Source organism: Lepus europaeus, chromosome 13 (assembly GCF_033115175.1).
Source record: "Lepus europaeus isolate LE1 chromosome 13, mLepTim1.pri, whole genome shotgun sequence".
NCBI lineage: Eukaryota > Metazoa > Chordata > Mammalia > Lagomorpha > Leporidae > Lepus > Lepus europaeus.
The window spans coordinates 93112392-93184480 of NC_084839.1; positions in this window are offsets into that span (position 1 = coordinate 93112392).

Here is a 72089-nt window from a genome sequence, read left to right on the forward strand (position 1 = left end):
AGTGAGATCCCAGTGGAAAGAACGGGCCATCAAAGAAGGAGGTACCTTTCTCTGAAGGGAGGAGAGAATTTTCACTTTGACTATGGCCTTGTCTAAATATGATCGGAGTTGGCGAACTCAAGAGGCTTCCACAGCCTTGGCAACTCATGACAAGAGCCTAGGGTGATTACTGACACCATAAACAAGAGTGTCAATTGTTAAATCAACAACAGGAGTCACTGTGCACTTACTCCCCATGTAGGATCTCTGTCCTTAATGTGTTGTACTATGTGAATTAATGGTATAACCAGTACTCAAACATTACTTTATACTTTGTGTGTCTGTGTGGGTGCAAACTGTTGAAATCTTTACTTAGTATATACTAAATTGATCTTCTGTATATAAAGATAATTGAAAATGAATCTTGATGTGAATGGGATGGGAGAGGGATCGGGAGGTGGGAAGGTTGCGGGTGGGAGGGAGCTTATTGAGGGGGGAAGCCAGTGTAATCCAAAAGCTGTACTTTGGAAATTTATATTTATTAAATAAAAGTTAAAAAAATAGACAAAGTTCTTGAGCAGATATTTCCAAAAGGGAAATATATAACTGGACAAGAGGTACATGGAAAATGTGCAAAATCACTATCTATCAGGAAAGTTTAAGTTAAAATGACAATGAGATATTACCTCACTCCAGTTTGAATATTTATCATCAAAAACACAAATGATAACAAGTATTATCAAGGATGTGCACAAAAGGAATCCAGTAAACTGTTGGAGGAAATGTAAATTAGTGTAGCCATTATGGAAAACAGCAAAGAAGTGCCTCAAAAAATTAAAAAATAGAATTACCAAATAATCTAACAACTCCATTTTTGCATATTTATCCAAAGAAATTGGAATCAATATGTCAAACAGATAGATTTACTTCCATGTTCATTGCAGCTTTATTCACAGCAGCCAAGCTATTAACCCAGGTGTCCCTTGACAGATGAATGGATAGATAAATTGTGGTAGGTATATACACAAGAATACCATTCAGCCGTATAAAAGAGGAGATTCCATCACTTGCAACAACAGAGGTGAAACTGAAGAATATTAAATAAATAGATAGATAAATAACTAAATAAGCCCAGCACAGAAGACAAATATTGAATGTTTTCATTTATATGTGGAATCTAAAACGTCTAACTCACAAAAGCAGAGTAGACTGATGGTTACCAAAGGCATGAGAGGATATGACCAATAGGGAGTTGTTGGTCAGAATACAAAGTTTCAGTTAAGATGAGTAAGTTTTAGAGATTTATTGCACAGCATGATACAGTTCATAATATTTATATGTATATTTGACAATTATTAAGAGAATGGATTATAAATGGGTTCACAACAATGATGAGGTAATGAATATGTTAATTAGTTTACTTTAACCATTTCACAGTGTATGCATATAGCAACACATCATATTTGCACCATAAATACAGCATATATAATGTATATGTGTCAACTGTGCCTTAACAATAACATAAGAGAGACAGAGGAGGAAGCAGGGAGTGAAAGGAATGTCAAGAAATGGGAGGTGTGCGCTGTGTTTGAGGTTGGGGAATTGCCAAGTGTGACTGCCGAGGAGGAGATAAATCCTTCAAAAAGCATGCACTCTGTGAATAGTAGCATCATGGGGAATCAGTACAGGGTTCCGCTCAGAACAACAGAGTCAGATATGTGAATGTCTAATCTGACAGCTGTGTAAAGAATGAATCAAAACAGGCAGCTATGGGTCTCTAATAGACCCAGAAAGCAACCTGTGATAATGGTATAGATGTTACTGAACTGAAACCTGGATTAATAATGACAATATGGGTCAGAGTCAAGAGATACCATCCAGGTAGGTGAGAAGAGAAGGAGGAATGAGACAGGAGTTTTGAGTTTGGAATCTTAGGGAAGGGTGAGTCACTTTCTTGAGTCTGTTGAGGGGGGAAGGGTCATTGAGGGAAGATGTTTAGATTTGACTTTAAACATGGTGGTAGAAGTTGGCCTTCTACCAGGTAGAGGGGAGGGAGCAGATAGAAAATAGTAAAATATCAAGAAAGGAATTGAGAAAAATAACACAACAGAGAGAGAGGAAGAAAGAAGATGAAAATCCATGTGGAGGGCACAGATTTGGATGAAGGGAAGATCTTCCTACTTCAACACAGAAGGGAGGCAGGGAAGAATGCACCAAGACAGATCATAGGCATTTCAGTGATTGAAATTTAATGAAATAATTGAGGTTTTCTGGATAGCAATAGATTTTTAGGATCAAAAAGCAAGGATGAAAGGGAATAGAATTTCTAATTTAAAAAAGGAAAACTAACCCCTCATCTTATGCAGTTTCCTTTGTATATTGTGCAAACTTTAAACACACACTGAAGGACATTCTGCAAAAACAAAACATCAGTGCCAGTGTGGGACAGAGGGAGGCAAAAGAGGAAAGTTTTCTTAAAACAGACTCCAGGATCCACAGCAGACAGATATGAAAACGTAAAATGACAAAATTTCCCGGTGTTGAACTAATTGCAATTTTGAGAGCGAGAACAAAGCCAAGTCGTAAGAAAAGATACGTGTCTATTTCTTTCCATCTTTAAATTTATCTTCATATTTCAAACAGGCTGAATATGTTAACCAATAGGACAACAGTGAAAAATAGAGCATAGGATCTTAGATTCAATATACTCAGCGGTAATTTACTTTCTCGGTGAAGAATCTCTCCACTATTACTGGCACAGTTGCCGAGCCGCTGAGGGATTTCCAACATGATCATCTTGCTGTGTTTCCAGACACATCACTCAACATGGAGGTAGATGTTTCCTTTTTTCCACGTATCTGAAATCTGCTCACCACCTCTGGAGTTACAGAGAATGAACAGCACTCAGCCAATTAATGAGGAAGATAATTATATCCCATCCCCCAGATTTCTAATCCTCAAACTAAATATTTTTCCATTTCATCTTTGTATCAGGTGAACACTCACTGATCCAGCTATTTGCCCTGGGGAGCGCAAGTCGGTTCCCCTACAGCTGCAGGGTACAGCTTGTTTCACCTCTTTCATCGGTCTCAATTTCTACTACTTCAGCCTTCCATTTTAATTTGCCACATTTTTGATTAATCCAATATGATCCACTCTCCAAATAATATACATGTTCCCTTGCATATTACTCACTCTTTGTAGGTAGGTTGGGATCTGCATCTAGTTTTGGTTTAAGGGATTCTGAAAAACAAGTGACAAGTGATGATGTCACTTCCTGGCTGGATCAGCTAAGCCACTGTGCATGCTTCCTCCCTCTCTTCCACTTCTGTGGCTACCTTGACGATCTACAAAATGGAAAGAAAAAAATGGACCACTAACTTACCTAAGAAGCTAATGATGTTTGGAGGAATGATTTATTTATATATATTCAGATTATTTATGTTTTTTTCTGCAGTGCACCTCCTATCCTGAAAGCTACCAAGCAATAACCCTATCATTTTTCACGTGAACTTTTAAGCTCGATCCTCCTCCTTTTTATGTTTGAATTTGATTAACATGTTATCCCACGCTTGAGAAAGTAACTAAGGATATATTTCAAGTTTTCTCTGTGATGGAAAAATAATCTTAAAAAAATATTTATTTTGTTTGCTTGGAAGGCAGAGTTATGAGAGAGAGAGAGAGAGAGAGAGAGAGAGAAGAGATCTCCCATCTATTTGTTCACTCCCCAAATAGCCACAACAGCTAGGCCTGGGCCAGACCAAAGCTAGAAGTCAGGAGCTTCTTCTGGCTCTCCTGTGTGAGTGCAGGGGCCTAAGCACTTGGGCCATCCTCTGCAGCTTTCCCAGGAGCCATTAGCAGGGAGTTGGATTGGAAGGACTTGAACCTAAGTCCATATGGTATGGTGGTACTGCAGGCAGAGACTTAACCCATTACCCCACAATTCTGGCTCCAAAAATAAATTTTTAATAACTGTTAGCTAAGATTTATTAAGGTAACACTACTATGCTAAATAGTGGTGAATCCAAAATTAAGTCTAAGATGTTTAAAATATTTCAAAAATACTGTTTTTGGTATTTATCTTATTTTATTTATATAATTTATTTTTATTTTTATTTTTATTTACAAGACAGAAAGAGCTCCCATTTGCTGTTTCGTTCCCTAAGTGCATACGTGGTTAGGCTGGGCCAGGAGTGAAGCCAGGAGCCAGGAATGTGTGAGCAGCGGACACCCAAATACGTAAGCCTTCACTGCTGCCTCCCAGGGCCTGATTTAATAGGAAGCCGGAGTCAGGAGCCAGAGCTGGCATTTAAGTCAGCTACTCTGGTGTAGAACACAAGTGTTGTAACCACTAGGCTAAGCACCTGCTCCACAGTGCCTGATTTTCAGTGTTGAGAAATTACTTTGTAAAGAAGCAAGCATTCTAAGTTCTTTATATGGGCCATTTCACATTTAGGCTGTAAACTAAACAATCTCCAGAGATAATCCAGGAAATGCTGATAAAATAATTCAATATTTGTCCTTTAGCTTTATTTTACTTTCTGTAGTCCTAGTACACATTCCCCTACCCCAGCCATGGTTTCATTTTCCACAGTTTCAGTTGTCTATGGTCAACTATAATCCTGAAACACTAAATAGAAAGTCACAGAAATAAACAACTCATAAATTCTAAATTGCATACAATTCTCGGTATCATGATGGAATTGTGGGGCTTATTGCTCCATCCCATCTTGGGTCTGGAGTCCTTCCGTTGTCCAGTACATGTAAGCTCTATATGCTACTTACAGTCTGTCTCTTGGTAATCGTCAGGATTATCAGCTTAATTGTTGGGATATGTCAGTCTTGTGGTAAAATAACCTTCACATTGTAAGCTCAGTAGTAGCCCAAAACTGCATCACAATGCCTATGTATTCACCTCATTTCATCGCATCATCCAAGTATTGTATCATCTCACTTGATCACAACAAGCATGAGAACAGTACAACAGGATTTTTTGACAGAGACCATAATCATATAACTTTTATTATACTATATTGTTATAACTAATATTTTGTTATTGCTAATCTCTGTGTTCAGCTTATAATTAAGTTGTATCATGCATACATACATACTGCATATGTTTGTATGTACACACACACACACACACACATATATATATATATGATTTTATAGAGTTGGGTTCTATCTGTGGTTTCACTGAGGGTCTTGGACCATCTTTCCCTATGAGGGAGACAATTGTATTAGGAGTGGTGAGCTGTAAATAATTCATTAGGGAAAGAGCTACGTCATATTTTTCATGCTGGTTAAGTCACAGACACTCAATGATCAAATAATCCCATGAAAGAGCTGCAGCTTCACATTGAAATGGATGTTATCCCAGTTCTAATACTCAGTGGCTGTGTGGTCTAAGTCATGTAGCATTTCTGGGCTCCAATCTTGTCATTTGCATGCTTCAATAGACTAATCCTTGCTTCACAAAGTTTCTAGTCCACGCCTCTCCCCTTAGTCAGAATCCCTAAGTGGAGCTTCCTTTTGACACCTCCAATGGAATGTCTAAACACCGTTTCCAGTGGAGCTCTTGGTTAGCCACTTCTGGAAACCTGCTCTCTTGTAGTGGTTATTATCTCAGTAACTGACACAACTACAGATCTTCAAGTTTCCTTCCTTTCCTCTCTTCTGTTAGGCCTATCTCTAATCCATCAAGTAGCCATGTTTTTTCACCTCCCAGTTATTTCTCCGCTCCATTGATGTCCCTTTTCCAAAACTGCATCCTCACATTGTTTCCTAGCTGAGTCCTCTTATTCCCAGGCTCACCCTTTCCTAAGCAGTCTCCTCAAAGGTACCAGCGTAACCATCTAGCAAACATAAATCAACAGATCCTGCTAGAACTCATCAATGGCCTATACAGACGTTTTGAAGAGGAGGTGAAGAGGAGAGAGGGAAGAGTCCTAAAATAAAATGAGAAGTATCTCATCTGTCTTTCCAACACAGAAGACAGGAGAAGTGCTGTGGTCATTTTCAGTAAGAATGTGTGTGCTGAGAGGTACATGATAGACCAGAAAGTGACAACAGTAATCCAAGTAAGAAAAATTAATGGTGCTGAAACAGAAGAATTGATGATGAAACTGGAGAAATACAGTGAATCTAAGAAAGGCAGTTAGAAAAAGAGCAGTAGTGAAATTTGATGAGAGGCTAGTGGGTAGTATCTCTCCTTAAAGGAGCCCAGGATGGACGATGACAATCTACGTGAGGGTTCTGATTTACTCATTACTGCCTGCAGACCCTGATAATGCTTAATAACCAGTTTAGCTATCCAAGATACTAACACATGCCTAGCAAGAATTTTTTTTGAAAAGTTAGATTTTTCTATTCATCTTTTGTGTTCTTAAGGAATTTGACTATAACATATTTATAAACAGTCTTATTTCAAAAATATTTAAGAAACAAAGTAACTCCACTGATCCTGCCTCCAATTTTCTATGGGAGTTCATGAGTTATTAATATCTCTTTGTAAAAAAGTACATAAAATACATTTTTTGAAAAATGGTATGATGGGTAATCTTAACCTTTTGATCCTTTAATAGCTAAGTAGTCAGAAATCTTGTAAAAATTGCTTCATAAAAACTTGATACATTGTCAAATTGGATATGGTTAATTGGTGTTAAACTTGAGCCTTGTGTTAAATCTTATTTCACTCTGTTATTGGTACCTCCCAGCTTTCCAGTGGGTTCATGTCTGACTTGGATTGTGAATTAATTCAGGACTGCTTTCCTTATATCGTCAATGTTGCATCTCCATTTTTCGGCATTGAAGACAGGACTACATCCAACCAAAAATTTGTTTTCCTGTAATTTTAATTCCACTAATTAGAAATAGTTTTGTACAGGCCCATCCATACATCTTCCTTTCTTCTTTATTCTACCTATTTCTTGTTATTCTTGGCTATAAAGCACAGAACTTGGTAGTTACCAAATATCCAATATAGTAAGATAATTTTAAAATTTTGTGGAAAAATTGATAGTTTATTTTCATGCAAAAAAAGGTTTGAAATCCATACACTTTTTTTATATTACGTAATTTCCCTTTTTGAAGACCCCTCTTATACATGAAGTTCAACAAAAATAAACTTATCTTCTAATTCTTTTCCCATGAACTTTTTTGAAATCTCTCAAATAGTAGTAGTAGTGGTAATTAATATTTCTTGAGGACTCTCATGTACATAGAACTTTTTATTAGCCTATGAAAGCAAGCTTCTGAATGAGGCAGGTCCAAGGTTAATAACTCATTTATGCAATAGTCTCAGGATTTTTTAGCTGTTTCTTTGGTTTTCCCTGCATGCTTTCAAGATGGCAAGAAGTCACCCAAGTGTTCCATCTTCAGAAAACAGGTGCAGAAACAAGGAGGAAAAGAGAGTGATTTTTTTTAGACACACTCATTTCTTTCTCAAGAATATGCCCTTGGCCAGCGCCGCGGATCACTAGGCTAATCCTCCGCCTGTGGCGCCGGCACCCCGGGTTCTAGTCCCAGTTAGGGTGCCGGATTCTGTCCCGGTTGCTCCTCTTCCAGTCCAGCTCTCTGCTGTGGCCCGGGAGTGCAGTGGAGGATGGCCCAAGTGCTTGGGCCCTGCACCCTCATGAGAGACCAGGAGAAGCACCTGGCTCCTGGCTTCAGATCCGCATGGTGCGCCGGCCACAGTGCACCTGCTGTAGAGGCCATTGGAGGGTGAACCCACGGAAAAAGGAAGACCTTTCTGTCTGTCTCTCTCTCTCACGGTCCACTCTGCCTGTCTATATATATATATATATATATATATATATATATATATATATACCCTTTTTCCCAGAAGACTCCAACAAATTTCTTCCAGGTCCCACCAGGCAAAATGAAATTGTGTCCTCATCTTTTAAAAAGCACCTGACAACGGGCAATGGGGCTGTGCTCATTGACTTGGTCATATCAAATAGTTAATTGATGTGGTCATTTCATATCACATCTGTTTCATCCCCTGATGTTGGGGGAGGAACTGGCCCACCCTGAGAAACTTAGTACTCAGTACTTGGAATGAATCTGATTGCCTTGACTAGGGATAAATAGATAGAAAAATCTCAGCAGAGTACTATCTGCCACAAGGAGGTTCTATTAGTATTCTTATGGGATAAGTGAGGAAACTGAGGATCAGTGGAGTTGAGCAACCAGCTCAAGATCATACAGCTAGCATATGGCAGAGACAGGACTTGAACACTGTCTTGTTCAAGTAACTTTAGAGCTCAGATCTCATCACCAAAAGTATGTGGTTCTCAATAAGCATGTGAGCTACCATGCAATATCCAGGGTATCTCAGCATTCTTTATGTCTTTTTTTTACCTTTTTTTTTTTTTGACAGGCAGAGTGGACAGTGAGAGAGAGACAGAGAGAAAGGTCTTCCTTTGCCGTCAGTTCACCCTCCAATGGCCGCCGCGGTAGGCGCGCTGCGGCAGGCGCACCATGCTGATCCTATGGCAGGAGCCAGGGGCTTCTCCTGGTCTCCCATGGGGTGCAGGGCCCAAGCACTTGGGCCATCCTCCACTGCACTCCCTGGCCACAGCAGAGAGCTGGCCTGGAAGAGGGGCAACCGGGACAGGATCGGTGCCCCGACCGGGACTAGAACCCGGTGTGCCGGCGCCGCAAGGCGGAGGATTAGCCTAGTGAGCCGCGGCGCTGGCTAGCATTCTTTATTTCTAATCCCCCATGAAAATATTCCAGGTTCGGGGACACTTGGTCTCAAAATTAAGATGCCACATGAGATGCCTGTATTCCATATCAAAGTGCTTGGGTGCGGTTCCCAGTTTTGACTCAATATTATAGTCTCCTACCAACACAGGCTGCAGAGGTTGCAGGCGATGGCTCGAGTACTCGGATTTCTCTCACCCGCATGGAGACTTCTGTTGAGTTCCTAGCTCCTGTTCTGGCTCCAGATCCAAATCTTCCAGATGCTTTGTCACTGATGGTGGAAAAGGGATGATACCCTGGGGAACTGCAGAAAGCAAGAAGCTGTGGCTCTAGGTCCTCCCATCATCGCTGGATAATGAGGGAAATGGCAGTGGGCAGAGCATGGAAATGAAGAGAGGAAGTTCTCTGTCATTTCCCAAGGAAGAAAGAACACCCAACCCAGGATCTGTGAAAGAAGGGCAGAGCCAAGGCCCGAGGAGCTCCTGCCCATGACTGCAGAAGCTACGAGATGAGGAGGGGAGTGAACCTAGCTTCATTTGGTCACTGTGCCTCCTGGCAGGCTTACACTCCAAGAAGGAGACACAGATATCTAAACTTAGCGTCAGTGGAGTCTCAGCACATCCTCACAGCCAAGCCTGGCAAGGTATCACATCTTTGGTGCCATTCATAACAGACATCAATTCCTGGAGAAGAAAACCCTTCAGATTACACCTGTAGAATTTATCTTATGGTTCTTTCCCAGTCATTCAAAGCCTTTTAGCAGGGGCCAGCATTGGGACGTAGCAGGTAAATTTTCCTGCATTGCTGGCATCCAATATAGGAACCATTCTATGTCCTGGGTGCTCCACTTCCCATCCAGCTCCCTGCTAATGGCCCATGAAAGTCAGTGAAAAATGGCCCAAGTGTCTGGGCCCCTGCCATCCACATGGGAGACCTGGATGAAGCTTCTGGCTTCAACCTGGCTCAGCCTTGGACATCTGGGGAGTAAATCATCAGATGGAAGATCTCTCTCTCTCTCTCTCTTTCTGTAACTCTTTCAAAATAAATAAATAATTTTTTTAAATGGAAAAAAAACCTTTTTACAAAATCATGCCTTTTGCAATACTTGTGTTGCACATCTGCTTATAAGAATTATTCATCCATAAGAAGATTGAAATCCTGACATTTGCATCAAAATAGGTGGAACTGGAGGACATCATGTTAAGAAGAATATGTCAGATGAAGAAAGAAAAGAGGGAGAGAGACAAAGAGAGGTTGGGTGACAGGTACCAAGAAGCAGAAGTAGCAAGTTCTGCTCCACAGCACAGTGAGACAACTCTAGTTAATAATAATGTTCCACATACTATAGAACCAGAACAGAGGATCTTCTGGCTCCAAACACATATAAAAGACAAGGAAATGAAAATGTGAATTATGGTAATAACCTGACTCGATCAATTTATGTTGTATTTAAGCAGAAGTACACCCAATAAACATATGCACATAATACAAACTCATCACAAACAAAAATAATTTAATGGGTCATTAGATGAGTTGGTCTGAATTTAGTTTACAAGCTACCTACTTACATGTGTGTTCTCCTTGGCTTTTTTTGGCTACATGCTGTCTCTGGCTGCATTAACTCCATATTTGAAAGTGTTAAAGAAATATTGCTGGTTCCATTGAGAACATGCAAATCCATATGCCCAAATACACATAGAAGTTAGACCTGTAGGATGCATCACACACCAAAATAAATCCCAAATGAATAAAATATTAAACATGAAAAGGTAACAGAGGCAAAACTTCTAGCATGAAATGAATACGAATTTTATATAATACTTTTTGGGAAAAACTTTAGTATTTACCAGCCAAAACAGAAACTATAAAAGGAAAAAATATAAAGAAAGATCAAATTAATTATGTGAAGAAAATCACTGTAGAAAGATGAAAAGTATCAGAAATTTAAAAATATTGTGATATCAAATGACTTTGTTTTAGTATATAAAATATTCTTGCAAATCTTTGAAAAGATTACCAGCAGTAAGGAAAATGAACAGAAAGTAATTGAATTTACAGTAAATAAATGGGAACAATATCAGATTTTTTTTTTTTGTATTTACAGAAGTTCAAGTTAAAGTTAGTTACTGGTTTTAAACCTCAAGCTGAAAAGTACACTCTCCAATCATACCCACGTTGGTGAGAGTTCAGGATAATGTGACTCAGAGAGTAATAAAATCATACACTGGTTCAGCTTTAGTAAGTGTGCAATTTGGTATTCTTTCCATTATATTAAAAGGTTTAAAATATAAATTTCTACATTCTTTTGATTTAATTATTTCATCTATACAAATTTGTCTTTATGTAATCATTAGTAAAAATTTGCCTGCAGTAATTTTTATGGCAACACTACTTGAGACAGGTAAATAAATAATCTAAATATTCATCAATAAATATTTAAATTATTTATGATATATAACACTAGTTGGAATGCAATACAACCACTTAAGTGGAAAATACTAAGTTTATTTAATTTTATAGGAAATGTTTATAAAATATAGTTATTAGCAAAATGGTGTTCAAAAATATATTTTAAAAATCTGAATGTTTGTATATAAACTGATGAAACCGAAGGGTCTTTTGCAAGTTTTTCCCCTTTCTCTAAATTTTCTATAATGAAAATGTATTACTTTTGTAATAAAACAAATTTATCTTTATTCCATCCGTTCCCATTTCCTCCTCACCTGTGCTCTTCATAAAATATTTTCTGATTTTCCCAAAGAGGGCATTCCTTCTATGAAGCTGGTAGTATTCGTTGTTATAAAATCTTTATGAAATCCCACTCAAGGTTGTAGTTTTTGTTGTTATGACTCTCTGTACACAGTTCATCCTCCCCATTAAATTGTCAGCTCCTAAAAGTCCAGAACTTGACATTTGTGCCTTCATATTCTCTATAAAATACTTAGTCAGCAATGTGTGTATCCAGGAAACAGAGCCATTATCACTGTAATGAGGTTTTATCTTTACATAAATATTTTTTAACGATTGCATGAAAAATAAGCCTACAAATCCAAGATGAACAACAGTGATGGTATCTTTTTACCTGGGTGGAAAATTGAAACTCTAGTCTCGGAAATACATCTGGTTTGCATCAGAGCTGGACGGAACCCAGATGCGTAAACCTATAGACATCATCTTTCCCTGCTGTGTCACAAATAGCAACTGCATTGCACGCCCTGGGGATTTTTATAATAATGGAAGCATGATTCAAATCTCAGTACCCTCCTCTGTGTAATTCCTCCCACACTGATTCAGGAACAGGCCATGTGACTTGTCTTAGCCAATGGAACTTTGCTAATGGAAGACTAGCAAAGATTGGCAAGTGCTTTTATTTTAAGAATTTCTTTTGTGGGTCACTGCCACCATGATTCTTCAGGCACTTCAGGTTATCCAGCTGAAGAGGCCATGAGAAGAAAGGAGCTCCTGTTGATAGCTTCAGCTAACTGTCAGGCAAGGGAGCCAGGCCACGTTAGATTACCCAGCTCTGGAAAAGCCACCAACTGAAAGTAGTAGATTAAGTAATCCCAGGCCAAGATCAGAACTGCCAATCAAGCCCAAACCAAAATACAGAATCACAAGTGAACAAGCAGGGATTATTTTAAGCCATTATGTCTTTGGAGAAGAACATGATAATTTACACACATAGCTATCATGGTCTCACACTCAACCCTGCTGTCCCAATCCTGAGACTGTTTACAGTATCACAGCATACTTTCACACTGACTTCAGGGTCCTCCACGAGGTCACTGGTCTGCCCTCCCTCTCAGAAGATCTGCCATTTACCTCGAAACTCTTTGCAAACCATGAATGAGGTGGTAATTTCTCTTGTCTGATGGTGTACATGAGATAGACAATGTTTGAAAAGAAGAGTTACACCTATGCGTTAGATCAAAAATTTAATCTGAAGTAGATTTTTTTGTTACAATCAAGAAAGACCTGCTGTTAATTCATTCGTTTTCAGTCCCAATATAAAATTGGTAGCAGGGGCCGGCGCTGCAGCTCAATAGGCTAATCCTCTGCCTTGTGGCGCCGGCACACCGGGTTCTAGTCCCGGTCGGAGCTCTGGATTCTGTCCTGATTGCCCCTCTTCCAGGCCAGCTCTCTGCTGTGGCCCAGGAGTGCAGTGGAGGATGGCCCAAGTGCTTGGGCCCTGCACCCACATAGGAGACCAGGAGAAGTACCTGGCTCCTGCCTTCGGATCAGCGCGATGCACCAGCCACGGCGGCCATTGGAGGGTGAACCAACGGCAAAAAGGAAGACCTTTCTCTCTGTCTCTCTCTCTCACTGTCCACTCTGCCTGTCAAAAAAAAAAAAATTGGTAGCAGAATGTTTCACATTACCTCTGTAGGGCTGAGTGGGCAAATGATAGTCCACTGTCTAGTTCTGCAGAGTGAGCAAGCAAGATGGTAAGTGAGTGATAATTACCATTTGCTCTACTAGTATATTTTCCACCTCCATCCTCCTGCATAAAAATATACCATTAAAATCATAAATGTTTTAATAAAAGTATTCTGGCTCAACTTTACCAAAGACAAACCTGACCTGCTGAGCCTCACTTTCCTCTCCTGTAAATTGAAGTCTTTGACATCTGTCTCTTGCAGGCATATTCTAGTAAAAAGAGAGCACACATGAAAACATGTTCTTCAGAGGAATGTAACTGTGATCACCATAATCTAAGAGAACACAGAAATCAACTTGTGTTAACCAAACGGTGGTTCATATTATAATTTGTTGTCAATTGAATTCCTCCTAGGTATGTGAATTTTTGTTTTGTCATCAATGATTTCAATGAAATCCTAATTTAGCCATCTTCATAACAGTGCAGATGATCTATCTTGAGTAATTTTAGTTTAGATACAATCCTATTCTGATAAATTGCATGTGTAGGGAAACTCCTTTTGGAGTCTTTCTTAGAGAAATCATTTTGTTTTATATCCAAAAAGGAAAAAAAAAATCATTGAAATCTACAAAATTTTCAAACACCATATCTTTAGTGATAAATTTTGAAAGGAATCTTATCGAAAACTAACACATTTGTTTTGTTCTTAGTCATTTAATAAATCTTTTAATTTCTGAATTACTAGAAATTTGAGTATAGAGTTATCTATTTTGAACACTAGAAATTTTGGTATATAGATATCTAACCAATCATTTGAGAAGAATTAACTGTGTCCCCCCATGTTTATTGCAGCTTAATTCACAATAGCTAAGATATGGAATCAACCCAGATGTCCATCTACTGATGACTGGATAAAATAATTGTGGCATATACACATCATAGAGTACTATACAGCCATAAAAAAGAATGAAATCTGAGGCCTATGCTATGGTGTGGCAGATAAAGCTGCCCCTTGAAGTGCTAGCATCCCATATTGGCGCCAGTTCTAGTTCCAGCTGCTTCATTTCTGATCCAGCTCTCTGCTATGGCCTGGGAAAGCAATGGAAGATGGCTCAAGTCCTTGGGCCCCTGCCCCCACGTGGGAAACTCAGAAGCTCCTGGCTCCTGGCTTCGGATTGGCACAGCTTCAGCCATTATGACCATCTAGGGAGTGAACAAGCGGATGGAAGACTTTCTCTCTCTACCTCTGCCTCTCGGTAACTCTGCCTTTCAAATAAATGAATAAATCTTTAAAAATAAAAAAAAAAATGAAATCCTGTCTTTTGCAACTGGATACCATTAATCTGAGTAAGGGAAGCCAGTCTCAAAATCACAAATATATGTTTTCTCTGATATGTGACAGTTAATAGAGAATACATAAAATGTATAGGAATTAAATGGTCATTTTGTGTTATGATTGTTATCTTTAGCCCTTGTTTATACTCTTGTGGAACTGTGGTCTTCCTCCTTTTTACTTGTTGAATGTTATAGTTAGTGGCGGATTAAACCTGTGTGTATAAAGCAGACTAAAATATGTCTTTGCAAAAAGTTATGAAGAGAGGGAAGGGAAGGAGGGAGATTGGAGGGAAGAAGAATGAGGAAAGTGTGGTTGTCTTCTCGGAACTGTACCTATGGAATGCATGAAATCTGTTCCCTTTATATTAATACAAAATATTAATGAGATGAAAAAAGAGAAATCTCTAATGTGTTCCTCAAGAGAGAAATAAGAAAAAACTCGCGTGTCACTTATCATCCTAAATGTTCAGTTTAATTCATAAACTCAATACAATAAAATAAAGAGTTGAAGTGGGAGCCTGGTACTCCATCCAGGTTTCCCACATAGTGGAAGGGACCCAAGGGCCTCAGCCATCATCTGCTGCCTTCTCAGGTGCATTAGCAAGGAGCTGGATTGGAAGTCCAGCAACCAGGAGTGGAATCAGCACTCTGATTTGAGTCACAGATGTCACAAGTAGAGACTTAACCTGCTGCACCACAACAGTAGCTGTCTTCATTATTCTTCAAACTTTTGTGTTAAACTTCAATAAACTTTAAGTTTTCATTTCTGTTTAAATCATCTAAGTATAGACTCCAAAGCACAACTTCTAAAATCCAACCTGGATACCAGTAGTTTCACAGCATTCTTTCTTTTTAATTTGTTTTGCCTCTTTCGTCTCACTCAGTTATCCTCTAATGCCATGAGCAAAATTGAGTCAATATTAATATTACTCACCCATTAGTGATGGCGCACTGTAAGCCTAGAGAGATGACTCTGATTGAATGCAAGTCAACAGAACTAAACACAGCTTTCTGGATTTGTAGCCTTGGCATGCCTGGGCATAGTCAGCCATATTTAGAAACAAACACCAAGTAACAGAAACAGAGAGGGAGGTTCTCCAAGATGATGTGGTCAGCATCACTGGGCCTTGTGGGCACTGTAATGTGCAGCACCAGCCCAGCCACAGAACAACATCCTCTGGGGTCAGGACCAGTAGCTGTGCTCTGGGAGCCACTACACCTGGGAAATATCTTTCTTGTGGTTTATTGTGTCAAAGTTCATGGATCAAACTTTGTTTCCCATAAGTTATTCTCTGAAAGGTGTACAAGGCTCGCATTATCTCCACAATCTGAATGACTGAATTGCAAAGCCACCTTTGTGGGAGAGCTTCTGAAAGTGGCTGCTCATGTTCCCCACCTGACGGCTGAAGCCAGAGCACAGACCGTCTTGAACTTCGTCCCATTTGTACTGGTGTGCCGTTATAACATCTCTAAGGCACAAGGGTCTTTCTGTGAGAACTAAGCAAGTAGAATAATTTGAAATGAATAAGCTCCCTTAAAGGGAGGAAGAAGGTATTTTGTAACAGTGGCTGTTCTTCTTGGTCCTGGATTTAACTAGAGTAGACCTAGTTTTGTCCTGGATTTGACCAAATTTGACCCCTAGGAAGTGAGGGGTGTGGAATGTAGGAGGGGAGTTACAAAGGAAATCTAGCAGAAAGTATTCTTAGAAGATACCAAGGGCTGGGTGGGACAAATATCAAGCAGCCCATCTCCTGGTATCCAGGAAATGAACTCTTGTGCGGAAGAAGGGACAGTCCTAATACCCACATTACAGCTGGCCTGAGACCCTCCTGATGACTCCAAATTCATCATTACCCTCTGAGACACAGAACCTTAGCCTGGAGCTTCCCAAGCCTAAACCTATAGCATTCAACCCCATTTAAATTAGTTATCCATATCCGTAGTGTTCATCTAAACTAAGATCCAGCTACAAGTGTCCCAGTTTTAAGTATTCTTGCTAAATTTCTAACACGAACAGAGCTCGGTGTCTGGTTGGGAAGAGGAAGTGATATTATCAGATGAAGGTATTGGTTCTTAGAAAGCTGTTGGTCGGGGCCAGTGCTGTGGCGTAGCGGGTAAAGCTGCCGCCTGCAGCGTCAGCATCCCATATGGGCACCGGTTCAAGACCCAGCTGCTCCACTTGCCATCCAGCTCTATGCTATGGCCTGGGAAAGCTGTAGAAGATGGCCCAAGTCCTTGGGCCCCTGCACCCATGAAGGAGATCCAGAAGAAGCTCCTGGCTCCTGGCTTCGGATTGGCTCAGCTCCAGCCATTGCAGCCAAATGGGGAGTAAACCACTGGATGGAAAACCTCTCTATCTGTCTGTCTTCCTCTCCTTCTCTCTCTGTGTAACTCTTTCAAATAAATAAATAAATCTTTAAAAATAATAAAAGAGAAGCCAGCACTGTGGTGCAGTGGATTAAAGCCCTGGCCTGAAGTGCTGGCATCCCATATGGGCACCAGTTCCTGTCTCGGCTGCTCCTCTTCTGATCTGGCTCTCTGCTATGGCCTGGGAAAGCAGTTGAAGATGCCTGAAGACCTTGGGCCCCTGCACCTGTGTTGGAGACCCGGAAGAGGCTCCTGGCTCCTGGCTTCAGATCGGCACAGCCCTAGCCGTTGTGGCCAACTGGGGAGTGAACCAGTGGATGGTTCACTCTCTCTCTCTGCCTCTCCTTCTCTCTCTGTGTAACTCTTATTTTTAAATAAATAAATATTTTTTTAAAAAAAGAAAGAATAGCTGTTAGTCAACAGACAATGTTGAATGCTTGTTTCTGCACCCATTATTTAGTTTATGAATGTCATGTTGTGAGCACATAGAGAGCCAGAAGAAAGAAATCATATAATTACCAATGATCATACCAAAAATACGATGTTCAATTTCTCATATGAAAATTACCCCATGGGTGAAGTGGGAGGAGATAGGTATATATGAGAGTTAGTCAACCAAAATGGGTAAAGGAGAAAACTTTTTTCAATGAAAAATAATTACAGTAAATGCAAGTGTTCACCAAAAATAGGTAATTCTCTCAGGCTCTGCTTGTAAAAATCATCATAGCACAATGTAGGATTAGAAAGTGACCTTGGGGCCGGCGCTGTGGTGCAGCAGATTAACGCCCTGGCCTGAAGCACCAGCATTCCATATGGGCACAGGTTCGAGTCCCGGCTTCTCCACTTCCAATCCAGTTCTCTGCTATGGCCTGGGAGAGCAGTGGATTGGGCCTCTGCACCCACGTGGGAGACCTGGAGGAAGCTCCTGATTCATGGCTTCAGATCAGCGCAGCTCCAGCCTTTGCAGCAAATTGGGGAGTGAACCAGTGGATGGAAGACATCTCTCTCTCTCTCTCTCTCTCTCTCTCTCTCTCTGCCTCTCTTCTCTCTGCGGAACTCTTTCAAATAAATAAATCTTTAAAAAAAAGTGACCTTTATCATGCTGTATACTGAACATAGGCTTGCACCTGGGTGTGATACCTTGCAGCAGGATAATTTATTAAGGTTGAGAAGCCAAAGATTAGCACAGGGGTTGGACCATCTGATGTATTTGAAGGAATTTAATCTCATGTCATCAAGCTTTGAGGCCTCCCCAATAAAATGAAAACATAGTCGAATGAATAAGTTCAAACTAAAGTCATATTTGCTATTCTAAAAATTTGTGATAGAGAAAGGAATCCAGCATTATAAATAAAGAAATTATTTCTGGATAGCCCAAGTTAAGCAAGGACTTAACTTGGATCTTCAGACAGAATCTGTAAAATCACCTTTCATCTCAGACAAACTAGATCAACTAGCAAAGTCTCATTATATAGGAACTCCAAAGGGATGTTACAGAGATCTTCAAAACAGTTTCCATTCCTTTCTACCAAAAAATACCAACAAACTACATCTGAGAATTATCCAGGCCCTTAGCCTGGTTCTACATTTTCCGAGGATTTTATAACAGAACCTGCTACAAATTTTCTTGCCCTATTTGCTTTCTCTCCCAATCCCATCAACAGCAAGATATCTTGCAAATAGATTTGGCTCTCATAAACTCTGCCTACAGCCTCTGACACTGAGTGTGCAAATGCTTCAAGGGTTAAAGATCTCAGGTTGCAGCACAATGTCAACCCATTCATCCTAATCTTACAACAGAGAACTTGCCCTGAGATTTCCTCAAATGCATTTCACAGGCAGCTTCAAGCATGATTTGCTTAAACTATAGGATAAACACCAGGCTCCTTGAGGGTTAGGGACTCCCTGGGTTAGAAATGGGACATGATTGTATGATTTTTTAATCTCTTCCTCAGATAGGTGTTTTGAGTCCTCCTTTCCTGACTCTCTGACTTTCTTATAATTTTTATATATTAAACTCTAGCCCAAACAAGTAGAGTTCAAAATTTTGAATGTGCCTTCCTGTTCAAAGCATTTCCATTCCCTACATATGTTTCATAAAAATCTAGACGTAACAGTTTCATGAACAGAGAGCTGGGAAGAAAATATTTCCCCCACCCCTTCTGAGTGTGTCTTTCTCCAGGATTTGATGATGAGGCATAAAAGAAAGATGTGGTGATGCCTAACAATTAGGCTATAAAAGGAGAAGGCTAAGATTCAGCTGCAGAACACGACACTTTGAGGGGACTGAACATTACTTCACATGGCAGGATCATAGGGTTGGTGTGCCAAATAGTTAAGTGAGAGAAACAATGAAATTTTGCATTAAAATGCTGAAATCTGGTTATATTTTTCTTCAAATGCCATCAAAATGAACATTTTTCATAAAACTAAAAATTGAAAGAAAAGGGAAATTGTGAGCACTAGGTGAAACTGAGCTCATGATTATACTACAGTCTTGTCATCGCTCCTTGACTGGTTCTAAATCTAACCACTTGTACATACTTTTCTGTTCATGTTGGTATTTGCAAAGCTTTTCATTGTTTGATGCACTTGAGTTTCTACTCATCTTCAGCTGATCAACATGTCAGCCTTGACTGAGGCTTATTTTTTCCTACTTCTATCATATGAATTTTTTTTTTAAAGTTCATGTTGCCGTATTTTTCCACTGATTTCTTTTTTTAAGACTTATTTTTATTTATCTGAAAGACAGACTTACAGGGAGAAGTAGAGAGAGAGAAAGAGAGAGGTATTCCATCCACTGGTTCACTCTCCAGATGACCACAATAGCCGGAGCTGTGCCAATCAGAAGCCAGGAGCCAGGAGCTTCTTCCAGGTCTCCCACATGGGTTCAGGGGCCCAGGGACTTGGGCTATCTTCTACTGCTTTCCCATGCCACAGCAGAGAGCTGGATTGGAAGTGGAGCAGCCGGGACTAAAACTGGCGCCCATATGGGATGCTGGCACTTCAAGCCAGGGCTTTAACCCACTGTGCCACAGCGCCAGCCCCTCCACAAGATTTCTAATGATTTACCAGGAGAGTTAAAATAAGGTTCTAATTTAAGCAGTGTAAGAAGCACCAGAATTTCTTATCATAATAATAATTCATGTGATATGAAAATACAATTAGAGAATGAAACATCTACAAACCCATGTCCTATCCATGAAAGTTCAGTAATACAAAACAATATTTTTAAAAGTGGGCCTTTATCCTAGCAGTTAAGATACTGGTAGGACTCCCATGTCCCTTATCCAGGTACCTGAGCTCCATACGCAGCTCTAGAACTGGATTCCAGCTTCCCACTAATGCAGACTCCGGGAAACAGCAGTGATGTGCAGGTGCTTAGTTCCTGCCACCCATGGAGGAAACCCAGATGGAATTCCTGGCTTCTGTCTTCAGTTCACCAGTACCAGCTGTGGAGGGCATTTACAGAATAAATGAGCAGATAGAAATGCTCTCTCTCTCTCTCTCTCAAGTAAATTAACTAATTAATTATTAATTTTGTAAAAAAAAATTTCAAGGAAAATTTTTAATTCTGAAGCAAAAAATTCATGGTGAACCCCAAAGTTTTAAAGAGACATATTTTTGCATTTTAATGATTACTTCTTAGGGTTATAAAAGTTATATACATAATTACCAGAAAAATTCTTCCCACAACAAAATAATCAATTAAGAAGAAGGACCATTTAAAACATAAGGAGCTTCCAAATAGAAAATAACTCTAATACTTTTCAGAAAATATGGAAAACAAAATGAAGCATTATAATTCTGGAGCCAGTGGTACTTTTTTGATATGATTATTGCTGACAAACTATTGTTTGCTCAACTAAGTTAGGATCAAACAAATAGACTTTGCTTGAAATTAATATCTGGATATTTTATTTCTTGTGAAAAAATATGATTAAGTTATCATAAGTGAATTTTATCTGTGTATATAGAAAGATTTTGTTTTATACATTTCCATGAAAGTTAAGGGACGAAAAAAAAATGTGAGTTCCTCAATAATTTCCAACAACAGTGTGTAAATTCAAAATCAAACTATTTGAGCAATAAAGATTTTTTTAATCTAAGCACCTTATAAATGAGATCAATATTTATACAATTCATACAATACACTAAGATTAGGCTGTCTAAGATGCAGAATCATCAAAGACTTTAATTAAAGAGAAACTCAAGTTTTGCCAATGCTGAAGAAATGATTGACAGCATAGAAGACAGCATCTTAAAGAGTACAAAACATATCCACCATAAATCAAAGCTAGTAATGTTAACATTGCAGGCAGGCCTGCATTAACGCTGGGTATTTGTGAAAATTTTAGTGGACTGTGACAAGCTATGAAGAGGAAGAGCCAAAAGTGTCTGTAGCAATGTGGTTTTCCTTACTATAGCAAAATACCTGACACATGCTAACTTTATAAATAAAAGAGGTAAGTTCATAGTTCTGGATATTTAAGGGAATGGTGTCAACATCAGCTCATCTCTGGTAAAGACCCCATGAAGATGGTGTCACAACAGTGGCAGTACATGTGGGAGGAAGAGACCATCTTGCCAAGCAGCAAGCTAGAGGAATTCAGGGATCATGCTTCTGTAACAACTCTCTTCCAAGGCTCAGGGGTTCCTTAATGCCTTTCAGGAGCAATGCTCTCAATGACCTAACCACCTCCCATGAGGCTCTGCCTCTTAAAGGTCTCACCCCATCTCAACACTGTCACATTGAGGAGCCCTTGGAGACACACTCAACCATACTCAAGCCAGTGTGATATCTATGCATGCATTCATTACACACTTCAAGTTGTCTAGTCATGTTGCATTACAAGAAAGTGCTTAGTGTTCTTTACACTAAAACATTCTCTCATTGCATTATTAATGAATACATGTGTACTGGGGGGTTGACAAATATTTTAAAGGAGAAAAGTTTACGCTGTAACATCTTCAAGCATAACACACTAAGCAGTATGTTATTCAGAATCATTAGCCTTGGAGCCAGCAATGTGGCACAGTGGGTTAATCCTCTGCCTGCAGCATCAGCATTCCATATGGCTGGTGGTTGTATTCTCAGCTGCTCCTCTTCCAATCCAGCTCTCTGCTGTGGCCTGGGAAAGCAGTGGAAGATGGCCCAAGTGCTTGGGCCCCTGACCCTGCTTGGGAGACCCGGAGGAAGCTCCTGGCTCCTGGCTTCCAATCAGCACAGTACCAGCCATTGTGGTCATTTGTGGAGCAAACTAGCAGATGAAAGATATTTCTGTCTCTCCTTCTCACTGTCTGTAACTCTACCTCTCAAATAAATAAATAAAATCTTAAAAAAAGAATCATTAGCCTTACTAATTTAATTGAGTTAACAGATTCTAGACAGTTAACGTATTCTAGACAGTTTATTTTTTTATTTCTTCTTTTATGTGCAAAAGGAGAAGCAATACACTGTGCAACATCTCATAAGAATAAAAAATAAGGGGGCTGGTGCTGTGGTGCAGCGGGTTAAGGCCCTGGCCTGCAAAGCCAGCATCCCATATGGGCACCGGTTCTAGTCCCGGCTGCTCTACTTCCGATCCAGCTCTCTGCTGTGGCCTGGGAAAGCAGTGGAGGATGGCCCAAGTCCGTAGGTCCCTGCATCCATGTGGGAGACCTGGAAGAAGCTCCTGGCTTCTAGTTTCGGATTGGCACAACTTCGGCCATTGCAGCCATCTGGGGAGTGAACCCGCGGATAGAAGACCTTTCTCTCGGTGTCTACCTCTCTCTGTAACTCTCTCTTTCAAATAAATAAAATAAATCTTAAAAAGAAAGAATAATAAATAAGGCAAAACCATTTGGGGTTAGGGCAACTATTTTATAACAAAAAAATAGCTCTGAATGTTTTAAAATTGAGACATTTCCCTTCTGAGGAAAATGAAGAGTTTAAAATAAAAATACAAAATGGTGATTTTTTTTAAGATTTTATTTATTTATTTGAGAGGTAGAGTTGTAGACAATGAGAGGGAAAGACAGAAAGCTCTTCCATCCGCTGGTTCACTCCCCATATGGCTTCAATAACTGGAGCTGAGCCAATCCGAAGCCAGGAGCCAAGAGCTTCTTCCAGGTCTCCCATGTGGGTGCAGGGGCCCAATCACTTGGGCCATCTTCCACTGCTTTCCCAGGACATATCAGAGAGCTGAATCAGAGGCAGATCAGCCGGGACTAGAGCTGGTGCCCATATGAGATGCCAGCACTGTAGGCGGAGGATTAACTTACTGTGGCACAGCGACGGCTCCCAAAATGGTGATTCCAATAGTGTGCATTTTACCTCCTACATCATCAGAAAAAGAGCAAAAAGCACAAAGACCTTTGCCAAAGACTGAAAGCCACGTGACCAAGCTGAACTACATGACTTTTAGAGAATGAACTCAACAAAAGGAAACAAATTTCAGGACTACTTTGCAAAACAAATAATAGAATAAACCATTAAATTACGCAGTGGCCCAAATAGCCAAGAAACATACAAGTCTGATACAAATCCCAGAATTCTAATTTCCTTGCGACCATGAAAAGCTCCACTTTGTCTGTGACAGTTGATCAGTTGTGCACTGAGTATGCCCTTCAGTTATTCTCCTTTTACCTCCAGGCTTCTAGATGTTGCACTGGCTCGGCCAACTAGGGTAATACGTTGTTTTGTTCTGTATATGTCATAAATATACAGGTAGGAGAAGAGAGACTCAATGACTGAACAAGGACAGGGATGGTAAATCAGCTTGGATGTGGGTGCATGGACACACACACACACACACATGCACACAACTCACTGAGGAAGTTTGAGGTTTGTGCAGCTTTCTGAATTGCCAGCTGCAACACCTTGCCACACTACCAATGGTCAGATAATGCTTCATTATTTTAATCTAATTTCAAAAAACGTTGCACCTCACTCAGTAGGCTTAAACATTTAAATTTCGTATGTTAATACAAGGCATCAAAGTGTTTTGAGTTGACCATAAAATTTCAGTTTTACAGGCATGGCTTGATGCATAATAACATGACATTTATTATGTATTATTGTGTTATTCCAAAATAATTACTATACAAAACACGGTACCTGATATTAGTTATGAAGCTTCTCACTTAATTTGTCCTACTAGAGAAATTGGCCACTGTGAGTGGACACAATATTCTCCCCTCCCAAACCTGAGTCCTGTACTGTTTAAGAACATAGTAAAATAAAAAAAAAAAAAAACACAGAACCAGACTTGTGAACAAGAATGTACTCTAGGAGTTTGTGCTGTTATTCAAATAGGAAATATATGCATGTCACATTATACTTATATGCATACACACACACACTCACAAACACACAGGATACTTCCAAAATTTCATGGAGGACAGAATTAAAATAAGTTTTTTTTGGAACAAACAAATGTTTAAATTCATGCATATAAGGTTTTCAAAAAGTTTGTGGAGGGGCTGGCACTGTGGCAGAGCAGGTGAAGCCGCCACCTGCAGTGCCAGCATCCCATATGGGTGCTGGTTCGTGTCCCAGCTGCTCCACTTTGATCCAGCTCTCTGCTGTGGCCTAGGAAAGCAGTGGAGGATGGCCCAAGTCCTTGGGCCCCTGCACCCGTGTGGGAGACCTGGAAGAGGTTCCTGACTCCTGACCAGATTGAGCCCAGATCTGGCCATTGAAGTCATTTGGGGAGTGAACCAGCAGATGGAAAACCTTTCTCTCTCTCTCTCTCTCTCTCTCTCTATATATATATATATATATATATAGACAGACACACACACACACACACACACACATATATATATATATATGCCTCTCTGTAACTCTACCTTTGAAATAAATTAATCTTAAAAAAAAGCTTGTAGAAAGTGTGTATTTTTATAAATTATGTTTAGATTTCAAATTTTGCACCAAACCAAACGTTTCTTTTAATTCCATTTTTCCACAGGATTTCTGAAGTACTTTTGTTTATCTTATCATTTGTTAAATTCTTTTGAAAGACAAAGAAAGTGCAAGGTAATTGTTACAGAAGCTTAGATCTCAAATTATACCTAAGACCAATTTTCTCATTTAATCATCATAGTAGGTACATGACGTACAATATATGAGAATGTGTTCCCTAAGTACTCTGAGAAAGCAGTAATAAAGAACTAGAACTGCATCAAACTCCCAATTTGTCAGTGACTTTGGTTTTCTTTTTGCCACATTATATTCCCAATACCCACACTATTGCCTGGTACCTAATGGGCTCTCAATGCATGTGTGTTACATGGCTGACGGGTATAGATAATTAACTTCTGGAATGGCTGAAGGAAGTACAGTCATTTCAGTTTCAACTGGAAATTTTAAGTAGAAAATGGACCATGGAATTTGGGATAATGAGGCTGACATTGTGGTGTAGCGGGTTAAGCTAATACATGTCACATTGCTATCCCATATGGGTAGTGGTTCCAGTCCCACCTGGTTCACTGCTCCACTTCCAATCCAGCTCCTTGTTAATGTGCCTTGGAAAGCAGCAGAAGATGATCCAGGTTCTTGGGCCCCTGTACCCACATGGGAGGCCTGAAAGAAGCTCCTAGTTCCTGGCTTCAGCCTGATCCACCCTGATGGTAGTTGAGGCCATCTGAAGAGTGAACCAATGGATGGAAAATCTGTCTCTCTTTCTCTCTCTCCCTGCCTCTCCTCGTCTCTCTGTAATTCTGGCTGTCAAATAAATAAATAAATCTTTAACACAAATGTTGGGAATCAATTTAGGCAGGAATAAAGTATTAGAAATCATAGAGGCAGTGACATTTAGCCTAGAGGTTAAGATGCCCACACCCATGTCAAAACATCTGGATTCCGTTGTGGGCCACAGCTACAGATTCCAGCTTACTACCTATGCAGACCCTGGAAGTCAGCAGAAATGGTTTGAATTACTGAGTTCCTGCCATGTGTATGGGCAGTCTGAATTGTGCTCTCGACTCCCACTTTCATGTAGCCCGGATTTAGTTATTGTGGGCATTTGGAGAGCGAATAAGCCAAAGACAGGTCTCTCTATCTCCCTGTGTCTCCTACATAAATAAGCAAATAAATAGCAGTAGAAATGGTATATGTGAGAAGGAAAAGTGTGGGGAAAGGGAAGATAAAGTGTGTGGGTAGATCCTCTGCCTGGAATGTTGAGAAATGGTCAATAATGTAAGAGAGGAATGAGGGAAAGGAGGACCAGAGAGCACAAAGAAAGCAATTTTAATTTTATTTCAAAGAAGGTTGAGTGTTACTGCAAGATTGAGGAAGGAAACAAGCGTGGTCTTATGAGCATTGAAAACGATGGTTCTTGGCCGGCGCCACGCCTCAATAGGCTAATCCTCTGCCTGCAGCACCGGCACACCGGGTTCTAGTCCCGGTCAGGTGCCGGATGCTGTCCCGGTTGCCCCTCTTCCAGTCCAGCTCTCTGCTGTGGCCTGGGGGTGCAGTGGAGGATGGCCCAGGACCTGCACCTGGACAGGAGACCAGAAGCACCTGGCTACTGGCTTCGGATCAGCGCAGTGCGCCAGCCGCAGCGGCCATTGAAGGGTGAACCAACAGTAAAGGAAGACCTTTCTCCCTGTCTCTCTCTCTCACTGCCCACTCTGCCTGTCAAAAAAAAAAAAAGAAAGAAAGAAAATGATGGTTCTTTTTGCAAGGAAATATGCTATACCAGTTTCACTGGTGCAAGCAAGAAAATGGTTTCAAATGGAGAGAGATTTTTCTAGAAAATTTTTTACAGAAAAAATACTCAGCCATAACTGCGTCTAGCATGGAATTGAAATATAAAGGAGGAACGAGTCAAAGATGTTCATTCATTCATTCGATAATATTTAATGAAAAGCTATAGAGTACTTTGAATAGGTTGATCACAGAAGGTCCCACCAAGATCACAGTGAAGATGTGAAAAAGTTCAAGAAGGATAGAGACACCATTGCAGAGGAAACAGAGGGCATAAAGGCTAAAGGGCAAGTAGAGGTCAAAATCTTTGTTTTAAAATTTAAATTTTATCTTCATAAAATTGAGCATACGTTCAAATGACCTGGAGAAAGTTTGTTGTTTTTATTTCTTCGTTCAACATTAGCAGAACAGGGGACTCATGATTTCCAATGTGTTTTCTGCTGGCTTCTTTTTAAAGTGTGTCAGGGGGCCGGCGCTGTGGCACAGTGAAATAAAGCCTTGGCCTGAAGCGCTGCATCCCATATGGGAGCCAGTTCTAGCCCCAGCTGCTCCTCTTCCAATCCAGCTCTCTTCTGTGGCCTGGGAAGGCAGTAGAAGATGGCCCAAGTCCTTGAATGCCTGGGCCCTGCACCCACGTGGGAGACCCAGAAGAAGCTCCTGGCTCCTGGCTCCGGATCGCCACAGCTCCAGCCATTGCAGCCATCTGGGGAGTGAACCAGAGGATGGAAGACCTCTCTATCTGTCTCTACCTCTCTCTGCAAGTCTGTCTTTCAGGTAAATAAAATAAATCTTTAAAAAAAATACAGTGATTCAGTTCTGTTCACCAAATGTCTTCACCAAATAGCTACTTTGCCAATGATAGGAATTGTAACTGTGAGTGAGCTTCAAACTGTGAACCCCTAGAAGAAGGACTAGAAGAGGTAAAGATTTATATAATTTGAATAGAATATGAATGCAATAATATAAAAAAAAATCACAGAAATGCAACACAAAGCATGGCCAGTTAGGAGGAATTCCAAATTGATACTGCAGGTGGCTGTCTCTGGCAGGTAAAATTTGAAATTCTGATATGGAAAGGAGGCTAGCAGCCGAGAAAAAGTCCAAGCTTATTTAGGGATGTATTTTGGCTGATGCACGAATAAAATATAAGAGCACACAAAAATAATTTTTACTCATGTGCTAATGTATGAAAAGTCATCCATTTGTTCCTTAGCTGGACTTTTTAAAAAAATTGAGAGAGTCAGAGAGAGAGAGCGAGCTCCCATCCACTTGTTCACTCCCTGAATACCCACAGTGGCTGGAATTGGGCCGGGGCCACAGCTGGGTATGGGAAGCACAGTTCAGGTCTGTCATGTGACTGGTAGAAAACCAGTTCCCTGAGCCATCTCCACGGCCTCCCAGGGTCAATGTTCATAGGAAGCTGGAGTCAGCAGCCAGAGCCAGTCACTGCCTTATGGGACATGGGCATCTTAACCAGGGTCTTAACTGCTAGGCTAAATATCTGCACCTGGCGAGGCTTTTGAAGCCTTTCCCACCTCCTACCTCCAGCTCTAACAGCTAAGTGACTCCAAAGCCTCTAGCTCCTCAACTGTGAAGCAAGGGGAGCCCCTTCGGTGAGGAATTCCTCGACCTGCAATGGAGAGCGTGGCTCTACCACTAATAGTTCAAGGGTTAACATCAGAGCAGAGAGCCATTCCCCAAGTCATCTGCCCTATATTCCCCGCTTCAGATTGTCTATGCCCTTGTTTAACGTCTTCTTACTTCACACTGACAACTGCTTTGACTTTTTTCCAGGGCTCTTCTCGAGCCTTCTCTGGCTGTGTAAGTGAAGTCCCTGTGTTCTCATTTATTTCATCTTTCTTTTGAGTGGATTTCTGGTTGTGCTACTGAAGCAAGGAGATTTGACCTAAATAAAGTGCCAATTTGGAAAAGACACACGAGGATAAAGGAGAAATGATGACAGTCACAAATGAGAGAGCAGTTGCCGTGGTGGCAGCAAACAGTTCTGTCTCGGCTTTAATTGAACTGCCTGCAACAAGAGGCCCCGTCACACTTTCCAATGCACCATTCCACAGCACAGCTGTGTGGGCAATTATTATTTTTTGATTTTTTTTATTTTCATGTTTAATTAGTTTTAACAGATTCAACGTGATTTGTAGGTAGAATTCTAAGAACATAATGATATTCTCTTCCTTATTGATTTTTTTAAGAAGAGGTTTTGAAATCAATGCTGTCTTAAACTTTGGCTTATGGTTTTGCAAAGGTATTTATTCATTTTCTTTTTCTGGAAAACTGACAGTTGTTTTTCCTTCACTAAATTGTCTGATTATGTATGGCAAGAAGCCATCACATACTAAGGTCACATTTTCTTTTTAACTCAAGGCCTGTGAATCACTCAGCATCAGAGCCCACAAGCTTTGCAAATTTCAGAGAGTCTCCAGGTTTACTCATAACTGTTACTTTAAAAATAAGGTGGTGCATGGTTAAGTTGCTGTTTGGGATACCCATATCCCAAAATAAAGTGCCTGTTTCAAGTACTGGCTCTGCTGATATGCAGCCTGGGAAGCAGCAGGTGACTCCTCAAGCAGCTGGATCCCTGCAAGTCATTTGGAGAATCCGAATGGAGTTCCAGGCTCTAACTTTGGCTTGGCCCAGCCCTGGCTAGTGCAGGCATCTAGGAAATGAACCAGTATATAGAAGAATCCTTTCTCTGTCAAATAAAATAAACATTAGTGAACAAAAATTAAAAAGGGTTAAAAGTTACTTTAAAAAATACTTTAGAGGCAGGTGTTATGGTGCAGCCAGTTAAGCCACTGCTTGGGATTCCCACATCCAATATCAGAGTGCTGGTTGGAATCTCAGTGGTTCTTCAGATCTGAACTTCCTGCCAATGCAGATGATGGCTGGTGCTACCCACTTGGGAGACCTAGATAGAAGTAAACAGTCCTGGGTCAGCCTGGCCAGCCCTGACTCTTATATACATTTGGGAAGTGAACCACCAAATGGAAGATATCTCTTTCTCCCTTTCTCCTCTCTCTCTCTCTCTCTCTCTCTCTCTCTCTCTCTCTCTCTCTCTCTCTCTCTCTCTTTAAAGTAGATAAAAACAAGCATTTTAAAAATAAAAAAATTAAAAATAAAAATATATATTTTTTCAAAAATTAAAAACAATGTGATTCAGCAATTCCATTCTGGGTACTTATACAAAAGAATGGAAAGCAGGATCTTGAAGAGATGTCCAAACAGCCATATTCACTGAAGAATTATTTACAATAGCCAAAAGGTGAAAACAACACAAGTGTCATTGACAAATGATTTGCTAAACCAAGGTGATACGGACATACAATGAAATATTTTTGAATATTTGAAAAGAAAGGAAACTCTGATCTACACAAAAACATGGATGGACACTGAAGTCATTAGGTTAAGTGAGATAACCCAGTTATAAAAGGGCAAATATTGTGTGATTCCACCTAAATGAAGAATCTATAGTGCTCAAAAGCATGGAAACAGAAAGGACAGTCTTCAAAAATGGCACTAGTGGCCACCAGGGGCTGAAGAGACTGGGGAATGAGGAGTTAGTACTTAACAGGCACGAGTTCCAGTTTTGCAACAGGAAAATTCTGGAGCTGGAGAGTAGTGATACTTGCACAACAAAACAAATATACGTACACTCGAAAAGGTGTCTAATAGCAAATTACTACTATATATTGTAATATATATTTATACATATGTATATATATTTGCACAACAAAAAATAATGGCAGGAGTGGGCACCTGGCACAATAGTGAAGACACAACTAGAGACACCACATCACAGATCTGAGTGCCAGGATTTGGATCCCAGCTCTGCATCTGATTCCAGCTTTCTGCTGACGTACATAATGGGAGACAGCAGGTGGTGCCTCAAATAATTTGGTCCATGACAGCCCATGTGGGAGATACAGAGTAAGTTTCTGGCTTTGGCCTGACCCAGCCCTACTTATTGCAGGTATTTGTGGCGTGAATCAGCAGACAGAAAATCTCTCTCTCAGGGCTCGCACCATGGCACGGTGGGGGAAGCCACTGCCTTTGACACCAGCATCCCATATTAGAGCACTGGTCGAGTCCCAGCTACCTTATACTCGTCCAGCTCCCTGCCAATGTGCCAAGGAAAGCAGCAGAAAGTGATCCAAGTACTTGGGCTCCTGCCACCCTGTGGGAGAAATGGATGGAGTTTCAGGCTCCTGGCTTTGGTCTATTCCCCAACTATTGTTGCCATTTGGGGAGTGAATCAGTGGATAAATGATCTCTCTCTCTCTCTCTCTTTCTCTCTCTCTTCTCTCTCTCTCTCAATCTCTTCTGTATGTGTGTCACTGTGACTTCCAAGTAAATAAAATATTTTCTAAAAATGGCAAATGGCTTTTTTTTCTATCTCTCCCTTTATCTGCCTTCAAAATAAATAAATTCATTAACTTGAATAATTTCAGAATACCACTAGGAATGAAAGTACAACTCTTTTTCCTAGGAGATGATAGTGCTGGTGAAATGCCAGTCCCTCCTCATGGGTGCCAGGTTATTTGGATTTTGTTTTTGGTTTTCCTTTTTTTTTAAGGTTTATTTTATTTATTTGAAAGTCAAAGTGTGTGTGTGTGTGTGTGTGTGTGAGAGAGAGAGAGAGAGAGAGAGAGGGGGAGAGGGAGACTACTCCAGGTCTCCTGCATGGGTGCAGGGCGCCCCATACCTGGGCCATCTTTCGCTGCTTTTCCCAGGCCATTAGCATGGAACTGAATCAGAAGTGGGGCAGCCAGGACTTGAACACCAGCATCCATAGGGGATGCCAGCATTGCAGACAGAGGCTTAATCGCTACACCACAACACCAGCCCAGGGTTGCTACACTGTGGTCAGAGTAGAGATTGGTTGAATCGCTTGTTGGACAGCATTGAGAGACAGCATGTCAGGTGAGGCACTCAAGTCCTACATCTCGCTGCTGAGAAGCCCTATCAGAATGTTTTGACTCATTACCCTGAGCCTTCATCAGCTGGTGAAACTAATTTTTTTCACTAGCTGATTAAGATTCAAGATAATGAGTCAAAACATGCCAGTAGTAATTCCCAACAGTGCTGGAGACAGGATGTTAACTTTTCCACACACATATATGCACGCAGACAGGAAAGGAACCAATACAGCCTCCTTGCGTATGGAAAAGTTCATTTCACTAATGAAAGGGACGTCAGTTACCATGTTCACCAAAAAAGGAGAAACAAACTATTGGTTGACCACACAACTAAATTGGCTACTAATAATTTTAATAAGGAGAGAGAGGGGCCGGCACCGTGGCTTAACAGGCTAATCCTCCGCCTTGCGGCGCCAGCACACCGGGTTCTAATCCAGGTCGGGGTGCCGGATTCTGTCTCTCTGCTATGGCCCGGGAAGGCAGTGGAGGATGGCCCAAGTGCTTAGGCCCTGCACCCGCATGGGAAACCAGGAGAAGCACCTGGCTCCTGGCTTCGGATCAGCGCGATCTGTCTGCAGCAGGCATTGGAGGGTGAACCAACGGCAAAAGGAAGACCTTTCTCTCTGTCTCTCTCTCTATCCACTCTGCCTGTCAAAAAAAAAAAAAAAAAAAAAAAGGAGAGAGAAACGGCATGAAATTAATTTATGGACAAACACAACTGGAGGAAGGAAATTCACACAGGAAATTGCCATGCACAAGTCCCAACGGATGCTAAGAAAACCGAAATTCCAAATGCTTTGTGCTTCCTCTTGAATCAACAAATGTACTTCAGAATGTTTTTGATGGCAACTGTATCTAGGCTTGAAGTTCCAGGAATTTTCCACAACTGTTCTGCATTCGGCAAGCCTTTTGCCTGACTACAGAATATTGAGTTTTAACAACAACAACAACAACAAAAAGCATTTGATTGAATACAGTAACCCTTAATATCAGATATATATGTATTTTGAATCCCATTAGATATCCATTGGGAAACTAGCTAATATTTGGAAAGCGTTCTTTAATGTGCTAACTGATCTTATTTTCACGTGGAGCTCACTGTCAGAGACACCAAAAGCACGCTGACAGTTATTGTTCTTGAAAGGATTCCGGGTTGGAGGTGAGCAGAATTGTTAATGCCCAGTAAATGAGGGGATTTCAGTGTTTCCTAAAGCAGGCAAATAGTTCAGCATTCCAGGAGCTGAGATAGATTGAACATAAAAACCTTCTACATATCTGCCTAGGTTTATCATCTTCAGTAGTTTGAGTAAATCAACTTACAGGATCTGTTATGAAAAAAGGTCCCTCTAAAAATATAATAAATGCTAAAGCATGATATGAAGTAGTCTCAGCGGTAAACAGAAAGCAAACAGTTTACACTGGCAACAAACAATAGCTGTGATCCTGATGTCTTTGAATTGCAACAACTGAGTATGGGATGCTTTTAAACGCAAGATTCAGAACAGCAAAGAGACTTTCTTTCCCACACAGGATTAAGGAAAACTTCTACCTACAGCAGCTGCCGGATCTGCAGACGCTATGAAAGATTTCCTACTGCAACACTTTGTTAGAATTTTGTCTAAGGTTTTAGGGGGAGGGAAAAGCATAGTGCTAAAAAGATGAAAACATTCTCTCTCTACTTTGCTGGCTTTTTTTTTTTTTCCTTTCTTCTTCTGACTGCTATTTCTGTACTGTAGCAGTGCCTGTCATTTCCAGAAGACACTATCACTCAGTTTATTAGGGAAGCATTGCTCCTTCCATTATTCAAATTTTCACTGTGCTACTTGGAGGAACCATTTCTTAGAGATCAATTCATGCACGTGTTCAGAGAGTCTTAATTGATGCACAATTTACTACATGAAGTCAAACTTTGCATGGATAGACTGAAATTCCATGCTGAGGAAGAGCCCTTTATATAGTTTTATGGGCCTGCCTTCTCATTGGGAGCATACACTTACTAACTGTATAATTGGTGGCACAGTGCTTCCATCATAAACATTGTTATCAGTTAATTAAACTTGAAATGCAGCTTTGTTCCGCAACATGTTTTGTCAGATTGTTTTCCTTATTTATTTATCATCATAAAATTTTACTTGGTGACTGGCAGCTTCTCAGCCCTCCAATAATAATATAAATCAAAACATAAGATTTTAGTCTTCATGCAATTTCCTTTTGGTCTGAAAATATGAAACCAGATGTTTTTGGCATGCTAAAGATGCTTTTCATCTTTTTTTAGATTCTTTCAGTGCAGTCAAAGTAAATGCATTTTTAAAACCAACTTATGAAAGTTAAATTCCCTTTGTTCATCTGTGTGTAGTCTGGTTTGCATTGATGCAGTGGCATTGGGAGACCTTTCAGATAACACACTGAATGTCTTGGAGAAATTACACATGTGGGGCTAAAAGCTCAAAAAGCAACAGAAATTGTATTAATAGCAGATCACTGGACCATGAACCGTGATTCACCAGAGGGTCTTACCAAGCAGCATGCCTAAAAGTGGAGGTTCTGGTTGGACAACAACCAATATGATCTTGACTATCTATCCATTATCTGGGTGATATGCCTAATTTGTTCACATAGTTATCACATACTTGTTCCAGCTTGGAAACGTGGGGCCGGTGAAAGCATGGCCATTGGAATTTCCCGTGACAGTGAATTTCATTTCAGTAGATTTCACCATCTATCTCAGCCTAAGGCTATCACTAAAACATCTAAACATTCCCAGATGGAATCTACTTCACTGATATTAAAGGGATTTGATGTTACTGGAGAGACTTGGGGTCAGTAAAAAGGAACAGGAATAGAGTGGCACACTGGCTAATCTCATTTGTACACAGCCTCAGATTGCCATTATGTCCCTAGGCTATTTTGTGGTTTGGACATTGGAACTCTTGGGATAGACTGAAATACTTTGGGATCTACATAGGGTGATGGATGGAATGATTTGTAATCAACTTTGCTATCTAAGCTTTGATGTGGTTTCTCCCATCCTCAGCCCCCAGGTTCATTGCATAAATTCCATGGGCCAGTGCACTTCTACCTCCTTGTCACCACTCTAACAATCTTGACAGTCTCTGCATTCATGAATTGCCCCGTCTCTTACTTGTTTTGATTGCCAAGCAAGTTTTCTCTGAGGCCAGCTTTTCCCACATGCACTGACTATATGGACTTCTCTATTACCCATTGCAATCAACTATCTATTCCCAGCATGCCAATGAATTGGTTATATCAAAAGCACCAGTGGGCCCTTCATGGACAAACACAATGTATCCTTCCAGTCTTCAACATCATTAACCTCTGTTCCCTTGGCCTCTTCCTTCTTCTGAAATTGATCCCTACTTAGCTCACTCAAAATAAATTCTTTTGGTTCTCTCATCTCTGACCTTCTTTCCCAATATTGTCCGCACATTCCTCTTCCTTTGCTTGACTGTAAACATTGGACTGTATAAGGTTCTGCCTTTGGTCCTTTCTCATTTTCTTTCTTTATAATTATCTAGATATGACACTGACTCCCATAACCACGTATGTGCTCTTTTTGACTATAACTCCCCTTCTCCTCTGCTAAAGAACTCTATATCCATTTACTTATTGGAAATGCACATGAAAAAGTCAAGCAGCCACCCCGAACTCAGCATAAAATATAAGCGCATTTTACCTCCAAAATATTTTTCCTAAATCATCAAGCCTTATTACCATCACTCAGACGCCCAAGCCAGAAATGTGTTGGCCATCACTGATTCTGTCACACGGATTTGCTTCACATCCATTTGTTAACCAGCTTTCAGATGTACTTTTAAATTATTGTTTAAATTTGTTCAATTCATTTTGCCAATATTCAAAGGGAAAAAAAAACACAATGTTTAAGGTATTCAGGGAATATTTAGTTCTCTGGAATTGGGTGAAAATTACATCCGGATGAAAATTCTTGCCACGTTAACTTCAAATGATGTCACCTAAATGAGCATTTCTCACAAGTCTAACGTGGAAGGACACACACCAGAAAAATGGAGACACAAGTTTTATAAATGGACAAAGGGAAATAGCAAAGGGAGAAGAGGCAGAAAAACAGAAAAGAGCATCAGCACAAACCAACTTTCTCTATTTTCTTATTTTGAAATAAGTTTTGTTTTCAGGTTTTTTTTTTTATTTCCTCCTTTGGCTCATCCTTCCAATTCAATTTTTAAGAAGTTAAGGTTTGGGGCCTGTGCCGTGGCTCACTTGGTCAATCCTCTGCCTGTGGCACTGGCATCCCTTATAGGCGCCGGGTTCTAGTCCTGGTTGCTCGTCTTCTAGTCCAGCTCTCTGCTGTGGCCCAGAAGGGCAGTGGAAGATGGCCCAAGTGCTTGGGCCCTGCACCCACATGGGAGAGCAGGAAGAAGCACCTGGCTCCTGGCTTCAGATTGGCACAATTCCAGCCATGGTGGCCATTTGCAGGGTGAACCAATGGCAGAAAGACCTTTCTCTCCGTCTCTCTCTCTCTCTGTCTATAACTCTACCTGTCAAATAAATAAAAAATTCTTTTAAAAAAAAGAAGTTATGGTTTGGGGCTGGCTCTGTGGAGCAGTGGATTAATGCCCTGGCCTGAAGCTCCGGCATCCCACATGGGCACCAATTCAAGACCTGGCTGCTCCACTTCCGATGTAGCTCTCTGCTATGACCTGGGAAAGCAGTAGAAGATGGCCCAAGTCCTTGGGCCCCTGCACCTGTGTGGGAGACCTGGATGCAGCTCCTGGCTCCTGGCTTCAGATCAGCGCAGCTCCGGCTGTTGAGGACAATTGGCAAGTGAACCATCGGATGGAAGATATCTCTCTCTCTCTCTCTCTCTCTCTCTCTCTCTCTCTCTCCTCTCTCTCTGTGTAACTCTGACTTTAAAATAAATAAAAAATGATAAATCTTTTTAAAAAAGAAGTTATGGTTTGGGGTCTGGCGTTGTGGTGTAGCAACCTAAACCCATATGGATGCCAGTTCATGTCCCTGCTGCTCCTCTTCCCATCCAGCTCCCTGCTAATGGCCTGAGAAAGCAGCGGAAAATGACCCAAGTGCTTGGGCTCCTGCACCCGCTTGAGACACTCAGAAGAAGCACCTGGCTCCTGGCTCTGGATTGTCTGAGCTCTGGCCATTGCAGCCACTGGGTAGTGAAACAGTGAATGGAAGATCTCTCTTTCTGTCTCTCCCTTTATCTGTGACTCTACCTCTCAAAAAATAAATACAATCTTTTTAAAAATGAAGTTATGGTTTCTACTAATCCATTGCTGCCATTATCCATCAAATCTTCTTACTGCTCTTGGATGCCTTTCTAAAAAAAAAAAAAAAAAAAAAAAAAAAAAAAAGCTGCATTTTAGCATCATTATGGTCAAGAAAAAATCTACTCTTCTTAGTTGAGCATAGCTCAATTAACAGTAATCCCCTGTCCCTTTTGGTACTCACTTTTGATCTCTTGAACATTTAGGTTTCATGAAGGAATTATGTTCTTAAAGTTCCACTCTGACTCCAACCTTATTTTTGCTAACATTTGGTTAATGACTATGTCTCCCTTTTCACTCTCCACCACTTTCCTGATGAGCTAAGGCCCATGACGTGGCTAACGCATCACTGTATCCAAGTTTCCCCTAAGGCCAGGGTAGAATAATTCATTCTTCATTTTTCCTTAGGCAATTTGAGCCATCTTCTATCGTTTACCATTTGTAGCACCATAGCATTTGTATAAGAAGGGTCTTCAAGAAGTTCATGGAAAAACTATGAATGGTATTATAAAATTTTGACAACAAAATTGCTATATTTTAAATCCATTTTTCTAAGAACTGTTCTTCATCCCTTTGTGCTTAGACCAGCACATCCCTTTGTGCTTAGACCAGACCCCTTAGACCAGAACTCCTGAAGTTCCAGAAAATACTCATGTATGTTTGTAGTTCTGTTTCCTAAGCAGAGCAGCACTTTTACTAGTAGACCAATGTATATAGTTCAGGGCCCTGACTAGCCATGAGCATGTCAGTCTGTGAAGCAAGTTCATAGTGCCCTGGTTACCAATCCCAGGGAGTTCTCCCAAGGAGGAAGACAATAAAATATCTCTATACCAACCACTAGAAACAGAAGTCCAAACATTTCCACCTACTGCATGTTGGACTGAAGTTTGTATGTCTGGCATGAACTGGTGAGGCAGATCACCCACAGGAGTTAAGCAAAGCAACTGCATTACTTGCAGATTGTCAACGAGAGGTAACAGAAATCTAGGGTTCTTGGTATGCATGTGAAAGTTGTCCAGAGAAGATAGATTCTCATAAATGCATGTCCCATTTGAGGGATCCTCACGGCATTTCAGTTTATTTTTTATACCTTGAGGCAAAGCTGAGGAACCCCAGAAGTTCTCCACTTTAGGTATTATTTTTAGGGCAATTTAGAATACTGAGAATTGAGGACAGCATTTGGGCTGTTTGGGATAGTCATTCCCTTCTCAGATGTTACATTACCAGCGTTTTCTACAAGTTATTCTGAGAACCACAAATAAGAAGAAGAGTTAAGTCAACAAGCATCCCATATGAGTCTGTATTACAGGCCTATCTACATTCCTTTCCTACTGGGTTCTGATCCCAGCTTCACCACTTATAGGTCAGTATAAACTTTCTATGTTTTTGTTGTATGTTCATTCAAATGATGACAATAATATGGCATGTCTCATAGCACTGATGAAAGGAAAAAAAAAAGAGCAATGGTGTATCAAATGCTTAACACAATGCCTTATATACAATGAATACTAACATGTTAGCTGTTATCAGCTTATGAATTATTTCTTATTAAATGAAGAAATGAGTAGGAAGAGTACAAGCGAATGTCAAGATTTATCAGCTCCATGAAACTAAAAATCATGCCTTACATTCTTCATTTATTTAGCACAATGTTAAAATTGAAATTAGAACACTCGATAGAAAACAATCATTTTAAATTCATGGAAGAGGATATTCCATCAACATAAAATGAAAGAAAACCAGAGGGCATGGTTGTGTTAGGGGCTGGTCAGAGAGGAAGGAAACCAGAGGATACCCAGGACAGTGCTGAAATAGTGGTGGGAGACAAAACTCAGCAAAGTGTCCTCACGTCAGTGATATGTGGCCTTGGAGCAGTCATTGACCTTGTGATGGATGGCAGAGAACAGAGGAATAATGCATTGACTGTGATGGTGGTAAGAGGGTTCTCACAGCTATCTTCTTTGTCGCTCTTCTTCATATCATTATTTGAATCATTTGTTTTCTCAAAATTTTATAATCATGAATCGTCATAACATGAATCGTCACTGCCTCTCTGTAGCTTTATTTAGAATCCTGTTGTTCCCTGATCTTGTTTAAATTATTTAGCAAACTGTATTATAAAACTACTTTGGATAGGAAAATAGAAGTGTATCTCTTGTTAAATATAAGACCTTCTTAAACTGTACTTATCAACTTGAGTCATGTTATAGGATCCCACTGGAAATCCCTGAGACCTTCTGATAATACCTTGCAGTATTTTGTTGTCTTCTTGTTGGAAGCAGACAAAGCAGCAAGCTCTGACTACCTTTTTTTGTTGATGTTAGCAAATAGGCTGGGATCAATTGATTGAGTAGGTGGTCTCCTTGCCTTCAGGTACTCCTGAGGCAGCCCAACCCTGCCCACTGTGGTCTAATGTGTACAAACTACACTTCTCAGAATCCCTGACCAGTAGAAGTACTGGTGAGCCATTACAGTGTGGGTAAAGGAAAGATCAAGCCATCGTTTTTCTTTTCCAGCAGCAGATTTGTCTCTGCTAGAAGTCTGTTTTCACCAGAGGCCAGCTTTTGGCACAGCCATTAAGACAGCATCTGAGATGCCCACATCCCATATTGGAATACGTGGGTTCAAGTCCCTGCTGTACTTCTGATTCCAAATTTCTAGTAAAGCTCATCCAGGGAGGCAGTAGGTGATGGTTAAAGTATCTGGGTCAATGCCACCCAAAGGGGTCATCTAGATGGAGTTCTTGCCTCCTGGCTTCAGACTGGCTCAGCCCTTGCTTTTGTCAGTCTTTGAGAAATGACTCAACATAAAGCAGATCTCTCTCTCTCCCTCTTTCTCTCTCTCTCTCTCTCTGTTTCTGTCTCTTTCTCTCTGTGTGTGTCTTTTAAATTTAAAAAAAAAAATTAAAAATAAGACTGCTCCTACCAAGAAGACCCATTCTCAAAGGCTCCATCCATGTATTTCTTCCCTCTTCCCCTTTAACTCTTGGGGTGGTAGCAGCTTCCTACCACCCGGACCTGAACTATTTTCCTGGCAGGCTCTGGTCAACATGGTTGACTTGTACCTCACAGTCTTTGAAACTCACAGCTGAGATATCTCCTGGACTTTCAGTTTGAAGATAAGGGGACCTGCTACATGCTCTTTAGAAACTGCCTCTTTTCTTGGAGGAGAAAGGCTTCAGGTGGGTTTTGAGCACTGGGGCACGGCAGACAGTGTTGCTTGGAAGGAACTGGTGATGTGCAGCCTGCTGGCACCCTGGCTTCTGATGGCTTTTTCTGGAAGGGTGTTTCTCAGTGATGAAGTGTTACTTTGAACGGAATACTTTTGGGGCAAATACTGTCATCATTGGTGTAAACTTTCCTCAGTGGCATACTGAGGGCTGTTCAGCACTTTTATCACTCACTGCACAATTTTCAGGAAGAAAAACAAGCTAGCCTCTAAAAAGAAAATACACACACACACACACACACACACATATACACAGACATGTTGGAAACTGCCAGCTATCAGTACCTAGACCACTGACAGGGGTAACTCTCAACTGGTTTCCCTTAGTGAATTATAAACGTTTTTTAAACAGTCAGTTGATTGCCTTGTCTTCAGTTCCACTTACACCCAGTAAATTTTCAGTGCTGCTGAAAGAGTGATCTTTCCAAAAACTGAGTGTGACCATGACACGTTCCAGCTTTCAAACCTCCATTGGATTTTCGTAGCTTTCTGGACAAAGATCAAATATTTTAGCATGACATAAGATCTGGTTTTTCAAATATTTGGTTCCTCCCTACCTCTGGAATCTCTTGCCTGCTACTTTTGGCTTCCCATTATTCCCTCTGATTGCTAGAAATGACCTAATTCTGCCATGCTTGTTCACATGTCAATCATTTCGCATTCGGTGATCTTCTGTCTGCTTTCCTTCTTTCCTTGACCAAGTATTTGTAGCCTTCTCAGGCTCAGCAGACATTCCACCTACTACATCCATGTCAGTCTTCCATCTCTTATCCTGTCTGGCTGAGGTACAACCCCTTGAGCTCCCATGGCATCTGCTGCATACCCTACCTTTACACAGTGCCATTGTCACCTACCAGTCTTCCCAGAAACTAGTCCTTTTCCTATGGAGCAACATCTTATGCTTCCTTATTTTTGTCAGCATCTAATATAGGGCTTGACACGCAAGAGCATTTAATATACGCTGCCACCATCAATGCATAAGAGCTCCAGGTGCTCCACATTCTTACCAGTTCTTAAATATTTTCAGTCTTCTTTAAATTTTAGTCATTCTAATAGATGTGTGTCATTTGATTGTAATTTTAATTTGCAGTTCCCTGAAAACTAATAATGTTGAATGTTTCTTCACATACTTATTAACTACGTATGTATCTTCTTTAATCAAGAATAGTTTGAAGTCTTTTACTCATCTTTTTCTTTTTTTCACTTATTTGAAAGGCACAGAGACAGAAGAGATCTTCCATCCACTGATTTACTTCTCAAATGCCCATAACAGCCAGAGCTGGGTCAGGTCAATCTCGAGAGCCTGGAGCTCAATCTGGATCTCTCTACTAGATGGCTGTGATCCAAGTACTTGAGCCGTCACTTGCTGACTCTGAGGGTGCACATTAGCAGGACGCTGGACTCAGAGTGGGACTAGAACTTAAACCACGTGCTCTGAAAGGGTATGTAGGGCCCAACCAACATCTGATATGGGATGTGGTATACCAGCCAACACCCTGTCTCTATTTTTTATTTCTTGTTATTGATTTCTAACAGTTCAAGCTACACAGCTTTGATAATTTCCGAAGTACCTATTGACAGAATTTTGTAGGACAACTTTTGTCAAAATGTTTCTGAAATTGATTTTTGCTTTTATGAAAAGAAACTATTCTTTTTACTATATGAATCATTACTTTAAAATTCCATTGCAAAATATCGTTTTGAATTTAGCACACATTTATAACATGCCCATGATGAAATTGTGAGGCTTATTTTCTTTAGAGAGGGCCTATATATATTAATATGTGAGAATCACAAAATAATGCACTTTTTCACAAAAAGGAATTTACTAACTGGAAATATTCTTGTCACATTTTGGCAAAATATACAGAGAAGAAACGTGACAATAACCATTTTCCATGAAAGGAATTTCAATCTAAATTATTTTTTATTGGAAATGGATATGTTTATCACAGATTCTGAACACACCATCCAGATAACAGAATTGATTCTTAATGTTTTGATCATTGCCAGAACAAACACATTTCCAGATTTATTTATTTTTTTACCAAAAGGTTGAGTAAGACATAACAAACACTTCCTGCCACAGGCAGGGCCTGGCGGTAGGTCGGATACCTGGGTTATATAAATCTTTATGCTGAGCGTTTATGACATTTCAACTTAGAAGTTCATTCCGTTTGATGATTGAGGCAGCAGGCAATTATGACATTAAACAGTTCACAGACCTTAACCCAAGGCCCAAATGGTTTAATTTTTTTAATGGCTGACTTTGCCTCTCCTGATGTGCACAAACCAATGCAGTTTAAAGCCCTCACCCATCTTAATTGCCCCTGCTTTGTTGCAAGCACCGCTGACTGCCTTCCAGTTCCAAATGTCTTCAGTTATTAAAAATTATCAATAGAAAGTAATAGAAAGTAATCCAGACTTACACTGGCGATACAATTGGCCACATATGCCCTAGTGGAGCATAAAATAAGAAAGATCGTTACTATTACTACTGAACTGTTGTATGGAAGAACCTACTTTAAAAGTGAATCACATTATGCCTGTTCAGTCAATTATTTCTACTTGCAAAGACAGGGAATTCTTCCTGGGGATGACTTTTCCTTTCTCAGTTGAAGACAACAGTCTTCTTTCAATGTATGCTTGAGTCAGGAGATGCTACTTACTCGAATCAGTTTGGAGGATTATACAATTTAAATAAAATCACTTTATTCAGTGATAAAAAAAATTTTCATCTGCTATTTCCCTTGCTCCTGCATTCACAGCAATTAGTAGATTGGCATCACATTACATTTCTACAAGTTCCACAATTTCCTAATACTGAATTGATTTTTCACAACTACTTAGTACATGTAATCACCATGAGTTGTGCACTCCGGATAGCCACTGTAGTCTTCTAGAAAGATCTCAAAGATACTTGTATTGATGCAGGAGGGGTTAGAGAATGTACAGTATCATAAGAAATGTCTGCTACAATCATTAAAATCCCTGAGATAGGGGCTTGAAATGTTTATTGTTGACCTGAGATAGGTCAATAAGCACATCAACTCTATTTGAGCTTTGAAATGGATTTTTCTAGTCACAGTTACAGAAAGGAACATTAAAGATACTTTGGTTAATTTATTCTTTGCTACCATCTGCAGCATAAAGTCACTTTCAAAAGATATATACAGAATACTTTTACTATAGATGTGATTTCCTTAAAGAATCTTGATGAAAGTATTTTGTCAATAGTATAATATAAGATTAGCTTGGGGGACATGTTTGGGGGCAGTGGTTAACAAGCCAGTTAAGAGGCTTAAATCCAGGGGCCAGCACTGTGCCAAAGCGGGTAAAGCTGCCGCCTGCAGTGCCAGCATCCCATATGGTCGCTGGTTTGAGTCCCGGCTGCTCCACTTCATATTCAGCTCTCTGCTATGGCCTGAGCAAGCAGTAGAATATCTTGGGCCCTGTACACACATGGGAGAACTGGAGGAAGCTCCTGGCTCCTGGCTTCAGATCATGCAACTCCAGTCATTGCCGCTAATTGGGGAGTGAACCAGCGGATGGAAGACCTCTCTCTCTCTCTGGCTCTCCCTCTCTCTCTGTGTAACTCTGACTTTCAAGTAAAATTAAATAAACCTTAAAAAAAAGGCTTAAATTCCATATTGGACTACCTGGGCTAGAGTCTCAACTCCAGCTCCAAGTCTAATTTCCTACTAATACAGAGTCAAATTGCTGAAACACTTGGGTCCTTGACATCCCTGTGGGAGACCTAGATTGAGTTCCAAGGCTTCAGCTTCAGCCTGGCCCAGCAACAGCTATTGTAGGGCATTGCATTTGGGGACTCAACCAGGAGATGTATATCCCCCCCACCTTCTCTCAAATAATCAAAATAATAACAATTTTTTTTTGACAGGCAGAGTGGACAGTGAGAGAGAGAGAGAGAGAGAGAGAGAAAGGGCTTCCTTTTTGCCGTTGGTTCACCCTCCAATGGCCGCCGCGGTAGGCGCACTGCGGCCGACACACCGCGCTGATCTGATGGCAGGAGCCAGGTGCTTCTCCTGGTCTCCCATGGGGTGCAGGGCCCAAGCACTTGGGCCATCCTCCACTGCACTCTCTGGCCACAGCAGAGAGCTGGTATGGAAGAAGGGCATCCGGGACAGAATCCGGTGCCCTTACCGGGACTAGAACCCGGTGTGCTGGTGCCGCAAGGCAGAGGATTAGCCTAGTGAGCCGCGGCAGTGGCCTAATTATAACAATTTTTAAGTAATATAATAAATTCAGGTTGTATTTCTCAAAATCATACTGTTTCATCCCTCCTAAGTCAAGGTTCACAGCACCAATAACTGCCTTAATAACTCGATTTTGAATCTTTCAGACAAAAACATGGTAATCTGTGTATCTTTGTCAACAGGGACTGATTTTATCTTCTTGGAAATCATTTGGTCACCCAAATAATCCTTTGCATTACTCAAGATCTTTTTTAAAGATTTATTTTATTTCTTTGGGAAAGCAGAGTGACAGAAAGAGGGAGAGACAAGGAGAAAGAGATCTTCCATCTGCTGGTTCACCCCACAAATGACTGCAGTGGGTGATGCCGGGCAAAACCAAAGCCAGGAGCCAGGAACTCCATTGAGGTCTCCACATGCTTTGGAGGAACCCAAGTAGTTGAGCCATCTTCTGCTACTTTCCCAAGCACAGACTGTAACAGATCAACCAGGACAGGAACTGGTGCTCCCTTATGGGATACCAACATCACAGCTATGACAACCTGCTGCATCTAATGCCACTAGAAGCTACTATTCATGATAGTAATCAGGAAATACATAATAGTTATTTTATCCAAACCCCTTTTTACATAATTCCTTGCTGGAGATCAGTCCTTTACCTCTTGAACCTTACGAATTCAGGAGATAGAAAGTTTCACATCACTATATCATTCAAAGCAAAATTATAATTGTTATCTGTGAATGGATTATAGATGATCAGTGGTTCCATTATCTTCCATGTGAAATTTTGTGATAACTGTAAACATAACTTCAAGGGAAATTGTTTACATTTTCTTCATCTTGCAGGAAGTGATCTCAAAGCTGTTGAGAAATTCTACTTTGCACAGTGTTCCCTGGGCATGCTCTGTCCTAGTCTCCCCAAATCTATGATACCATCTCCGAAGAGCATTGACAGAATAGAAGGGCATGGAATATACTGGTCAGGAATATTGGCCAACTCAACCTCACAAATGCGCCCATTTGCCTGGATTTCTTACGCTTTATTCTCCAATATATTTCTCATCGATGGTCCCCTGAAAACCAGTTCTCACCACTGTTTTAGTGTTTCCCACAGGTATGTTATTTTTATTTCTTTTCCTCTCTGTCTGTCAAGACTATGAGTGTCTCCATGTGTGCCTCTCAATCTGTAGACAAAAGTCTTGATATGTGAAAATGACTCAGTACATGTCTCAGGAGTGAGTGATGGAGGAACAGATAAATGAGCCTATGAATGAATGAATGCATGAATGAATGAATTGTTCAGAGATTATAAGACCAGCTCATTTTCCCTGAGGATCCTGAGTGAAACTGAGACTGATGGCACTGAGGAGAACAGCAACAGAAGATTGAACTTGAGTCGTTGCCAACAACTGTCTCATGGAGGAGTGGGTCTAGGGAACTTGCACAGTTACAGAAGACAGTTCATGTCCATAATCTGGTTCATCCAGAATCTCTGCCTGGAGAATTATACCTCATTCAAATATCCATCCCTCCTTGAAGGTGATGAAATCTGACCCTGCAGCTTTCTGCTTCCCTATCACTGCCACTCCGCATATCCTAGACCACCCATTGCACTCACACCAAGGTTTGTTTGCTGCCCACTCTCATGAACTGAGTTGTTTCTGTCCTGGGTTCTTCACCCTCCTTAAACATCCTTCTTTCAGATCTTGGTCTGCTACATAATATTGCTTTAATTGCATCATATAATGAGGGCTTACTATGTCTCAGGCATTATGCCAAGAGCTTTCACCAAATCACTATGTTAATTCTCATAACAACCTATGCTGAACTATTTTGATAAGCTATTTTCAAAGTTAAGGCATCTAAAGTTTCAAGAGATCCAAGGTCATTCTTCTTACTCATCTTTCTCAAGTGAACTAAGCTGATGTTTCTTTCAGGAAGCCTCCCATAACCTTGCAGGCCCAGGAAATAAAGATGTCACTCCCTGATTGTTATCCATTTATGCCTCAGAAGTCCCCATGACATCCTACATGCCTTAAGAATAGAATAATGGTTCATGAGCCATTATAACTCTGGGGCCAAGAACAATGGTACTTGGCAAGAACTCAATGATTAATTGCTTGGTTTGGGTTTTTATTATTTGTTTAAATAACTCTTAACTCATGACTGATAATTTTCTTCTGAGCTATGAGTGCTTCTGGACAATGCATTCAACACTAGGATCTCACCCCAGAAGTGCTTCACCTTTGAGAACCACCTGGTTCTAAATCACAATCAATCTTTGCCTTTCTCGCTTCTACTTTCAGATCACAAATGGTAAAAATAAAATGCCTTTCTTTACACCACTTATCTAGTCTAGATCTGAACACAAGCAAGCACTTGGCAGAATGGTTAACAGCACAGACTACAAACCACAATACTTAGGTTCACATCCCAGGCCAGCACTTACAGATCTGTGACATTGGAAAGTCATTAATATCTCTGTCTCCACATCCTCTTTGATGTAATGTGGATGATAGAAGGATCTACCTTGTAGGGATGATGTGAGGATTCAATGACCCATCAAATTAGCAATGTCTTACAGTTCATATACACTGATATGTATGCTTATGTATGCTCTTTCTGTGTGTGTGTGTGTACAGGTGATTCTCATGATTTGTGGTGGTAGTATTCTATAAAGTTACCAAAAACTCTGAATTAGCAAATCTGGAATTATACATAGTTATATTCCTGAGTCTCTGATCACAAATTTTTGTCAATGAATCAAGTTATACCCATGTGTATGTGTTTTTATGTTTAAATACACCTTACATAAAATATGTCATTGATTCATTTACATCCAACTAACATCTTAACACCACCGTAATTCACACAGGATGAGGTTCATCTAACACACATCTTGTCTCCATATGAGACATCATAGCCTTCTTGTTTATAGAAACCCCAGACAATGCTCCAGGACTACACTTAGGCATAATTTAGGACAGCAAAATTACAAACCAAAAGCCATAAAATTTTTAAAAATATGCCACTGATCTAAGGAAAAGGATACTTGTTTACAGAATAAGGGTAGAAACGCGAAGTCAAGGCATCGTCATGTTGAAACTCTCCTGAGAACATGCACACTGGACACCCAAGATTATTTCACAATTCTGTACATGCCTGCAAATGACCATAAAAGCACAAAGAGTATTGATTTGGAGGTTACAAGTCAGGTTGGTAAGTGAATTTTCAAATATAAAATTCACAAATAAAGACATTGGCTTATCCACATATGCACACACAATCAATGCATGCATGCACACACACATACACGCACACATTACCAGCTGCTTTCTGAGAGAAAGAAGTCCCTGCAATTCCGATTCTAACACAGTTTCTCTAGCTTTGCCTCCGTCTATTCTTGCATTATTGGTTCTGCTAGCCAGTCCCTTTTCTCTACTCTTCCATGATAAGCATGCATAAACCTCTCTCACATGAATAGAAGAAAGAAGAGTTTGTGCATGCATAGTCTTGGCTTTACATCCACTTCCAGAAAATAGACCCCATCTCTTCTCTCTTTGTTGGACTTTCTCAACAGACTAGTCTTCTCTTACTAACTCCAGGCTTCCTTCCTCCCTGTGCTCCCCACCCCACTGATGGGCTTGTGTGCAAACCATGCTATTGAAATACATTTCGGCCGGCGCCGCACCTCACTAGGCTAATCCTCCGCCTTGAGGCGCCGGCACACCGGTTCTAGTCCCGGTCAGGGCGCCGGATTCTGTTCCGGTTGCCCCTCTTCCAGTCCAGTTCTCTGCTGTGGCCAGGGAGTGCAGTGGAGAATGGCCCAAGTGCTTGGGCCCTGCACCCCATGGGAGACCAGGAGAAGCACCTGGCTCCTGGCTTTGGATCAGCGCGATGCGCCAGCTGTAGTGCGCCAGCCGCGGCGGCCATTGGAGGGTGAACCAACGGCAAAAGGAAGCCCTTTCTCTCTCCCTCTCTCTCTCTTTCTCTCTCTCTCACTGTCCACTCTGCCTGTCAAAAAAAATACATTTCACCTCCTAAGACTATCAGCCACCTCCTCGCCACCAAGTGCAGCAGCCTGTCTCTCACATTGGCCTTCCTGAACTACTTTCCTACATGGGACACTGCAGATCACTCTCCACAATACAGACTCCCCTATGCCATCACATTCCACCATACTGCAACCTCACACTGCTCAGGGAGTCCTTTGGCTGTCCCTCCCTGGAGTTCGCTCCTTTGCCCTCCCGCCCTTTAGATGCCATTTTGACCAGGCTTCTGACTTTGGCCTTCACCCTTTTGCATAAATATCCCCATAGTGTCCAATGTCTTGATGGAGCCCATATATTGCGTCCTGAGTTCAATTCCACATCTGATTTCTCATCACAACTTTATTTATATTCTGGTCCTTGCCCAGACTGTTTCCCCACCGAAACACCCTCTGAACCCACCCAATGTGTAAACACTTTTTTAAGTTTCATCTTAGCACTTTAAATGATTTCAAGATTATTTGATGGTAGACACAATACAACTCATGAAGATCAGAAACAGAACCTTTTGTTACCTTCAGTTCCAAACCAGAGCAGGTTTCTAGGCAAGGCCACAGAGGGTGTTATACCCAGGCACAAGGCATCAGCAAGTTGGAGCTGCTGGGATCAGCATGTATACGACATGTTGGGTGGGCTTAACTAGTTTTCAAGACTCCTGTGAATAAACTAATTTAAATTCCATCAGCCCTCTGTATCTGCAAGGTCTGCATACAAGGATTCAACAAACCACAGATCAAGAACTTTTTTTTAATTTATATCCTTACCGGACATGTGAAGATTTTTTTCTTTTTATTATTTCTTAGATAATAATGTAACAACCATTTACACAGCATTTACTTCATATTAAGGATTATAAGTATCTAGAGATGATTTAAGGTATACAAGAGCATATTATATGTAAATACTACACCATTTTATACAAGAGACTTGAACATCCTCTGATTCTCTTATCCATAGGGTGGTTCTTGTAACCAGTCCTCACAAATACCAAGGGAAAACTCCACTTTCTTGAGTTCCGAGGCACAGAGGCTGTCCCAGGTTTTCTGACACCTGGCCCCAGGAAGACTAAAGTGAGTACATGGCAGTGAGTGAGTGAGTGCAAGAGAGGTAATCAAGATACAAACTTAATCATCTGCTCAGCTCTGAGAATCTACCATCTCCTAGCCCATGCCACAATACTGGATCAAGACAGAATTTCAAAGAAAAAAGACATATAGGGAACAGCTTCTTGAATGGGACTGAGAACCACCCTACCATCCAGTGGCCCCATGTCCAAAGCATTGCATGACACTTATCCACTTAGGTTTGTCTCTCCTTTATTTGTTTAATAACTGTGATGGCAACAATGGCATTCTGTTTTGTCAATCATTGTACTCCAGGACCCAGCACACAGGGTGTTTAATAAATATTTTCTCAATGAATTAGTAAAATATAAAAATAAAGAATCAAATAGAGTAGCACCTGGATCTAAGGTGGGGGGAAGCACCTAGGTTCAAAAACCATATTTTTGGAAAAATTTCAGTGCACATAAAATAAAGACAAAAGTAAGGACTCTAAAGTAAAAATTGGTGTCTAACTAAACTAGGTATTAAGTTGCTATGGGAAAAATTAATTCATTTGAGGAAAGATGAGAAGGGTATAACAGAGACTAATTAAAATTTAGTTTATCAGATTTTTCTCAGGAGGTTGGCAATTTAGTCAGAGGAAAATCTTATTTAAGTGCATAAGTATATTTCAGCTTATAAGTGTGATGCATGATAAAATGAAAACAGAGGATACCAGTGTGTGTTAAGTAATTGCCATCTTAGAATTTGATATGCTTTAAAATTCTATGGCTAGAAAACAAAGAGTCTCAGGGCAGACGTTTGCAGCTATCTCAGGATGATGAATTTTTAAAACACCAATGTGTGAGGTTATCAGTGGCTTTCATGTCCCTGACACTGTTGGGCACCTTTGGTACTCATCTGATCTGTAATGACACATGGGGCTCCTCCACCCAGGGATTATTCTCTTCTCTTGGCTTCTTTATATCCCTCTCTCCCAAGTTTCCTCAGGTTCCCTGGATGATCCTTTTTTGGCTTCATTGTGGTCCCACCTCCTCTATCCCATCTTAAAGAACCTGTTCTTGGCCTGTGCCGCGGCTCACTAGGCTAATCCTCCGCCTTGCGGCGCCGGCACACCGGGTTCTAGTCCCGGTCGCGGCACCGATCCTGTCCCGGTTGCCCCTCTTCCAGGCCAGCTCTCTGCTGTGGCCAGGGAGTGCAGTGGAGGATGGCCCAAGTGCTTGGGCCCTGCACCCCATGGAAGCACCTGGCTCCTGGCTTTGGATCAGCGCGGTGCGCTGGTTGCAGCGCACCCGCCGCGGCGGCCATTGGAGGGTGAACCAACGGCAAAAGGAAGACCTTTCTCTCTGTCTCTCTCTCACTGTCCACTCTGCTTGTCAAAAAAAAAAAAAAAAAAAAAGAACCGGTTCTTTTCTTGTCCTCATTGACTCCTCAATCTACATCTCCTTGGAAGTGCCCTCCCCCCTCCCCCGTATCTCCTCTGGCTATAGCTCAAATCTCTAACAACTCCGAGTTTCATCTCTCATTCAAGATAATGAACATGACTTCCAGAGTCCAGACTCTCAAACAAGCCAAGTGCTTTAAAACCCTGGTGCTTCCACACCTGATTCAACATGCATATCTGTGAAGTGGGGTTAGAAATAATAACGTGAGAATGTTGTGAAAGTTCATCTTGGACTGGCCAGCACCTGCACAGAGTTCAGAGCTCAACAGTAGTTGGCTAACTGTGTCACTAACATATCTTGTGTGTCTCTGGATACCATGACAGATCCTGATCTCCACTGCGGCCAATTCTCTCTCCCCTTGACCTGGCCACAGTCCCTAGCTGGCTCTGTTTCTTCCCTCAGCCTCTCCCTTTTGCTCTTCAGTCAGCACTCTCCATAAAGTGGACAAAGCTGGGTTGACCAGAGCAAAGATCAGATTACTCAGCAGCCCAAAGCACCACCTCTGTTTGATCTTCCAGCATCTTTCATTTTCATCTTCGTGTTTTTTAGGTTTTTCCAACAATAACTGCCCACTCCTTCCTCTTGGAGGATGCTTCACACTTCAGACTCCTCATGCTAAGCGGTCTCCTGGATTTCTTGAATTCCACAACAACACTGTGACTGCGACTGGTGGTTCAGCAGTGAGCAAAGCAATCACAGTCCCCACATTCCTCTACTTCCCAGTGGAGAGGAGGATATCGCTTTTAAACACACATCTACTAATGCAGATGGGGTCTCAAGCCATAGTAATTGCCTTTAATGGAAAATAAGGACTTTTCAGGGCATTAAATATGGAATCCTGGTTTAGGTTTAGGATTTAGGGAGTGTCTCTCCTAAAAAAAAAAAAAATGCCTCAGTCCATTCTCTGTTACTATAACAAAATATCTGGGGCTTTAAAGAGAAGTGAGATTAGTTTAGTTGAAAGTTCTAAGATCAAGAAGCTACAGTTGTTGGCCACTGATGACAGCTTAATGAGAGATGGCATTACAGTGGGAATGTGACAAAGAAATCACGTGGCAAGATAGGAAACAAGGAGATTCAAAGATCAGGATCACTTTTTTTTTATAACAACCAACTCAAGGAAACTAATCCCAGGTCCCTCAAAAATCTATCACAATGCCTTCTCAGGGTAGCATGCTCAGTGATTTCACAGCCTCTTCAAGCTTTCACCACCTCAACAGCACCACACTGAGGACCAACTTTCCAGCACATGAAACTCTGAGGGGCACACTCAGACTCTACCCATGCCATAGAAGAGAATACCCAGAGCTGAGAATCAAAGGATCGGTTGGAGTTGACCATCAGCTAGACTGATACCAGAGCTTCAACACTGAGTGGCATGGAGACCCCATCCCTGAGATCTAATCTGAAACATTGAGAAGGCAGAGGAGTAAATGCTGTTAGGAGTGTGAGGAAACATAATGGAATAATCACCAAATCTAAGTACTCAAAATTATTCATGTCATTTTACTGAAGATTACAAAAAAATCTGATTTTCCCTTAAATTTAAACTCAAAACTTTGCACAGACAACAAAAGCAAAGGTATTATACCAAACTAAAAATAAATAAGTAAATAAACTTGGCCTAGCAAAGGAGACAATCAGCAAAGTGAAAAGACAACATATTAAATGGGACAAAGTTCTTGTAAACTATCCATCTCATAAAGGGGCTAATATTGAGAATATGTAAGGAATGCAAACAACTCAAATAGCCCAATCTAGTAAAAAGAATAACCCAAATAAGAAATGGGCAAAAGATCTGAATAGACATATCTTTAAAAGAAAACATATAAAGTGTCCAACAGGTATATGAAAAATGCTCAATATCACTAATCATCAAGGAAGTTCAAACTAAAACTACAGTGAGATATTATCTTATACCTATTAGAATTGCTATTATCAAAAAATAATAAAAATAATAAAAATAACAAGTATTGGTGCATATGTGGAGAAAATTTTTACACAGTATTGATGGGAATGTAAATAGAACCACAATTACAGAAAACACTATGGTAGTTCCTCAAAAAATTAAACATGAAACTACCAAATGGTCCAGCAACCCCATTACTGAGTATACACTCAAAGGAATTGAAATAAATATGGAAAAAGGAATGTTTGCACTCCCTTGTTCATTGTTGCATATTCACAATAGCCAAAATATGGAATCAAGCTAGGGGGCCATCAATGGATGAATGGGTATAGAAGGTGTGGTCTGTATACGCACAATGAAATACTATTCATTGTGTTAAAAAATTAGAAAAATCTCAACATTTCTGGTAACATGAATGAACTTGGAGGACATTATGTTAAAACAAGGCAATAACAGAAAGACAAATACAGCATAATCTCACTTACACATAGAATCTAAAGCTTAAACTTGTAGAGGTAGAGAGTACAGTGGGAGTCACCAAGGGCTGGATGGAGGACAGGGGGAAGGTGGGGAAGGTGTTTCTCAAAGGATGCAAAAGTTCAGTTAGTCAGCAGGAATAAGTTCAAGAGATCTGTTGTACAATAAGATGTCTACAGTTAACAACAATGTATTATATTCTGAAAATGCTGACAGCAGATTTTTAAAAATTTTTTCTAAATTTTATTTAAGAAATAAAAACCATGCATTTCATAAGACAGTAGATTTTAAGTGTTCTTACCACAAAAAAGTACATGACATAATACATATGTTCATTAATTCAATTTTGTCAACCCACAATATATACATGGTTCAAAATATCATGCTTTATACCATAAATATATTCATTTGTGTTTATCAATTTAAAAAAATCAAATCAAAACTCTAGGGAAATGGGAATCACACTTCAGAAAGAGAGCACACATCAACTTAGTCATAAGAGCGAACAGTGGGCTGAAGTCACCTGTCACCTGGGATCCAGGCCTGGCTGCCCCAGGGGTCTGATGCTTGTCTATAGAATTTTGAAGTGCAGCTTTGAGGACCAACACATAATAAAGGATCAACAAAGAGTAGCTATCCATAATAGTAGCTATGAAATCGTCAATTGAGTTAAAAGTTTCTCTGGTGACTAAAATTTCTGGGATCCCAGGATCACTCTGAGTGCCCAACCATGATCTTGGGTGATGATGACAATCTGAAGCTGAAGTTGATTGGAGGCAGTTTGCAGGTGTGCAATCCTATGGGAGACAAGGATGTGATGAGATAATTGCTTCAACCTATACAACATGGGTATCATGTAGATAGCTTTGGTATTTGAGGGGAAAGGAAGAAAAGTATCCTGTGGTGTATGTTAAACCTCTTGCAATAATGAGGGCAGCACTGGTTAAGGCTTCCTTGTATAGGCATTGCTCTCTATACAGCTTCCAGGCTGTGGCCCATTAATCAAAATATCATGTGATAGAGGCCAGGACCACCAGAGAGCTCCTCTTGTGTTGCTGGCTGGGACAAGAAGCTGAGCAGGAAATCAGGAAACCTAAAAGTGAGTTCTAATCTCGGCCCCAGGAGGCTATGACTTTGCAGGTATGTATCAGGTAACCTGTCTTTTAGCTCCACCTCTCTTTCTAGTTCCAAGCACTACGCAATGACAATCTGCTAGATGAGATGTTCAAGAAGGGGGGTGGGGGTGGGGCTTTTGGCATGGTGGGTTAATCCTCCACCTGCGACACTGGCATCCCATCTGAGCACCAGTTCTAGTCTCAGCTGCTCCACTTCCTATCCAGCTCCCTGCTAATGTGATAATGTGCCTAGAAAGTAGAGGAAGAAGGTCCAAGTACTTAGGCTTCTTTCACCCATGTGTGAAACCTGGGCGAAGCTCCTGGATCCTGGTTTAGGTTGCTCAGCCCCTGCCATTGCAGCCATTTGGAAGACTGAATCAGAGGAGAAAAGATCCCTCTCTCTCTCTCTCTCTCTCTGTTGCTACCTCTGTATGAGTCTGCCTTTCAAATAAATAAATCTCTAAAAAAATTTAGGCTGAATTTGTTAATCACACTAAAGGTTCTTTCCCTCACAAAAACTCTTGACATTGGAGATGCAAACTTTACAAAGCAATTGTTACCCAGTCTTCTCTGTGAGAGTAATTTTCGCTTAGAAGTCTGACTCCAGACCATTGGGCACTTTGCCCTGTGAAAAAAAAAAACACCTGCAGGGGGTAGATTTTCTTTGTCTTTCCCTCCACAGATAATACAATCACAAGTGAATGAACATACCACCTTCAATCATTTCACCAGTCTCCTGTCACTCAGAAAGCATAAAACTCCCTACACCACATAAGCAATCCAATACGCCCAGAGCCTGGAACACTCAAAATGCACGTACACTCAGTGATGAATTACTTTTCTTTAGCTTGAAGCTAAAAAGGAGATCCCAAATTGGATTTTATAGCTTAGACGTTCCCTTCACATCTTTAAAATGTACCCCCCAAATGATATTTTGAGCACTTCACAGAAAGGATGCCAAATATATTCCTGTAGTAGAGAAGTTTTTTTTTTTTTACATAAACTCAACCTAGAGAACATACCACAAATACCTTCCACTATCTTATCATTAAGCAAATTTTGAAAACTAATATAAAACAGCATATTCTTCATGTTAATTAGGAGCTAAATTGAAATGATTGGTGTTGGATTCTGTGCTACAGTTTAAAGATTTTCCCATTGTACTCACTTCCATTTCAATGGAAAGATAGAAATTTTGTTTACATTCGTACATTAATATACTCAACAAATATTTATTGAGTGGCTCTTATATGTAGGGGTCCTGAGCTGAACACAACTAGAGCAGTAAAAGAATGTTGCTCAATTGCTCTCCTCTTGCTGATATGATTTAGAAATAGTCACTTGTTTAATCATCTCCTCTATTTATTTCCCAAGAAGATGGTTCTACACAGTAACTTTTAATACAATGTGTGTCAGGATAAAAAGCAGCATGCAATTATCCAATTTTCATCTACTTAAATTTTAATGACCATACTTACTTGCCCATTCAATTTTGCAACTTTTAGCCTGTAGGCACATAAGTAGCAGTTTGAGACCTGAGATTCTCCCAGTTTTAGTTCTATCGCCCATTGCTTTTTGGACCACTAATTATTTTGTAGTAGGTAGTTTCAGCTCAAAACAGCCTTCCATTTATACTCCCAATACTCATAATAATTAACAAGCATGCAATCCTTGATTTTATATTTAGAGACTGACAACCATGTACCGATATTGAATGTTTTACTACATCTTTCCCCTTAGGAACCTGATAAAATGAAGAGTTGGGTCATTGCTACCATACCTTTGGATCAACCAGGTGGTTATCCAAGCAATGACCTAAGGCACCTAGACTGAAGCCCAGAGGATCTATTGTAACACAACCTGAGACCATAGAGCACAGGCGAGCGGGTTGCAACCTCTTTCTCTGCAGTGTGCTCTGAAAAGTATGTCATTGCTTTCATGGTTTGTTGAAGGGGAAAGGCCATGATTTAGCGTTTCCATGCATAATCAATCAGATATGGACCCAGTACACATGCATTCAGCTGGTGCTATGCAAAGAGCAACACTTGCTCTGACTTACTGGCAGGAGACGTTATCTCCACCAATTTGTTGCCAAACTGTATCTGTGACTACCTCTGGGCCAATTAGATCACAGCACATTCATCCTATCAGAATCCAACATGCTCTGTGTTCACACATGTGGATGTGTTTATTGGAACTCAGCAAATGAACTATGATCATAAATTCAGCTCTTTAAAGACAACATAAATCAACTGAAAAAAGTACTGATGATTAACAGCTAACAATTAGTGTATTATAAGTGTAATCACTGCAGACATAACTTTGGATGAAAGACACTATCACAAGAACAGGAACTTGATCCAGAATAGGCAAGAAGTCAAAACACTGAAGTCATGTATCCAACATAAAGATCATGGAGAGGATTGACTCATCATGGATATATGAGAAACTAGTCTATTGGAGGATCTATATAGACATATTCCTATACAATAACCTACATATGAAAATGAGGAGGTAGTAGCTCTAAAACTTAAAGTCTTAAACTTTTAAATCTCTTAAAATTTCCCATCCAATTGGGTATAATTAGTTATTGAAGCATGCTCATACCTAAGTCCAAGGAGATAAGGAAATGAAATTATACTATATGCTTCACTGTGGAACCAGAATTATTTGATGGATGGTGCTGATGATTTTCAAAAGCACATCCACAGGATAATGAACAGACTTTTAATTTTGAACTGGAATGTACTCTAACACTCCAACCTGACAAGTGATAAATAGCAAACCTATATGGCCAGACAATATCCTGAGTCCATTAAGAGGTGGCAGAGCCAGCCTTCCTACCATCTCAATGACCACTACCCTCTTCCCACTCCATGCAAAATGATTGCCAAGTAGAGGAAGATGGAAGGGCACTTAGAGTGGTTGCCCTTACAAGCCCACTGTGTCAAGAAGGAAAGGTGCCTCCTTCTCTCCTCCAAAGGTAAATAAATGGGTTGCTAAGAGAACCAGACATTGGTTTAGGAACACCTACAAGAAGGGAACACCAATGATTCACAGCACTTGGCAGAGTTGTGGGAATCAGAGGCTCACATGGAGGGCATCACTAGGGAGCAGCAAACGAGAAAGACCTCAAAGAGCCTTGACATGTCCATTCTGGTTATAAATGTCATAGACAATGTCAGGTCTGGTGTCACACACCTGGTGTAGCAATTTTTGGGTCATGGAGGGAAACTGTGGAAATAGCCTTTGGCAGAATAGGAGGTCTGTGTAATACCCTTCCCTAGCTTCCCAGGGCCCTGAGACAGGAAAAAGAGAAACTTAGCAGTAACAGGACTCTACGTAAGAAACACAGAGATTAAAAAAATAGCAACACCCTATCCAGAGAGAGGGCTAGAGACTTGGAGGACCATAAAGGATTTCCCCCCTCTAAAGGAGTCCTCAGCAAAGTGACACCCTAAAGAAACTCATATATCTTCCATGTAGAAGACAGTACTTTGGAAGAAACCATGAACATCAGATGAAATAAGACCAAGCAAGAGTGAAACGAGGGCCACCTCCCCTAATGGACAGCAATGGGCAACCATGCATGAAATAATATCTCTGATACTCTTACTTCCACCTGTACCCCAAGCCTGTCCCAAACTCAGAGAGACTAGACTTACACAGAAAAGTCAGAGAAGAGAGGTGTTACAGAACCAGATTCACTTCATGGGGCTGGAGCATTGGGAAATGAAAGAGTACAGTTTCTCTAAATCATATAATGTCTTTCTTATTTTCAAGAGTCTTAATAAAACAAGATAATTTTGGAGAGTACCAAATGTTATAGCAACATACCCAGTCTCACCCACTCAGCACTGACTTTTTTTTTTTTTTTTTTTGACAGGCAGAGTGGACAGTGAGAGAGAGAGAGAGACAGACAGAAAGGTCTTCCTTTTGCCGTTGGTTCACCCTCCAATGCCCGCCACAGGGCCGGTGCACCGCACTGATCCGAAGGCAGGAGCCAGGTGCTTCTCCTGTCTCCCATGGGGTGCAGGGCCCAAGCACTTGGGCCATCCTCCACTGCACTCCCGGGCCATAGCAGAGAGCTGGCCTGGAAGAGGGGCAACCGGGACAGAATCTGGAGCCCCGACTGGGACTAGAACCCGGGGTGCCAGCGCCGCAGGCGAAGGATTAGCCTATTGAGCCGTGGCGCCGGCCAGCACTGACTTCTTCTAATAGATGAATCCCTCTACCTAGTTCCAAATACTCCTCTGGCAAGGTTTTCAATACCAGGCACAGCACTAAGAAGGCTGAAGATGTATTTTGCCATTGTGTGCTACACATTGTTTAATTTTGTTTTCTCCAAATTAGATCCTATCACATTACATGAGCTCAAAATTATAGTGACAGTCTTAAACCAATTGTAAGTTCAGACTTTGATTAATCTTTCAAAAGCCAAGTTCAATAGCATTGCATAGAGCAAAGAGGTGAAGTGGGAAAAATGCAATGTTCCTGGTTATTTAAAAAAAAAAGATTCGTCAGAAATTCACATACTTAACAAATAAAGGGAATAAATAATATGTATCTACACGGTATAGTATGTATCAGGCATTTACAGGTTTCTCCACTTTCCAAAAAACTTGGAAAAGTTATCAGATCTTGATTCACAAATGCAGACCTTGAATATTCTAATTTGGAATCACACAGTCATACATATGCTGTATTAGATTATTTGTCTATGAAAATTCAGTAGTTAAGCCAATTACAAAAACTCGTCAAATATTTCAACAAATGTCCAGGTGCTATCATCTCACTTGGTACTCTGCAATTTGTCTTTTATGTTTAAGTTTTCCCGGTTTATCAGAACTGAAAATAGATCCAGATGTGAATTCTTGGCCAAGTTCAAAGCGTTTAAAATGTTTCCCAATAATATTGAACATCTCTTCAGAGATTTAATTCTGTTCTCATCACTTGCTCTGGCCCCTCCTACATACATGTCATCCCACCCAGCTCTGCCTTCTTACGTTTAGTAGAGTAAAAGAATATTTTAAAAGCAAATGTTGTGCAGGACAAAATCTTTTTAACACACAGAAAGTAAATGGCATGCATTTAGCTGAGCAGTTCTGACACCCTCATCACACATCAGAGTGCCTGAATCCCGGTTCCTGCCAGTGTAGACCCTGGGAGGTAAGAGTGATGGCTTAAGTGACTGGGTTTCTGCCACCCACATAGGTCTTCTGTTCCTGAGTCTTGGTTCAGCTCTGCCCACTGAAGGCATTCAGAAAATGAATGTCACACAAATGATAACTGCAAGAGCTGGCTTTGCTCTGCCTGACTGTGGTATCTCTGTCATCCTGCACTCGAGTAGACAACCACCTTAATGTGTCCTTTTTGGTCTACACTTCAGAAAAGCATATCTGGTACTTATCTTCACCTAAAAGAAAAGAATTATAAATGGTGCACTAATTGATGTTAGACGTTTGCTCTCTGAGACAGGGAAAAGACCCCTCATACCTGCCCAAATGAACCGAGGGAAATCTGGTAGCCGATCTTGGACTCATGGCTTTCTATATGAACAAATGTCCAGCCCCATTGTTGGGGCTGGTGGGTGCTACTTGTTGACACAAAAGTTGGAGAAGACAGGACATCTGAACAGGAAAGCATGCTTAATACTTGTTTTTTCTCTCCTGCTCACTCCCCAATAGCTCCCTGCTGAAGTCTAGAGTCTGAGGCCACAAAATTGGAACTAAAAACGCAGTTTCAGTACAGCTCCATGGGCACAAACAGCTTCGGCCAGAGAATCATTTGCACTAGCAACCAGATACTCCACCCACTGAGCAGGCACTCTGGGGAGGCAGGAGTTCAGCAGCAGTAGCATGGTCCTCTGTAGAGAGACTGCACCTGGCATCTGGAGCTTTTGGAAGCAGAGCAGGAAGAGAACAAAGAGCCAAGCTGGAAGGGGTAAATACAAAAGGTGGCAGTAATCCCTTGGACTCCTTTAAATGACAAGAGGGAACTTCAGGAAGGTTAGCCTAGAAATAATCTACTTTGACACTCCTTTAAAAAAAGAATTCTGTATTTATTTGAAAGGCAACATTGCAGAGAGAGAGACAGACAGACAGACAGACAGAGAAAGTTCTTCTATCTGTTGGTTCACTCCCCAAATGGCCACAATGGTCAGGGCTGGTCCAGGCCAAAGCCAGGAGCCTGGAACTCCATCCTGGTCTCCTATGGGAGTGGCAGGGACCCAAGTGCTTGGTGCTGTCTTCCACTGCTTTCTCAGGTGCATTAGCAGGGAGGTGGATTGGAAGCAGGGCAGCCAGGATCCCATATTAGCACTATTCAAGTCCCAACCACTTCTGACTTCTACAACTACACTTCTGACCCAGCTCCTGGCTAATTTGCCCAGGCAAGCAGTAGAAGATGGCCCAAGTACTTGTGCACCTACACCCATTGAGAAACCAGGATGAAGTACCTGGGTCCTGGCGTTGGCCAGCCCACCCCTGGCTGTTGTTGCCATCTGGTGAGTGAACCAGTGTTGGAAGATCTCACTGTTTCTGTCTTTCCTCTCTCTATTACCCTGCCTTCAAGTAAATAAACATCTTTTCTAAAAAAAAAAAAAAAAAAAAAAAAAATAGAAAATTGAATCAAGTGATTGAGAAATGAATATGATAACTTTCTAAGTTTATTAAGGAAACCAAAGACATACTAGTGAAATTTAAAATAAAATTTTTAAAAGGTCATTCCTTAAAAAACAGTAAATTATGGAAAAAACAGTTTTAAACATTTATAAGGTATGCCAACTGCTCAGTAAATTCTAGACTCATCCATAGCATGTTTTCTGTATGCAGACTAGTTCATGTACTGATACAATCAATGATAAATCAGAGCACAACATAAGTTACCCCCAGGGTCTGAGAACACACACACAGAGAAACATGAACAACACATATACACACACAAAATCGACTTCTTTAAAAAGCCGTAGAGAATCTCAGAATTCTGAGAGGGAAAAGATGTGCCACTATTTGACAGCAACACTTGGCAATGGCTCTGACAGTTTGAGGAGAAGCCAGTCTCAGTGGTAAACCCTTTTATGGGCCCTTGGCTGGGACACTAAAATAGGAATGAGGCGTGCAGGGAGAGCAGGGTTGGCGAGAACACGAAGCAGGCTTCACTCTGTTTATTTCTGCCTTCACTGTAAACTGTGCCCATGGCAGAATTCACATTGTGCCAGGTTTGCGTCGCTTCCCAGAGCTCAAACCCAGGGCAAGTGAAGGGAGACTAGAGAGATGATGAGGCTGTCCTCTCTTTTAATTTCAGCTTTCAGCAAAAACTTTAATGCACCCAGTGGCTCTAGCTTTGCCATTATTGTGTGCCTACTACATACCAAGCATTTTGTTGCCACTTGGCCTTCCCCGAGCACGAAAAGGGACTAATGACGGTATCTGTTTCCAAGGGGCATCCTGGGGACGAAGCACAAGAATGCTTCTACAGTGCTTGTCACGGTGGCTGGCACAGAGTAAACATTCAATAACTGTTAAGCTTAAGACTGAATGGTAGATTTCGAGCATTATAATTATTGAACAGTTAGTCAGTACGGATCCAGGATTCAAACCGGGCAGGCTGATTCCAGAGCCAGCCCTCTTAATCACTATCTTGCGCTGTCGCCATTAATTATCCATTAATTTTCATAGAACATTTGAAAATGCATCATTGTGGTTATTCTTAATATTGATAAAATGAGGCACTGAGAATGTTAATGGCTTGGCCAAGATTTTAACTAAAGGGAAGCTTCACCTCCCAGCGATAGCTCCCCACAGTGGTGCAGCAAATCAACCTCAATAAATGCATAGAGCACACAAATGTGTTAGAGGAAGTATAGTACAGGAAAAAGCTAAAGAATGAGAAGACATGCTCCCCACATTGAGGGGGTTTACTTTCTGGTCAAGAACACGAAGCAGGCACCAGGGACTCCAAAAGGAATGGATGAATAGAAATGCATGTGTGTGAACACGGGAAAATAAAACATGCATACAAAGGGCTGAAAGGAGAGGATTCAGAGGGAGCAGTCCCAGAGGCTTCCAGGGAAAGGGAAATTCAGAGCCAAGTTGAGAAAGAAAAGAGGGGTATGGCTTGGCAGAGTTTTCTCACTCCAGCCATGTTGCCAGTCAACAAATCCTCCCAGTCCAAGGGCCATTCCCAACGCAAGCCATCATGGCGTGTGTGTGCACAGCTCCAGTGTGCAAAGCGCGAGACACACGGCTGTTGACAAATGGCCAAAGAAATTCATCAGTATGGTAGAAAATGACCTGTTCCAAAGAAAGGAAGAAACTTTGCAAAGACAATTAGAGTCTCATTTAAAAAAAAAAATCTTTGTCCCCTATCGTAAATTATTTATGTATTTATTTTGGGCCAGTCTTAGGATGCACACTGTCTTTTCATCTTTCAATATCTGGATTTACATATGCTTCACAGTGTGCCCCTCTTGTTCTCCCCTCCCCTTTTCCTATGCTCTGATTCTCACCCTCTTCTCTTCCCACACCACCCTAAAAGACAAACAAAAATAAAACAAACAAACAAACAAATATGTGAAACTTCTTACTTGGAATGATTCGAGAGTCTCTATACTATTAAGACACTGAGTAATGATTGGCTGCTTTCCAGGTGGCTCTGCAGTCTGTTAAATAGCTCAATTAGTGAGCAGCGCGCTCTCTCGCTCTCGCTCTCTCTTGTCTCTCTTTCTCGCTCTCTCTCTCATTGAATTTTGCCAAGTGCATGCTGCATTGTTGGAAGGGGCAGTGCCAAATTAGCCTAGCAACATCCCTTTATAGCTCTGACGTCTAGGACACCTGAGAGCAGCTGCGAAACTCCCCTCCGCAGGCCCTGTGGGGCGATGAGGCAGCAGAGAGCACGGCAGCAGACAGGTTTTTCCTTCTTCAGGGTGGTTAATGAGCAATGTAGGTGAAGACCCTTGAGAAGCACTGGGCATCTTGCCCACCCAAATAGATGGCAGCTTTGAGATGGCAGCCAGAGCCGGTGCTCGTGACCAGGGAGACAGACAGAGGGGAAGAGAGCGCACCCCGGAGCAGGCTCTCTGCCTATCCATTCAGCTCTGAGTGGTCTGAAAGCTTGAATCCTTAAAAAAATTTTAAAGCCACAAATGTCAGTACAATGTAAATCAGCCATGTGCCTTTAGCATCGTGTATTTCAGGGCTTGGCCCTGGAGCTCTCATTCTCTCTGCTCCTAAGAGGAGGTTTAGGTGCACACACACATACACACACACACCAGCCACCCGACACACACACACAGAGTGAGCCCGCAAACCTCTGCTATATTTATGTCTATTTGTGGCTCAACCAGACATAAACAGTGTCAGGAGAGAACAAATGAGAAAGCTGCGTTCTCTACAGAGTACACAAGCCCGACATAATTCACAATTCCTTACTGGAAACTTGTTGCAGTGCTCTGAAAATTCCTACAGAAAGCAGGACATTCATGTCATAAGGTAAACACATTTCGTCTGTTGTCTGCTCCAGTAACACATTTATTGGTATGGGCTATGTGATACTGATGTATTCATTACATCTTGGCATTTACAATATACAGTATTTCTCTGTTTCACTCATTACAGCCCTCATACCAATTAGGTGAAAGAAAATATTGTTTGCAAAGATACTTTTAGGGGGATTACATTTATCCTAGAATATTATGTATCACAATTTTAGAAACATTAAGTCCCAACATTTACATATAATTATTATGGTTATACCCTAGAGAAGATATTTAAATGTCTTTACCCTATCTGTTGGGTATATGTTTCTCTCCTAAGGAGAACCCTGTCAAACAATTAGGATGCTGAAATAAGAGAAAATATCCTGGCTTGCTAAATTGGAGAAAAAGTTGCCCCAAGATAAAAATCCTTAATGTAAAATTGTACTTTGATTTGGGTGGTTTATTTTTGTGATGACATTATGCGAATTTTTTTTTTAATTTTAAGCATAAAAATCATACAACTCGATTATCAAGATATTTGCATCCGAGAAAATCAAATACTTGAAATTAGGCTCGATTTTTATGTGGACTTGAATCTGTTTCTTTGTAATTTCTGCGGGTACTTGGAAGGGTTTTGCCATGAATGCTAATGTGCTTTGTGTTTTAAGTAGTGATTCCGCACATGTTGAAACACAGGCAAATCTGAGCTAGAGACACAAGGCAGGGCATTTCGTTGGATGCTGCTGAAAGGAATCACAAAGGTCCTCCAAAAACGAAGTCTGCAAATGCATCCTTCTTCAGATCCCTGGGCAGTGTAGCCACCAGGGTCTGCCTGTCTTTTGGCTGGATATATACACCTTCATAGAGTGCTGGGGTGGGGGTGGGGGGCTAGTTCATTTTAATATCAGGTCCTCACTATCTTAGAACACACCTAGATTTTTTTTTTAAAGGACAGATGAAAGGTGATAACAGCTATCTGTGTAGGTCACTAGTAAAAGAATGCATTCAGATAATCCATCATACATTTTCATTTTTTTTTTCCTCCTGGAAAAAAAAAAATAAGAAGGGAAGGAAAATGAGAGAAAGCAAGCAAGCATAATCAAAAGCCTAAATGACAGAGTTGACAGTGAGATTCTGTGGTAAATGATTCCAGAGTCGCTGGCCTGCGGAGACGCGGAGGAAGTCCCCAGCAGACCTGATTAATTCCAGTCTCTCCAGCTGCCAGGGGAGCAGAGGGTAAGCAGTTGCGCAGAGAGGAGCCCATTACCACTCCTCGGCTGAAATAGATCTAATCAACCCACAGCCGCTCCAAAGAAAACTTTACAGGTTGAGCTCGCTAAGGCAGTGCTTTAAAATGATGACTACAAAGGACCATGGGAGTCTGAAAGCGTTTAGCCTTTATTGCAGCTCAAGGAAATTTTCTGCTGTGGCTAGGCCATGCTAATTTACTGAACATGACAAAGCTACCCAGACTCTGTGACATCATTTGTTTAAAGGTCCCCGTGCTCAGACGGAAGTATTTCGAATATTACTTTTTTTTTCTTCAAAAACAGTTAATTTGTTGATATTTCATCGGTGTTTGGGCTAATTACATGCACCATTATAAATGTCTGGACTAACCTACTTTAACATTTAATTTAAACAACAATGCTCTGTAATTTGTCATGGTGCTCACAAACTGATGAATATTGCAACTTTGTTTTCTAAGCAATCAACATTTTATCAGGGCATCTTAAGAGGAAAATTCCTGACAGGAAGGAGCCCTGAAGAAACTCATGGAGTGTTCATATTCTCAGCCTCAGAATTAAACTAAGTTACATAGCAATTCATATCATAATGATCTGAGCTGACTGAAAATGGTAAGGACTAACAAACGGTAAGGAGGTATGACTATATCAAGCAGAGTTCTGGATTTTTAAAAGTATTCTGTAGCCCATGTTGGATTGTATATCCTTCTCCTTTTTAATGGAAAATAGACAGAGGAAAATTATTAAGGCCAAATTGAAACCAAATAACCATTTGTCTTTTCTTTTTGTCATTGGAAATCTTTGTAAAGATTTGCAGAGGTAAAATCTGCTTTTGTTTAAATAATCAAGATTTGGAAACTCTGGACGAGTTACATGATACGTTGTTGAGAATGCTGTGTGCAATATCAAATATGCACATCCACACTTATTAAATATATTGATTACTAATGTAATCACTGATCACATCACCAAAAGAAATCCAAGAGGAGTCCTCCAACATTGAATGTCAGTTAATTACAGAAGATAATCTGCAAACCATCCCCTTCAGAACTTCTATGTCGGAGGACGATACCACAGAACCCACAAGATGAACAGGGAAGAAACAGAAAGGAGATAAATAATAGACAGTTTAGAATTTTACCAATCTCTTCTGAGCCTCTCTGTTAAGATGTTATTTGAAGCACGGTCCTGAGGTTAAGGATATGTGAGAGGCGCAGGAGGTCATTAAGGCAGGCTGCTGAACACACCAACATTTCAGAAAAAGCCAAATGTAGTCACAAGATACTCCAAGAAAAGTCCTAAGCTTCCATAGAAATATGACAGCTAAGCTTAGAGAAATACCATGGCTCACTAAGCATTTGCATAGAACTTATATCAGCAGCTAGTCATAGCATTGTTACTACTATTATCTGAATTACAGTCTAGGTGTTCATATCCTCAGAGCTCTTGATGATCTGTGTGTGTGTGTGTGTGTGTATTTCCTGAAAATGAACTTTGAGCTGTTTACTTCAGGTTTATGCAGAACTCAAGAAGATGGGACTTTCCTTCATGCTAAGGAGGCCAAAATGCATCGTAAAAATCCATAGTTAGTGGTTTGGAAACATCTACCTTTCATCAGAACATCACCTGTAGTTCTAGTGTGTCCTTCAATTGTAATCCTGAAGTTCCGAATTGGATTGGTATTCTAGAGCAAAGAACCCTTTCCTTTTCTGAGGTTTTTCAATTTTGTCTCACTCAGGTAATAGCTAGCTGCTTTCCATGTCACCACCCAGAATCCAGCAGCACCTCTAGATGGGACTGTAGAACTGAACAAGCCTGTCCACACCACAGCTGTGAGTCTCTCACAGTCGCAGGACACCCAGGGCTGGATTTATGTCTGTCCTGTTCAGTGGCAGTTGGTTCCTACTGGTTTCAAATATGCAAGCAATTAGACCACTGTAGTTTTAATTGATTTGACATGTCTGTTTTATCCTTAAAGAGAGAAAAAGCACATTTAACAATTCCAAGGATGGATTTTTTAAGGCCACAAACAGCTTTAAAATTATATTTTATGATTTTGCAGTGTCTAATAGAGTTCCAGATAAAATTATAACTTTGGGGAAAACATCATATGTGCATGGGACCAGGAGTTGACTTGATCCTTAAATAGGGTTCTGGGCTTTTGGGGCCCAGGCCACGAATACTCTTCTCAAACCCAGTCTGTCAAGTTTAGTCTGTTCCTAAGCCTCATGCAGCACAACATACACTGTCTTTAGAAAAGACAGTGCTGAAGGCAGAACAGGCAGGACCAAGTAAGAGAAAAACCAAAAGATCAGCATAAATCCGTCTGAAAAACTACTCACGGCCAATAACCCACGAAGGCCCAATAAGCAGCAGCATTTTCACAAACAGAGCAGAAAATGTTAGAATCTCCTCTTTGCTATTCAAGGAAACAAATTACTAATAACCAGTATCTTAAAGTCAGACAGCTTTATGAATAAGAAAAAATAGAAATGCATGCATGAAATTAGAACCTTGAAGAAACAGGTGCATTAAATGACGTTGGGGAATCCCTGAGAGGGGTAAGCTACTCACTAAGGAGCCGTGAATATACCAGGGCACTTCAAAAAGTTCGTGGAAAACTGAATTTTAAAAAAAATATATTTTGAGGTGAAAAATTTTGAAATCCACGCATAGTTCTTTTTTTCATAAAATTCATTTCCATGAACTGTTTGAAGTCCCCTCCTATGCATGAATTTCAATTTTTTTTTTGCACCAAAATAAATGGATCTTTTGATTCCATATTCCTGGCACTTTTTGAATTAACTTTTTATAACCTTAGCAAAGATTGAGCTATTGGTCATCTTGTGTATATTACTGGAGAATTTGTGTGTTACCAGTTTTACCATGGTGTGTACCAACCATTATTACCGCTTTTCCACAGTTGGTAAAATACGTGTGCTGTGTTGCTAATCAATGCCATGCATTGGCCAGAGAGTAAAGAACAGTCGTGTCTTGGCCTCCCAGGGACAGAAAATGGTCCACAAAGAGAATGTGAATGCATGCAAAGTGGGGCCCTTTTACCAAAGCTGGAACTTGGAACCAGAGGAACTCATCCCCACCAAAAAATATCACCAACATTCTAAACAGCTTGTTTTATCATGCTTTTGAAGGGGGAAAAAAAAGGGATGGTTTTGAAACCACCTGGGTCTGTTTTATTATTTTATTTCTTCTGGCACGATCACAGTCATGTCAGATGTGATTCAGCAGTAAAGGCATAGATGTATTAGCGGATTTTTAGACTAAATTCCAAGGGGTGTACTTTTTAACTGGCTACCTCCATGTGGTTTGGCTTTTTAAAAGAGTTCAATAGGCTTCATGTTTCTTATTACGATTTCTTTTTAAAATCTCTGTGTACCAGAGTGTTTGTGCTACTGAATTTTGCTCTAGTTTTCTTTCAATGCCAAGTCTTCAGCATGGACGAGTAAAGATGTGCTAATTAAACTCAATGCATTTCACATCTATTAATTCAGACTGTGATCTCTCATCAGATTTCATATGTTAAGTAGGACTTAGGGCTGGTCAACAGATGTAAACTTCAGAAATGTGGTGAACAACCAACTCCAATGTCCATTCCTAAGTCAGACTTTTTTTTTTAACATGTCAGATGCTAACAGATTATATTTCAGTTCAGCTAGACATTTGGCAACAACAGAGAAAACTACATTTTATGGCTCCCCTGGGTATATATCAGTTGTAGTTATTTTAATTATTTCCAACGCTTACTTTTTCTCCTGAAAAGGGTGTCCTTTCTCTAATTCTACCCTTGATAGAGGCTGTGATCACTGCGCCACATCACGCTAGAATGAGAAAGGAGAACACCCCAAGGTGACTTTATACTTCGGCCCTTCTTTCCAGGAAGCTGTCCTCCCACCCCCCACCAAAAGAAAAAAAAAATGCCTGCAGCAAATACAAGAGTATTTCAAAAGTTCATGGAAAATGCATTAAAAATTAAGCACCAATTTCAAAAAGCATTTTGCACCAATATAAATATACTTTTTTTTTTTTAATTTGAGAGGCAGAGAGACTGAAAGAAAAACAGTCAGAGAGAAACATAAATAGAATTCTCCCACCCACTGGTCCACACCCTAAGATGCACACAACAGCCAGGGCTGGGCCAGGCCAAAGCCAAGAATTAAAAGCTCATTCCAGGTCTCTCTCTTGGGTGGCTGAACACAACTATTTGAACTAACACTGCTGACTGCCATGGGGGCACATTAGCAAGAAGTTGAATCTGGAAGCAGAGCAAGGGCTTGACCTGAAACACTTGGATACGAGATGCAAGGGTCTCAAGTGGCATCTCAGTCACTGTGGCAAACGTCCACTTGTTAACATACTTTCTAATTCCATTTGCCCACAAACTTTTAAAATAGCCTTGTACAACAACAAAGCCCTGTAGTAAAGTGATAAAGAATTTGAATTTCTTTATTTTCTAAAGATTTATTTTCTAATTTATTTGAAAGGTAAAGTTACAGAGAGAGAGGGAGACACACACACACACACACAGAGAGAGAGAGAGAGAGAGATCTTCTATTTGCTAGTTCACTCCCCAAATGGCAGCAATGACCAGGGCTGGGCCAGGCCAAAGCCAGGAGCCCAGAGCTTCCTCTGGGTCTCCCATGTGGGTGAAGGGGGCCCAAGCACTTGGACCATCCTCTGCAGCTTTCCCAGGTGCATTAGCATGGAGCTGGATCAGAATAGAGCAGCCAGGACTCAAATCAGTGCCCACATGGGAGGCTGGCCCTGCAGAATGAGGCTTAACTCACTATGCCACAACACAAGCCCCAAAATTTCGAGTTTCAAATGTATATTTTCATTAAAAAAAAAAACACATAAAATGGGAGGCATTGAAACTGTTAATAGTCCTGCTCTACCATTCTGAAAACCAGTAACAGAGCATTCATACCACTGCATTTTGTGGACACTGAAAAAAAAAAAACAAAAACAAAGGACAGACCTGAATTCCAAAAACCATCAAATGTGAGACCCAGCATCTCCATCACATCTCTCTATGGTAAAACAAGAAGCTTAATTGGAAAAGTGAAGTTCAGAATGTAACACCCAGTTCCCATGTTTCTTTGAAAACTCTGTATGTTATGTCCCTAGTGACAAGATGACAGGTAAAGTGACATCTAACACTGAAAAGGCTGCCCAAATTACACCTATTCCAAACCAAAGCTGAAGTCCAAAGACCTATGGCCAAGCAAAGTGTTCGTTTCTGCCCCCTGGTGGATGAACAGGCACTTCCACACACCCATTGTGTGAGTTCTAAAACAGGGAAACAGACTTCTGAGAGCATGTTTCTGAACAGGACAATCTACGAGAATGTGGTCAGATCTAACCAGTTTTCTTTTGAGTGAATGCTTTGTAACAAGGTAACCATTTGCTATAGACAATTTTGTTCTTCCTCTGTTCTTTAGGATGTGAAGAGACTTCTATCGGGACAAGTGGCTAGGGTGCTGTGATCTTGGGCTATTCTCCACCATGTGTTTCTCTCCATATCAATTTCTCCATATCAATATCATATCATCTGCTCATATCCAAAACAGAAGCTAAAAAGAGAAAGGACACTTCACTCTCCCATTATGTTCTTCCCTGCATTTTTGCTGGGGACCAATCATCCAAATGTCACTCCTTTGTCTTCTCTTTCCTCTCTTACGCCACTGGTAGTATTTGCTACACTGTGCTTTCAACTTTATAGAACTAGCAACTTACAGTTTCCATTTATTTTCCAGGTCAAAGAAAGTAAAAACAATATGAGACGAAATTAATAAATGCATGATAGCACGGCACCCAGAGAGATTTCATTTCAATTTTGCCACCCTTATAGAAGTATTTTTGAGTGTGATATGCTCTGAAATTTTATAAAATTCTTGCCAAAGGTAAAAATAATATGTAGTGATGACATTCCCTTTTCACAAATGCACATATTGTAGAACCTGTGCCTAGCCACAGGATTTCGCAATCTTTGGGGATTGGCAATTCACACAGTGCAAAATCCCATTTGCAACATAGCTTTCCCCAATCCCATGGGATTCATTGTGGGAGCCTTTTAATGTAATAGTTTTCTTAGAGTTGAGAACTCTGAAATGATAGCCCCTAGTCTAAGACAGAGGGACATTAAACAAAGTGGAGATAATGAATTGATGGTTTACATTTTTATCCTGTGTACGCTTTTCTTAGCTACTTTCCTCTGTGTCTTCTATTAGAAGAACTCAGCCCTTGGACTGCTACCACACCCAGCTATTTCCCTGGAATCATATTCCTTTAAGGAGTCACATGTGTGCCCCTCTTCCAACCCCATTGCCTAGAAAATCCACTCATGTCCTCTAACCCGGGTAAAAACTGAGCTTTATGACCATCATCTGCTTTCTTGGAGACACCTCTTTTCCATGATAGATTTCCCTTGAAGACAGATCAATGTTCTATTTTAATCCAAGTGCACCTCCTCCCCAGCTTCTTTTCCCTTTTTATTTTCAGAAGTATCAAGTTCCCAAGAAAGTGAGTCTTTCAAAATGGTACGTACATTTCCAGGAGCAAATACCATACGGGATTCCTTATGTTTGCCTTCTTCAGAGAGTTCACACTTGAAGATGTCCAGTGATCTCTGCAAATGGAGCAGACCGCAAGCGTCAGATCCACCATGGACTAGATATCCATGCAGTACTAACCTTGACCCATGGAGGTGAGGAGCGAGAAATGTGAAAAGGTGCAAGGGTGACAAAGGAGGCCCCTTCCTGACTGTGAGCATGAGGCCAGTGAACCCTAGATCATCCTTAGCAGCATCATCACTTTCAGAGTCAAGCTTCTTATTTAAAGGGGAAAAAAATCTCCACTCTGTATTTGCTGGTGACTCAGGGCTTTCCACGCAAGCTCTTTCCAGAGAGCTTCCCTTTTGTAATCTTGGGGATTTGTGGTTCCTGCAGATCTTTTTAAGTCCTGTCATCATCACACATACTTAAGCGTTTAGCTCCTTGGACAGCTGTAAGTCATAAACAAAAACAACAGAACTTTCTTCCTAAGAAAATATTTAGACCAAAAAATGAGAATATACTTCAAATGAAAGCAATCAAATGCAAATGAAAAAGTTCAGCACCTATTAAAAAAAAAAAAAAAGGGAAAGCCAGCCATATAACTTTGACCTTTGGA